Source organism: Rhinolophus sinicus, chromosome 14, assembly GCF_057876585.1.
Source record: "Rhinolophus sinicus isolate RSI-liver-muscle chromosome 14, RSI-T2T, whole genome shotgun sequence".
Taxonomy (NCBI): domain Eukaryota; kingdom Metazoa; phylum Chordata; class Mammalia; order Chiroptera; family Rhinolophidae; genus Rhinolophus; species Rhinolophus sinicus.
Window position 1 is genome coordinate 99,732,302 of NC_142514.1, and position 71,879 is coordinate 99,804,180.

Here is a 71,879-nt window from a genome sequence, read left to right on the forward strand (position 1 = left end):
CCTAATTACCTCAACCTCAACATACCTCCTCTGAGGCACATTGTATTGAAGCTGTCAAAAATGAATGACAAAGAAAGAATTCTCAAGGCAGCCAGGGAAAAGAAGATGGTAACCTATAAAGGAAAGCCCATTAGATTATCATCAGATTTCTCAGCAGAAACTCTACAAGCCAGGAGGGAATGGAACCAAATATTCAAACTATTGAAAGAGATAAATTATGAGTCAAGAATAATATACCCAGCAAAGATATCCTTTAGATATGAAGGAGGAATAAAGACCTTTCCAGACATACAAAAGCTAAGGAAATTTTCTAACACACAACCTGCACTACAAGAACAACTAAATTAAGCTATTCGACAACCATCAACAGGGACAATTTGTGGCAACCAAAACATAAAAAGGGGGATAGTACAGGCCTGAACCGGAATATGGGAATGGAGAAAGTAAGCATGCTGAAGAAAATGGAATACTCTAAATATCAAACATTCTTTTACATCAACTTAATGGTAACCACTCAAAAAAAAAAAAAAAAAAAATCCAGAACTAAAATATATACTCTAATAAAAGAAGAAACAGAGGGAAACATCATAGAATACCACCACACAGAAATAATAGACAACAACAAAAAGGCAAAGAAACCATGGAGACACAATCTTACCAGAAAACTAAAGATAGAAGATAGGAAATCCTCACATATCAATAATCACCCTAAGTGTAAATGGACTGAACTCACCAATAAAAAGGCACAGAGTAGCAGATTGGATCAAAAAACTGAACCCAACCATATGCTGTCTCCAAGAGACACATCTCAGCTACAAGGACAAGCATAGACTCAAAGTGAAAGGGTGGAAATTGACACTGCAAGCAAATGGTACCCAGAGAAAATCAGGTGTAGCCATAATGATATCAGATGAAACAGACTTCAGGGTGAAAAAGGTAACAAGAGACAAAGATGGACATTTCATAATGGTAAAGGAGACCATACAACAAGAAGACACAGCAGTCATCAATATTTATCCCCCAATCAGGGAGCACCAAAATATACCAAGCAACTATGAACAGAACTAAAGGGAGAAATTGACCAAAACACAATTATACTAGGGGACCTAAACACATCATTGACAGCTATGGGTAAATCATCTAAACAGAAAATATATAATGAAATAGCAGCCCTAAATGACACATTAGATGAATTGGACATAATTGACATTTATAGAGCACTTCATCCTAAAACATCAGACTATATATTTTTTTTTCTAGTGTACATGGAACATTCTCAAGGACAGACCATATATTGGGACATAAAACTAACCTCAGCAAATTTAAGAAGACTGAAATCATACCGAGCATATTCTCTGATCACAAGGCTTTGAAATTGGATATCAACTGCAAAAAGGAAGCACGAAAAAACACAAATACATGGAGATCAAACAACATACTTTTAAAGAACGACTGGGTCAAGAAGAAATTAGAGGAGAAATCAAAAGATATGTAGAAAAAAATGACAATGAAGGTACATCCTACCAAAATTTTTGGGATGCAGCCAAAGCAGATTTAAGAGGGAAATTTATATCATTACAGGCCTATCTCAAGAAACAAGAAAAATCCCAAATAAATAACCTCACACTACATTAAAGAACTAGAAAAAGAAGAACAAATGAAACCTAAGGTAAACAGAGGAAAGGAAATAATAGAAATCAGAGCAGAACTAAATGACACAGAGAACAAAAAGACAATAGAGAAACTCAATGTGACAAAGAGCTGGTTCTTTGAAAAGATTAACAAAATTGACAAACCCTAGGCTAGGCTCACTAAGATAAAAAGAGAGAAGACACTAATAAACAAAATCAGAAATGAAAAAGTGGAAGTTATCACGAATGCCACAGAAATACAAAGGATACTATGAAGGACTATATGCCACCAAATTCAATAACCTAGAAGAAATGGACAAGTTCTTAGAAACATATAGCCTGCCAAGGCTGAACCATGAAGAAGTGGAAAATCTAAACAGACCGATCACCAGTAACGAAATTGAATCAGTCATCCAAAACCTTCCCAAAAGCAAAAGTCCTGGGCCAGATGGCTTCACTAGCGAATTCTACCAAACCTTCAAAGAGGATCTAATACCAATCCTGCTCAAACTCTTCCAAAAAATTGAAGAAGACAGTACACCCTAACTCATTTTATGAGTCCAACATTACCCTGATACCAAAACCCACTAAGGACAACACAAAAAAACAAAACTACAGACCAATATCTCTGATGAATACAGACGCAAAAATCCTAAACATAATTCTAGCAAATCAAGTGCAACAATGCATTAAAAAGATTATTCATCAAGACCAAGTGGGGTTCATCCCAGGGGCACAAGGATGGTTCAACATATGCAAATCCATCAATGTGATACATCACATAAACAGAATAAAGGACAAAAATCATATGAGTATATCAATTGCTGCAGAAAAAACATTTGACAAGATACAATATCCATTTATGATTAAAACACTTAATAAAATAGGTATAAAAGGAAAATACCTTAACATATTAAAGGTCGCATATATGACAAAACCTCAGCTTATCTCATAATTAACGGTGAAAAACTGAAGCCCTTGGCTCTTCGTTCAGGAACACGACAGGGCTGTCCCCTATCACGTCTGCTCTTCAACATAGTGTTGGAAGTCCTCGCCAGAGCAATCAGGCAAGAGAAAGAAATCAAAGGCATCCAAATTGGGAATGAAGAAGTTAAATTGTCACTTTTTGCAGATGACATGATGCTATATAGAAAAACCCTAAAGACTCCACCAAAAAGCTATTAGAGACAATCAACGAATACAGTAATGTGGCTGGCTACAAAATCAACATACAAAATTACATTGCATTCCTTTATACTAACAATGAAGTCTCAGAAAAAGAAACAAAAAAAAATTCCTTTTGCAATTGCAGCAAAAAGAATAAAATACCTAGGAATAAACTTAACCAAGGATGTGAAGGACCTATATGCTGAAAACTATAATCAGTTTTGAAAGAAATTGAAGAAGACACAAAGAGATGGAAAGATATCCCGTGCCCATGGATTGGAAGAATCAACATAAGTTAAAATGGCCATATTACCCAAAGCAATATACAGATTTAATGCAATCCCCATCAAAATCACAAGGGCATTTTTTTAAAGAAATAGAACAAAAAAATCATCAGATTTGTTTGGAACCACAAAAGACCCCGAATAGCCAAAGCAATCTTAACAAAAAAGAACAATACTGGAGATATCACACTCCCTGACTTTAGCTTGTACTACAGGGCTACAATAAGCGAAACAGCATGGTATTGGCAGAAAAACAGACACATAGACCAATGGAATAGAATTGAGAACCCAGAAATAAAACCACATAAATATGGACAGATAATTTTTGACAAAGAAGCTAAAAACATACAATGGAGGAAAGACAGCCTCTTCAATAAATGGTGCTGGGAGAATTGGATAGCCACGTGCAAATGAATGAAACTGGACTGCTCTCTGTCACCATGTACCAAAATTAATTCAAAATGGATCGAAGACTTAAGCATAAGACATGACACAATAAACTGCATAGAAGAAAACATAGATACTAAACATATGGACCTTGGGTTCAAAGAGCATTTTATGAATCTGACTCCAAAGGCAATGGAAGTAAAAGCTAAAATAAACGAATGGGACTATAGGAAACTTAAAAGCTTCAGCACAGCAAAAGAAACCAGCAACAAAATAAGAGGCAACCAACTGAATGGGAGAAGATTTTTGCAAACAGTGCCTCCGATAAGGGGCTAATATCCAAAGTATACAAGGAACTCATGCAACTCAACAAAAAAAAAAACAAAGGACTAGTTGGATTTAATCGATATTTTCAGAGCATTTCACCCCAAAGCTGTAGAATACACGTTCTTCTCAAGAGCACATGGAACATTTTCCAAGATAGACCACATGTTAGGCCACAAAACAAGTCTTGATAAATTTAAGAAAATTGAAATCATACCAATTTTCCTCTCTGACCACAGTGCTATAAAATTGGAAATCAACTACAGGAAACAAACTGGAAGACACACAAATACATGGAGGCTGAATAACATGTTACTAAATAATGAATGGTTCAACAATGAGATCAAGGAAGAAATCCAAAGATACCTCGAGACAAACAAAAATGAAAACACGATGATCCAGAATCTCTGGGATACAGAAAAAGTAGTCCTAAGGGAAATTCATAGCCATGCAGGCCTACCTAAAGAAACAAGAAAAACCTCAAATAGACAGTTTATCCTTCCACTTAAGGGATCTGGAAAAAGAACAGCAAAATAAACCCAAAGGAAGTATGGGGAAGGAGATAACAAAGATCACAGCAGAAATAAATGAAATAGAGAGCAAGAAAACAATACAAAAGATCATGAATCCAAGAATTGGTTTTTAGAGAAGATAAACAAAATCGACAAACCTTTAGCCAGACTCATTAAAAAAAGAGAGAGAGGACCCAAATTAATAAAATCAGAAATGAAAGAGGAGAAGTGATAACAGACACCACAGAAATACAAAAAAATTTAAGAAATTACTATGAGCAAATATACGCCAACAAATTGGAAAATCTGGAAGAAATGGACAATTTTATAGAAGCATATAACCTTCCAAGGCTAACTCAAGAAGAAATGGAAAACCTGAATAGATTTACCACCAGGGAAATTGAATTAGTAATCAAAAGTTCCCAATAAACAAAAGCCCTACACCAGATGGCTTTACAGGTGAATTTTACAAAACATTCAAAAAAGAATGATCAGCTATTCTCCTCAAACTATTTCAAAAAATCCAGAAGGAGGGAAGGCTCCCAAACACTTTTTACAATGCCACTATCACCTTGATCCCCAAATCAGACAAAGACATTACAAAAAAAGAAAGCTTCAAGCTGATATCCCTAATGAACATACATGCAAAAATTCTCAACAAAATATTAGCAAACAGAATTCAGCAATACATTAAAAAGATCATACACCATGATCAAGTGGGATTCATCCCTGGTATACAAGGGTGGTTCAACATCCGCAAATCAATTAATGTGATACACCACATTAACAAAATGAAAAATAAAAATCACATGATCATATCAATAGATGCAGAAAAAGCATTTGACAAAATTCAGCAGCATTTATGATAAAAAACTCTTAAGATAGTGGGAATAGAGGGAACACATCTCAACATAATGTGGGATATATAATAAACCCACAGCTAACATCATATTCAATGGGAAAAAGCTAAAACCATCACCCTTAAGATGAGGAACAAGGCAAGTTTGCTCATTTTCTCCACTTCTATTCAACATAGTGCTGGAAGTTCTAGCCAAAGCAATCAGACAAGAAAAAGAAATGAAAGACATCCAAATTGGTAAGGAGGAAGCAAAGTTGTCATGATATGCAGCTGACATGATCCTATATATACAGAACCCTAAAGACTCCAGCGAAAAAAAACTATTATTAGAACTGATAAATGAATTTAGTAAAGTAGCATGATGCAAAATTAATATTCAGAAATCAGTTGCATTTGTATATACCAATAATAAAATATCAGAAGGGGAAATTAAGAAAACAATCCTATTTACAGTTGCTTCAAAGACGACAAAATACCTAGGAATAAATTTAAGCAAAGAAGTAAGAGACCTGTACTCAGAAAATTATAAGACACTGAAGAGAGAAATTAAAAAAAATACAAATAGATGGAAACAAATACCATGCTCATGGATAGGTAGAATAATACCACTAAAATGTCCATACTGCCTAAGGCAATATACAGATTCAACACAATTCCTATCAAACTGCCAAGGACATTTTTCACAGAAATGGAATATATAATCTTAAAATTTACATGGAACCATAAAAGACCCCAGATAACCTTGGCAATCTTAAGAAATAAGAACAAAGTGGGAGGTATAACGATACCTGACATCTAATTACACTACAAGCCTACAGTAATCAAAACTGCATGGTGCTGGCATAAAAACAGACACATAGATCAATGGAACAGAATAGAGATCCCAGAAATAAATCCATGCCTATATGGTCATTTAATCTACTACAAGGTGGGATAAAGACAGTATTCAATAAATGGTGCTGCGAAACCAGGACAGACACATGCAAAAAAATGAAGCTAGACCACCTCCTTACACCATATAAGAGAATAAATTCAAAATGGATTAACGACTTAAATGTAAGATCTGAAACCATAAAACTCCTAGAAGAAATATAGGAAAAAAGTTTATAGACATTACCCGGAGTAAGATTTTTACTGATATATCCCCTCAGACAAGGGAAGTAAGAGAAAAAATAAACATGTGGGATTACTTCAAACTGAAAATTTTTCACAGCAAAGGAAACCATCAATTAAACAAAAAGGGATCCTATTCAATGGAAGAAAATATTTGCCAATGATATATCTGATAAGGGGTTAATATCCCAAATTTATTAAAAAAACTCACTTGACTCAACTCGAAGAGCAACAACATGTACTGAAGAGCAACAACAATCAAAACAGCATGGTATTTGCAGAAAAACAGACACACAGACTAATGAAATAGAATTGAGAACCCAGAAATAAACCGACAAAAAAATGGACAGGCAATTTTTGACAAAGCAGCCAAGAACATACAATAGAGAAAAGACAGCCTCTTCAATAAATGGTGCTGGCAGAATTGGAAAGCCACGTGCAAAAGAATGAAACTGGACTGTTATCTGTCACCATGTACCAAAATTAATTCTAAATGGATCAAGACCTAAACATAAGACCTGAAACAATAAATCGCATAGAAGAAAACATAGGTATTAAACTTAAGGACCTTGGGTTCAAAGAGCATTTTATGAATTTGACTCCAAAGGCAAGGGAAGTAAAAGCTAAAATAAATGAATGGGACTATATCAAACTTAAAAGCACAGCAAAAGAAACCATCGACAAAGTAAAGAGGGGATCAATCAAATAGGAGATTTTTGCAAACAACGCTTCTGATAAGGGGCTAATATCCTAAATATATAAGGAAGTCATACAACTCAACAACAAAAAAACAAACAACCCTATTAAAAAATGGGCAGAGTACCTGAAGAGACATTTCCCCCAAAGAGGACATACAAATGGCAAATAGACATATGAAAAAAATGCTCAACATCACTAATCATCAGAGAAATGTAAATAAAAACCACAACGAAGTATCACCTCACCCCAGTTAGAATGGCTATCATCAACAAGACAAATAGTAACAAGTGTTGGAGAGGCTGCGGAGAAAAAGGAACCCTCATACACTGTTGGTGGGAATGCAGACTGGTGCAGCCGTTATGGAAGGCAGTGTGGAGGTTCTTCAAAAAATTAATAGAATTACCATATGACCCAGCAATCCCTCTTCTGGGTATCTACCCAAAAAATCTGAAAACATGTTTCCGTAAAGATATATGTCCTCCAATGTTCATTGCAGCTTTATTTACAGTGGCCAAGACATGGAAACAACCAAAGCGTCCTTCAATAGATGAATGGATAAAGAAGTTGTGGTATATATACACAATGGAATACTATTCTGCCATAAGAAAAGATGAAATGGTGCCCTTGAGACAACATGGATGGATCTTGAGATTATAATGCTAAGCCAAATAAGTCAAACAGAGAAGGTCAAGAACCGTATGTCTTCACTGATATGTAGTATATAACACTGAAAACAACAAAAGAACAAGACAAACAAATGAAGAAACAAAAACTCATAGACACAGGCAATAGTTTAGTGGTTACCAGAGGGTAAGGGGGAAGTGGGGTTCTAGAAGAGGGTAAATGAGATGAAATATATGGTGATGGAAGGAGAACTGACTCTGGGTGGTGAACACATAATGTGAGACATAGATGATGTATTACTGAACTGTACACCTGAAATCTATGTAACTTAGTAACAATTGTGATCCCAATAAATCTTAATTAAAAAAAAAAAAAGTCAGGTCCTCTCTTGTTTGGGGACCACACTTTCCCTTTTCACTTACGACTGAGGACAGCATTCCCCCAGCTGGAGACACTGAAGACATCTTGCCAGAGAAGAGCACCATGGCCAGACCAAACCAGAGCAGAGCTGTCCAGCCAGAGAGGGGCCTCACTCAAGGGCAGCCTTGCCCCAGGGCTGTCTCACACCCATACTGTTCCACAGTCGGCCTGTATCACAATTGAGCTGTTTGCACTAAATAGTTTCCTTCTTCACCAAACCCAAAACTGGGGATTCCTGTTTGCATTGAATTGGCGCCAAAGACCATCGATTAACAACACTATGCTAAGTGAAAGAACACAGACATAAAAGATTACATACTGCAAGAGTCAACTTGTATGAAATTCTAGAAAAGGCAAAATTATAGTGCCAGAAAGTAGATCAATGATTTCCAGGGGATACGAGTATGGGATTCACTCAAAAGAGCCCAAAGGAATTTTTTGGGATGATGGAAATGTTCTATATGATGCTTCTCATGGAGGTTGCATGACTGTACACATTTGTCAAAAACCCATTGACTTGTGCACTAAAATTGGTGGATCTTGTCTAAGTTATGCCTTAATAAATCTGATAAAAGGACACCATGAAGAAAATCAATAGGCAGGCCACAGATTTGGAGAAAATATTCAGAAAACATATATCTGAAAAAGACTTGTTACCAGAATGTACAAAGAATTCCTATGACTCAATAATAAAAAGAGAAGTAACTCCATTAAAAATGGGCAAAAGACTTGAACAGATACTTCACAAAAGAAGATGTGTAAATTCCAATAAGCACATGAAACATTGTTTGACATCATTAGTCATTAAAGCAAAGCAAATTACAACCACTACACAACAATTAGAATGGCTAAATTTTAAAAGCCTGCCAACAACCAAATGTTGACAAGACTGTAGAGCAGTTGAAATGCACACTCATTGCTGGTGGGAAAGCTAAACAGTTCGATCACTCTGGAAAAAGTTTTGACAGTTTCTTAGAAAGTTAAACATACACTTAGTGTTTAACTTGGTAATATTTATCCTTGTATTTATTCAAGAGAAATGAAAACATATGCACACAAAAACAAATGTTCATAGAAGCTTTATTCACAACAGTCGCATATTGGAAACAGCCCAAATTCTCATCAATAGGATAATTGCTAGACAAATTCTGATATATTTGTACACTGGAATACTAGTCAGCAATTTTAAAAGAAACTCCTGATATATGCATCAAGACAGATAAAGCTCCAAAACAATATGCTGAGAGAAAAACAGCAAAGCACTAAGAGTTCATATTCTATGGTCCCATGTATGTGAAGTTCTAAATTAGGCAAAAGTAATCTATAGTTAGAAATTAGATTAGTTTGGGGTGGCGGTGGGGAGTGGGTTTGACTGGGAAGGAACAAGAAAGAATTTTCTGGTGAGATAGTAATGTACATGTTATGTTAGGGATATGCGTTTCTTGGATATAAACATTTACCAACATTATACAGCTAATATTTGTACAATTTAATGTATGTAAATTTTCCTAAAATACAGTAATGTCAAAAAATAATAAAAATCAAGTGGGGGGAAATATAGTCAAACAAGAATGGCGCAGTGTGATAATTGCTGAAGTGGAGTGATCGGTATATAGGGATTTAAATTATACTGTTTTGTTTACTATGTGTAGTTTTTAAAGTTTTCCGTAATAAAAAGTGAAATAACTAAAAGGAAAGAAAAGGATAATTACACCTCATGGTACTATTGTGCATTCATGTGAAACATTTGAGGAAAGGGTTTTGTAGGCTAGGAAGTATGATTTGATTGAGCTTTCTTCATCTGATATTCCTCCCTCTCCCTCTCATTTACTCACTGGAGTTCTTTTTCTCTGTGGCATTCTTGTTCTTCATCCTTCCAGTAGCTCTCCTTTCATTTTCCGTTCCCACTTGCCTAGCTACCTCCCTTTCCCTCCGCACCCCATTGCCCTTTGCTCACAAATGGCTCCAGATTTGCTACAGGAGGGCTCTGGTGGCAGCAGTCTGAGTGAGGGTGTTGTTTTGAAGCTGTGGCTACACAGCAAGCACCTGGTTTGGGAAGACCATGGGAGGCACTGCTTCTTGCCTTTTTCCTCTCTTGCTCTCCCCATCTCTGCCACCCCCACCTCCACACCACCCTCCAGGAGGCAGGCTGCTCCTGCTGCATTGCTGTCTGAGTGCCAGCACTCTAACAGGATGGACAGGCTGCTCTTGCCCTGACATGTCTCCTCACCTGGCTTCCCTGAAAACTGTCAGATTGGAGGGAAATTTAAGCCCTGCACCCTGGCCCTCCTCCTTTTTGGAGCCACCCTGCCCCACCCACCTTCAACCTGGGTAATTGTCTCATGGTTGCTGTCAGCATCTCAGCCCTTGAACCCTGATTTGTTCTTGTGTAGAACTAGCTGAGCACTTGGCACTGCTCCGGAAAACTTGGGGTGTGGGCAGGACCCACAAGATGCCTACAGTCTTCTCTCTTTTGTTTTGTTTCAACCATCCATTAACTCATCAGATATTTATGAAGCACCCACTGTGTGCTGGGCACTACATGCAATGCTGTGGCCATAGAGATGAGTGGAACTTACGGCCTAGTGGTGGATGTGGGGTGATAGGTGAGTACAACGCAGTGTGACCAGAGCAGCCACTGGGGAACTAGGAAGAACTGGGGGCACAGGGAGAGGCCCCTCAGCCTGGATTGAGGTGGAAGGGTCAAGAAGCCATTCTTGGAGGAAATGACAACTAAGCTAAGACCCAAAGTGGGTGGGGTGGCAAAGGAACAGCATGTGAAACAGCCCCAGGCTGAGCACTCACCGTCAGAGCCTTCTGGAAACTGCAGAAAGTTTCGACTTTGGGTGTGAGGGGTGGGTCTGGCTGGGAGATGAGGCCTAGTGAGCCCAACAGCTCCCCTGCCAGGAGCTGCCATACCCAGCCTCCCTGCCCAGCCTTCCTGTGCACCCCTCCCCTAGGGCAGTTGTGCTTCTGCCTGGATCAGGAAGACTCGAAGGTGGGTGGGGCCGGCTTCTCCTGGAGCTGCACAGGGCTTGAGTAGGCTGGTACTGAGCTGCTGCCTGAGTGCCCCCTGAGTTTGTGCCCCTCTTCCCTTCACCAGCCCTCCCTTCTTAGAGCCCTCAGGCTGAGCAGTGACTCAGGCAGAGCTGGCTTCATCTCCTTCCATGTGACTCATGTCTTCTGCCTCTGTGGGGTCAGGCAGATTCCTCTGGCCCCTTTGCTTTCAGGCAGTCCTTTGGCTCTGGGTCTGGTTCTGGTTTGGGATCTAGTTCTGGTTGTGGCTCTGGGTCTGGCTCTGGTTCTGGTTCTAGGCTCAGCTGTGCCCATAGGTGAGACCACACTCCCGAGGGAGCCAGGCCTTGCCAGGACCAGGAGAGCAGACTCTGACCTCATAGCCTCCTCCTGAGGAGAGGCCTCCCCCATTCCTGAGTCTGGATAAGGACCAAGCTGTCATGGGCTGGTGAGACAGGCTGTGGATGAACTTCCCAGGGGTAGAGACTAGAAAAACATGGAAAGAATTTTTAGAGCCATCACAAAGGTGCTGTCAGACTATAAAATCAGTATGCTTGGCTCAGAGGGAAAAATCTAGTAGTATAGTTTAAATGGTTAGAAGGACACTTCTTGAACCAGGTTATGTGGAGTTCAAAACCCAGTTCTGCTACTTATTAACCTTGTGACCTTGGACAAGTTACTTAACCTCTCTGTGTCTCAGTTTCCTCCTCTATAACATGGGAAGAATAAAAGTACCTGTCTCATAAGATTATGGGAGGACTGAGTGAGATAACGCATATTAAGGTCTAAGCATAGTGCCTGGAAAATGCTTAATAAATAATAATAATAGTGTTGTTTATTGATAGCATTCTGTCTAATCTCTTTGATGGGTAGGTGAGTGCCCCTTGCCTGACACCCACTGGGGGACTGCATAGGGATTTGCCTCTTCCTTTCATGGGGATGAGAGAGCTGCAGAATCGGTGGGTACTCTCTATCACTCTCATTTAGTATGGGAAATGTTCAGGTTTGGGAGCTGGGTTATCTGGCTTCCTTAATTAACTGTTGAGTGACTGACGGCAAGTTGCTCAAATTCTCAGTCTTGGTTTCTTCATCAATAAGATAGGGATGACGCTATCTCACTGGTTAGTAGTGAGGTTTGGATGGCATGGATGGACGGCACAGGGCTGAGTCCTAGCTCTGCTGTGTGACCTTGGGCAAGTTGCTTCACCTCTCTGGGCCTCTGTTTTCTCATCAGTACCATATACTAAGGAGAGTTGTGTAATTAGGGATAGACAATCTATGTAATGTGCCTGATAGAGGGTACACCCTCAATAAAAAATAACGGCTGCTATTGCTATTCTGATAATAACGATAATGATGGAGATGGGGAAGAGTTCAGGGGTCTGACAGGGAACGAGTCACTCAGCATGTTCCTGGGGAGAGAGCACTGCCTACCACAGACTCAAGATAAGCAGCACTTCTTATTTTCCTTAATTTCTTCCTGAGATGTTAGCACTGCCTGAACCTGGGCAGGTTCACTTTCAAGCTATGTGGAAGGAGTGGGGAAGGAAGGTGCCTTCTGGAGCCTTGGGAGCCCGCCCACAGCACAGCCTTGTCTCAGTGACACACCCCACTGCCTTCCCGCCCACTCTGTGGGACTCAAGCTGACTGACCCCTCCTGATCTCTGGATTGCCTGGCTAACACTCCACTGCAGCCCAGAGCAGGGTGGTGGAGTCCTGCTTGGGTAGCCCCACCACACCTGTTCGGTATGCTCTCAGTGTTTTTTTTTTTTTCCCTTTCCTCCTAGCTTTCACAATTCTGGGAACATTGGTTTCAAGAACTCAAGCAGCAGGGACGAAACCCAGAGGCCAGTCCAATCCATTTCCTACTATAAGGCAGGTCTGCAAATTACCACTGCCCCTCTCTCCCAAACCCTCTAAAGGAGTAGATATTATCTCAGACAAGCAGACATCTGCTATCTAACTTCAATCCCTGTAGCTATGCTGTTAGCCTATTCCCTCTTGTTTCGGCCTCTAGAGAGGTGGGGAGATGCTGGCCAGTGTCTATGTCCAAATAGCCTTCCCTAAATTAAAGCTGTTATTAAGCTACCCCTTCTGTAGGCCAAATAATCCCAGCGCCATTAACCCTTTCCTCTCAGGTTCTGTTTCCCAAGTCTCTAATTATTTTCACTGCACTTCTTTATATTTTAGGGTGCAACCCTATAATCATACAATTTCAGGGCTGGAAGGTAGATCAAGGAGATGCATGGAAGAGAGCCAGTTACAGAGGGTTAAAGTCCTGACCCACCCAGCCACCGGAAGGGAAGGAAGGTCAGTCAGTTCCCCTTCACCACATCCTTCCCCATTTCTCCTCCAGCAGAAGAAAACTCTGCTCAGTTTTCCTTAAAGTGATACATTAAACAAAAATTTATTCAAAAAATTACGAATAGAATTACCATATGACCCAGCAATCCCTCTCCTGGGTATCTACCCAAAAAATCTGAAAACATTTATACATAAAGACACGTGTGCTCCAATGTTCATTGCAGCTTTGTTTACGGTGGCCAAGACATGGAAACAACCAAAATGTCCTTCTATAGATGAACGGATAAAGAAGTTGTGGTATATATACACAATGGAATACTATTTGGCGGTAAGAAAAGATGATATAGAAACATTTGTGACAACATGGATGGATCTTGAGAGTGTAACGCTGAGCAAAATAAGTCAGACAGAAAAAGTAGAAAACCGTATGATTTCACTGATATGTGGCATATAGACCAAAAACAACAAAAGAACAAGACAAACAAATGAGAAATAAAAACTCATAGACACACACAATAGTTTAGTGGTTACCAGAGGGTAAGCGGGGTGGGGGGTGGGAGATGAGGGTAAGGGGGATTAAATATATAGTGATGGAAGGAGAACTGACTCTGGTTGGTGAACACACAATGGGATTTGTAGATGATGTAATACAGAATTGTACACATGAAAGCTATGTAATTTTACTAACAATTGTCACCCCAATAAATGAAAAAAAAAAGGAAAAGAAAACTTATTGATCAGTTTTTATGAGACATGCACTGTCCAGGGATTTTTCAGTTGTTACTTCCTTAATCCCTCAATTGTACTGCAAGGGAGCTATGATGAGCCTCATTTTGTAGGCAAGGAGATCAAGTAACTCGTCCAAATTCACACACCAAGAAAGTCCCAGAGTTCCTTCACCCAAACTCCCTCCATCTGCTACTCTCTCCCCAATTCCAATTGCACCCACAGAGAGCCAATTTTCACAGGCCCTTGCAGAAGCTCCTCTCTCACTGAGAAAGTCTGTCAGAGCTCCAGGGAGGCCAGAGTTGGGCTACAGCAGGGAATCGATCAGGAATTCATTGAGAAACAGAATCAGTAGGATACATATTTATATAAAGAGATTTATTTCAAGGATTGGCTCTTGAAATTGCGGGGGCTGGTGTGGGGACAGAGTCCCAGAGAGCAGTTTCCAGGCTCTTGGCCTCATGTGGAAAGGCGCTGGCTCAGGTAGTAGATGGCTGTCAGCTGTAACCAGTTAGCCATTGGCCACTGATATAACTGCCGTGGCCAAGCTAACAAGCGCAGATTGCAGTTAGCAAGGGGTTGGTTGGTTGGCAGAGAAGCCGATGGTGGATTGCAGCTAGCGAGTGGGGTTAGCAAGCACAGATGGAGGATTGCGGATCATGTGGATCCTACTTCCTGTGTCTCGCCAGGCTGCCAGCGAGACTGGGGTGCAGGAAGACCCCTCATTGGGGTACTGGCGGATGTTTGCTTCCTGTGTCTCCAACCCAGCCACTAGCGAGAATATAGTGTATGACTCCCCTATCTATGGCTCCATGGGTGTTCCTTTTTGGCCTCACCATGTCGTACGTTCTTCTGTGGGGAGTGGGAGCTGAGATCCTGCAAGACAACTTGTAAGTCTGAAATCCAGAGTGCAGGCTGACAGGTTGGGAACTCAGGCAGGAGTTCCTGGTACAGATTTGAGGCAGACTTTCTTCTCCAGGAAACCTCCGTTTTTACTCTTAAGGTCTTTCAACCAATTTGATGAGGCCCAACTACATTATACAGGGTAATCTCCTTTACTTAAAGTCAGCTAACTATAATGTTAACCACATCCTACAGAATACCTTTACAGCACCACCTAGATTAGTGTTTCATTCAATAACTGGGTATTGTAGCTTAGCCAAGTTAACATAAAGCTAACCATTACACCTTCTTTATGGGTGTTGATGGGAAGCCACAGGAGAAGTCAGCCTGATCTAATAGGAATTTCCCCCAAAGTCCTAGGTAAGTGTCAGAAAAGTGCCAAGCCAGCGACATGGGGATGGCTAAGCCTTCTGTGGACCTCCCCCTTATGAAGGTGTCCTGAGTCAGGGTTATCCCACCAGATCTGGATCTGACCACTTTCCCCTGTGGAGGCCCCACCTTTCTTCTGATTACTTGAGGGCTACAGTTAAAACCCGGTGTCTTTTCATGAGGCAGAAGGCTTAGAAGGATCAGAGGGCGGTCGTTGGAATAGGAGTAAGAAGACTGTTGCTTAAATGTGAAGAGACCCAGTAGGCCAAGATCCCGTGAGGGTGGGGACAACATCTTTTCTTCTCTGTAGTCCAGGGCTGGGACCATGGTCCACTGGAGATGTTCTACAAATGTTTGTTCCTCTCCCTTCCATTGCCCTCTCAGGTAGGTGCCTTATAGGTACATTATAGGTAGGTAGAAATAAATCCTGTTTTAAAAATTCTTCCAAGAAGGAAATTTATGATAGCAGGAAGAGTACTTCTCAATCTACAGAGTTCTTCTTAATATATCATTGAAAACCCTCCAATTTCAGGATAAACTCTGTAATATTAGAATAGCAGTAATGAGAAAATTAAACTTCAGAAATTTTACTATTGCTATAAGGTTTTGAACCACTAGCCTTCTTGCTGATGTCTATATCTAGAGGCACAGCAGAAGGACAGAGATACCAACAAGTGAAAAGAACCATGTGAGCACTGAGATTGGACTAGGCCCTCCCTTCACAGATACAATCATCCCTTATCTTGTCCTTTGGAGGGCCAGAGCCTAATATCCTTACTCCATCATTTGTAGAGTGTTTTAGTTAGACTCAAAGAAACACTTCCTGTAGCAAATAGTCCTAAATCTTGAACTGGATGACTGAGGGACATTGTGAAATCTTTCTCCTTCCATGTCTTTATTTATTTAAGTTTAAAAATACATTTTACTGGGTGGTGAACACACAATGGCATTTATAGATGATGTAATACAGAATTGTACACCTGAAATCTATGTAACTTTACTAACAATTGTCACCCCAATACACTTTAATTAAAAAAATAAAACATTTTACTGAATCTTAAAATATTTTTTTTAATTAAAGTGTATTGGGGTGACAATTGTTAGTAAAGTTACATAGATTTCAGGTGTACAATTCTGTATTACATCATCTATAAATTCCATTGTGTGTTCACCACCCAGAGTCAGTTCCCCTTCCATCACCATATATTTGATCCCCCTTACCCTCATCTCCCACCCCCCACCCCGCTTACCCTCTGGTAACCACTAAACTATTGTCTATGTCTATGAGTTTTTGTTTCTCATTTGTTTGTCTTGTTCTTTTGTTGTTTTTGGTTTAGATACCACATATCAGTGAAATTATATGGTTCTCTGCTTTTTCTGTCTGACTTATTTTGCTTAGCATTATATTCTCAAGATCCATCCATGTTGTCAAAAATGTTCCCATATCATCTTTTCTTACCTCCGAATAGTATTCCATTGTGTATATATACCACAACTTCTTTATCCATTCATCTATCGAAGGACATTTTGGTTGTTTCCATGTCTTGGCCACCGTAAATAAAGCTGCAATGAACATTGGATCACACATGTCTTTATGTATAAATGTTTTGAGATTTTTCTGGGTAGATACCTAGGAGAGGGACTGCTGGGTCATACGGTAACTCTATTTGTAATTTTCTGAGGAACTGCCTTCCATAGCGGCTGCACCAATCTGCATTCCCACCAACAGTGTATGAGGGTTCCTTTTTCTCCACAGCCTCTCCAACACTTGTTGCTATTTGTCTTGTTGATGATAGCCATTCTGACTGGGGTGAGATGATATCTCATTGTGGTTTTTATTTGCATTTCTCTGATGATCAGGGATGTTGAGCCTTTTTTCTTATGTCTATTTGCCATTTGTATGTCCTCTTTGGAGAAATGTCTCTTCAGTTCCTCTGCCCATTTTTCAATTGGGTTGTTTGTTTTTTTGTTGTTGAGTTGCATGAGTTCCTTGTATATTTTGGATATTAGCCCTTTATCGGAGACACTGTTTGCAAAAATCTTCTCCCATTCAGTTGGTTGCCTCTTTATTTTGTCGATGGTTTCTTTTGCTGTGCTGAAGCTTTTTAGTTTGATATAGTCCCATTGATTTATTTTAGCTTTTACTTCCCTTGCCTTTGGAGTCAAATTCATGAAATGTTCTATGAACCCAAGTATATAAGTTTAGTACCTATGTTTTCTTCTATACAGTTTATTGTGTCAGGTCTTATGCTTAAGTCTTTGATCCATTTTGAATTAATTTTGGTACATGGTGACAGACAGCAGTCCAGTTTCATTCTTTTGCACATGGCTATCCAATTCTCCTAGCACCATTTATTGAAGAGGCTGTCTTTTCTCCATTGTATGTTTTTTGCTTCTTTGTCAAAAATTATCTGTCCATATTTATGGGGGTTTATTTCTGGGTTCTCAATTCTATTCCATTGGTCTATGTGTCTGTTTTTCTGCCAAAACCATGCTGCTTTGATTATTGTTGCCCTGTAGTACAAGCTAAAGCCAGGGAGTGTGATACCTCCAGCATTGTTCTTTTTTCTTAAGATTGCTTTGGCAATTTGGGGTCATTTGTGGCTCCAAACAAATCTGATGATTTTTTGTTCTAGTTCTTTAAAAAATGCCATTGGGATTTTGATGGGGATTGTCTTAAATCTGTATATTGCTTTGAGTAATATGGCCATTTTAACTATGTTGATTCTTCCAATTCATGAGCAAGGAATGTCTTTCCATTTCTTTGTGTCTTCTTCAATTTCTTTTAAAAATGTCTTGTAGTTTTCAGCATATAGGTCTTTCACATCCTTGGTTAAGTTTATTCCTAGGTATTTTATTCTTTTTGCTGCAATTGCAAAAGGAATTGTTTTCTAATTTCTTTTTCTGAGATTTCATTGTTAGTATAAAGGAATGCAATGGACTTTTGTATGTTGATTTTGTAGCCAGCAACTTTACTGTATTCGTTGATTATTTCTAATAGCTTTTTGGTGGAGTCTTTAGGGTTTTTCTATATAGCATCATGTCATCTGCAAAAAGTGACAATTTAACTTCTTCATTCCCAATTTGGATGCCTTTGATTTCTTTCTCTTGCCTGATTGCTCTGGCGAGGACTTCCAACACTATGTTGAAGAGCAGACGTGATAGGGGACAGCCCTGTCGTGTTCCTGAACGAAGAGCCAAGGGCTTCAGTTTTTCACCGTTAATTATGAGATAAGCTGAGGTTTTGTCATATATGCGACCTTTAATATGTTAAGGTATTTTCCTTTTATACCTATTTTATTAAGTGTTTTAATCATAAATGGATATTGTATCTTGTCAAATGTTTTTTCTGCAGCAATTGATATACTCATATGATTTTTGTCCTTTATTCTGTTTATGTGATGTATCACATTGATGGATTTGCATATGTTGAACCATCCTTGTGCCCCTGGGATGAACCCCACTTGGTCTTGATGAATAATCTTTTTAATGCATTGTTGCACTTGATTTGCTAGAATTATGTTTAGGATTTTTGCGTCTGTATTCATCAGAGATATTGGTCTGTAGTTTTGTTTTTTTGTGTTGTCCTTAGTGGGTTTTGGTATCAGGGTAATGTTGGACTCATAAAATGAGTTAGGGTGTACTGTCTTCTTCAATTTTTTGGAAGAGTTTGAGCAGGATTGGTATTAGATCCTCTTTGAAGGTTTGGTAGAATTCGCTAGTGAAGCCATCTGGCCCAGGACTTTTGCTTTTGGGAAGGTTTTGGATGACTGATTCAATTTCGTTACTGGTGATCGGTCTGTTTAGATTTTCCACTTCTTCATGGTTCAGCCTTGGCAGGCTATATGTTTCTAAGAACTTGTCCATTTCTTCTAGGTTATTGAATTTGGTGGCATATAGTCCTTCATAGTATCCTTTGTATTTCTGTGGCATTCGTGATAACTTCCACTTTTTCATTTCTGATTTTGTTTATTAGTGTCTTCTCTCTTTTTATCTTAGTGAGCCTAGCCTAGGGTTTGTCAATTTTGTTAATCTTTTCAAAGAACCAGCTCTTTGTCACATTGAGTTTCTCTATTGTCTTTTTGTTCTCTGTGTCATTTAGTTCTGCTCTGATTTCTATTATTTCCTTTCCTCTGTTTACCTTAGGTTTCATTTGTTCTTCTTTTTCTAGTTCTTTAATGTAGTGTGAGGTTATTTATTTGGGATTTTTCTTGTTTCTTGAGATAGGCCTGTAATGATATAAATTTCCCTCTTAAATCTGCTTTGGCTGCATCCCAAAAATTTTGGTAGGATGTACCTTCATTGTCATTTTTTTCTACATATCTTTTGATTTCTCCTCTAATTTCTTCTTGACCCAGTCGTTCTTTAAAAGTATGTTGTTTGATCTCCATGTATTTGTGTTTTTTCGTGCTTCCTTTTTGCAGTTGATATCCAATTTCAAAGCCTTGTGATCAGAGAATATGCTCGGTATGATTTCAGTCTTCTTAAATTTGCTGAGGTTAGTTTTATGTCCCAATATATGGTCTGTCCTTGAGAATGTTCCATGTACACTAGAAAAAAAAATATATAGTCTGATGTTTTAGGATGAAGTGCTCTATAAATGTCAATTATGTCCAATTCATCTAATGTGTCATTTAGGGCTGCTATTTCATTATATATTTTCTGTTTAGATGATTTACCCATAGCTGTCAATGATGTGTTTAGGTCCCCTAGTATAATTGTGTTTTGGTCAATTTCTCCCTTTAGTTCTGTTCATAGTTGCTTGGTATATTTTGGTGCTCCCTGATTGGGGGATAAATATTGATGACTGCTGTGTCTTCTTGTTGTATGGTCTCCTTTACCATTATGAAATGTCCATCTTTGTCTCTTGTTACCTTTTTCACCCTGAAGTCTGTTTCATCTGATATCATTATGGCTACACCTGATTTTCTCTGGGTACCATTTGCTTGCAGTGTCAATTTCCACCCTTTCACTTTGAGTCTATGCTTGTCCTTGTAGCTGAGATGTGTCTCTTGGAGACAGCATATGGTTGGGTTCAGTTTTTTGATCCAATCTGCTACTCTGTGCCTTTTTATTGGTGAGTTCAGTCCATTTACACTTAGGGTGATTATTGATATGTGAGGATTTCCTATCTTCTATCTTTAGTTTTCTGGTAAGATTGTGTCTCCATGGTTTCTTTGCCTTTTTGTTGTTGTCTATTATTTCTGTGTGGTGGTATTCTATGATGTTTCCCTCTGTTTCTTCTTTTATTAGAGTATATATTTTAGTTCTGGATTTTTTTTTTTTTTTTTTTTTGAGTGGTTACCATTAAGTTGATGTAAAAGAATGTTTGATATTTAGAGTATTCCATTTTCTTCAGCATGCTTACTTTCTCCATTCCCATATTCCGGTTCAGGCCTGTACTATCCCCCTTTTTATGTTTTGGTTGCCACAAATTGTCCCTGTTGATGGTTGTCGAATAGCTTAATTTAGTTGTTCTTGTAGTGCAGGTTGTGTGTTAGAAAATTTCCTTAGCTTTTGTATGTCTGGAAAGGTCTTTATTCCTCCTTCATATCTAAAGGATATCTTTGCTGGGTATATTATTCTTGACTCATAATTTATCTCTTTCAATAGTTTGAATATTTGGTTCCATTCCCTCCTGGCTTGTAGAGTTTCTGCTGAGAAATCTGATGATAATCTAATGGGCTTTCCTTTATAGGTTACCATCTTCTTTTCCCTGGCTGCCTTGAGAATTCTTTCTTTGTCATTCATTTTTGACAGCTTCAATACAATGTGCCTCAGAGGAGGTATGTTGAGGTTGAGGTAATTAGGTGTTCTATTTGCTTCTTGGGTTCGAGGATCCAGTTCTTCCCACAAGTTTGGAAAGTTCTCATCGACAATTTGTTTGAATATACTCCCTGTTCCCTTCTCTCTTTCTTCTCCTTCTGGTATGCCCATTATTCCTATATTGCTCTTTCTGATGGAGTCAGAAAGTTCCCGTAGAGTTCTTTCATTTCTTTTAAGTCTCAAGTCTCTGTCTTCTTCCACACGTGTCATTTCCAGGTTTCTGTCTTTGATGTCCTGATTCTTTCCTCCATCTGGTCAACTCTATTTCCTAAGCTGGCTATTTCATTCTTCATTACTTCTATTGTGTTCTTAATCTCCAGAAATTCTATTTGGTTCTTTTTTTAAAATTCAATCTCTTTGGTAAAATGTTCATGCTGTTCTTTGATTGTGTTTCTGAGTTCATTAAACTGCCCTTCTGTATTTTCTTGCATCTCGTTGTGTTTTTTAGGACTGCAATCTTGAATTCTCTGTTATTTAAGTCACATATTTCCATATCTTTAAGTTCATTTTCTGGCGACTTTTCACTTTCTTTCTGAGCTGTCTTGTTGCCTTGGTTATTCATGGCAATTAATGATTTATTATTTCTCTTCCTAGACATCTACAGGAGTGGGTTCTGCAACAGGTTGATAGGAAGAGGTCTTTCTTTTGTTTTTCAGTATGTGTTGGTAGAATGTTTTATTTTCTCTCAGACTGCAACCTTTTTTTCTATTTCACACTGTAGCGTTATGTTTTCTCTCCACTATTCCAGCTTCTCGCACAATGGAGTGATTCCCTGGAAGGCGGGCTTCTCCTCTGTTAATAGTTCGCCTGGGTCACAGGGTGCAGTGTCCGGGTGTGTATGCAGCGAGCTTTTGAAGTTCCAAAGCTCTTCCTGCACCAGATTCAGAGCCTGTATGTTTCAGCAGTTTTCTTTACTCATGCAGGGATCTGCCCAGAAAGGTGGGGCCAGGGGTGGGGTGAGTTGTGAGAGGTGGCCCAGGGCAATGGCAGCGACAACCACCACAGATGGTCCTGCTTCCACAGCTCTTTCCCCTTTGCTGGATCTAGTTGTGCTGTTAATCTGTGTCTGTGGACCACAGTTCTCAGAACTGCAAATATTCTGTCCTTTTGATCTGACACTGCTAGTGTTCTCCTTCTAGCACTGGGTAGTTGGGGGTGGGGCGAGTTCTGGGAAGGTAGGGAATGCGGGGTTTGTCTCAGTGCCTAAGGCTTCCGTTCTCTGCGGCAGTGAGGGCTTAAACCACCGTTTTCAACCTTTTTCTCTCAGTCTTTGCTCCAAGATCTCTGCCGTGAGCATTGGGTTCAGCCATGTTATATGCTGTCCCCTCAGCCCTCGGGGCCATAAACGGAGCCCTAGCAGTCCAAGTTCTTCCCTCTCCTGCAGCTGCAGTAGTTCCGGGATGCAGTGAGCTCGGAGCACTGAGTTAGGTCTGAGTCCTGAGGTCATGGGGCTCCGTCTCCGCACTTCTCCCTTCCCTCCACTCCTGCTCGCACAATTTGCCCACCTTTAGGTGAATTCTGTAGTGAGCCTCTTCATCTTGCATGTCTGCTGTGCAGGGAGTCCTTTGTGGAGTTATAGCTGTTTCATTTGTTGTAAATTTCAGGGGACATTTCCAGAGGCTCACCTCACGCCACCATTTTTTTGAATCCCTCAAAATAATTTTTTAATATTTACTGTTCATAGCATCTTCCCTGATTTGAGACCATCTATAGGTTTTTTAAAAATTCCCTTTGGCTTTTATTTTTTAAATTGTTTTTTTTTTTTTTTTCCACAGTTGACATATAATATTATATTAGTTTCAAGTGTAAAGCATAGTAGTTAGACATTTATATAACTTACCAGGTGAGCCCCCCAATTTCTCTAGTATTGCAGAATCCTAGGTAAGTGTCAGAAACCTAACAACGTACATAGTTATTATAATATTATTAACTATATTCCCTATGCTGTACTTTACATCCCCATGACTACTTTGTAACTAGCAATTTGTGTTTCTTAATCCCTTCACCTTTTTCACCCAGCCTCCTCTATCTGGCAACCATCAAAATGTTCTCTGTATCTATGAGTTTATATCTATTTTGTTTGTATATTAATTTTTTTTAGATTCCACATATAAATGAAATCATGTGGTATTTGTCTTTCTATGTCTGACTTATTTCACTTAGCATAACACCCTCTAGCTCCATCCATGTTGTTGTAAATGGTAAGATTTCATTCTTTTTTATGGTAGAGTAATATTCCATTGTATATATGTACCATCTCTTCTTTATCCATTCATCTATCGATGGACACTAGGTTGTTTCCTTATCTTGGCTATTGTAAATAATGCTGCAATGAACATTGGGGTGCATGCATCTTTTTGAATTAGTGTTTTTGGATTTCTTCAGATAAATACTCCAAACTGGGATTACTGTGTCATATGATAGTTCTATTTTTAATCACTTGAGGAACTGCCATACTGTTTTCCACAATGTTTGCACCAAATTTGAAGTCCCACCAGCAGTGCAGAAGGGTATAACCAGTGTTTTGAACTCTGTGTTTGGTAGATTGCTTGCCTCCATTTTGTTTTGTTCTTTTTCTGGAGTTTTGTCCCATTCTTTCATTTGGGACATGCTTCTTTGTCTCCTCATTTAGTCTGCCTCCCTGTATTTATTTCTATGTATTAGGTAGGTCTGTTATGTCTCCCAGTCTTGGCAGTGTGGCTTTATGTAGTAGGTGTCCTGTGGGGCTGAGTGTTGTAGTCTCCTAAGCCGAATGCTCCAAGGGTGTCCCTTGTGTGGGTTGTGTGTGCCCTCTATTGTAGTTGTCCCTTTATTGCTATTAGCACATCAGTGGGTGATATTAACCATCAGGCTCACTGGCTGTGAGGACTAGCCGTGACTACAGCTGAGCAGGCTGACCCCCTGGGACAGGATTTACTTTAGTGGGGCTCTGGTGACTGATAAGTACATCCTTCGTGTGTGTCATTTGTGGAGCTAATTGGATGGTGCTCTTGTATGGTCTGAAGCTGGCCACCAGGTGTGTTGGTTCTGGGGCTTCTTGGGAGTGGCTCTGGTGCAAGTCCTGGTCAGCTGCTGCCTGTGCCTCATCTGGGGCCACCTGGTAGGAGCTACAAAGTGATCTACAGTTGGTAGTTGCTCAGCTTGGAGACACCTGGGAGAGGCCATGTTGTGAGTCAAGGCCAACTGCCACTAATGCTGGGCTTGGAGCTGCTTAGCAAGAGAGATAGGGCATGATGAGGCCATCCACTGTTTGTTTGGGGTTTGTGGACCTTTGAGAGATTTTAGGAAAGTCCACAGTGTGAGCAAGGCTTGCTGCTTTGGTGGAACAGCTGCTGAAAAAGGTTTGGGCTAGTGGGTGAATTGGGTAGGGCAGGGTCTCCGGGAATCACCAGGGCTGGGCGAGTGGTGTTAGCCAGGTTAATGGAGACTTAGATTTGATGCTTGCCTGTGCCTGCTGTCTGCATGGGGCGAGGGGTCAACAAAGGAACAATGATGCCTGCCAGAATTTCAGTCTTGGAGAGAGCTTCCCCTCTAGCCCTAACCCTAAATTCAAATAATTCAGTTCCTCCCCATATGTCCCTGGTGCTTTGCGAGCTGCTATCTCTTTGCTGGAACTTAGTGTGTGTGTTTGTGAGCTAGTGAGTCTGTACTTGGGCCCTTTAAGAAGATGCCTGTGTGTACACCTGTCCTCTATCTCACCGAGACAGAATCCCCACTGATTTTCACAGCCATATGTTGTGGGGACTCCTCTTACCAGCTCTGGTGCTCTGAGTTGGGGAGCCCAGTGTGGGGCTGAGATTCCTCACTCCCTGGGGGGAAGCCGTCGCACCTGAGATATCCCTCCTGATTCTTACCCACCACATGTGGGTGTGGGACCAGCCTGTTTCACATCTCTACCCTTCCTACCAGTCTCAACATGGCTTCTTATTTATATCCTTAGTTGTAGGAATTCTGTTCAGCTAGTCTTAAGGTGGTTCTCAATGATGGTTGTTGTAGTTGTAATTTTGATGTCATGGGAGAAGGTGAGCACAGCATTTACCTACTTTGTCATCTTGACCTGAAGTCTAACATTCTTGCGTGTCTTTTAGAAGTCATTTCTAGATAGAGTCTTGCTCAGATGTATGCTATGGACCAACTGGCTGCTCCATCCCAACCCTGGATCCCAAGAAAGCTGAGAAGTTTTATCCTTTCAAGGGGTTTCCTCTTTCATGTGAAGGTGATTAGTGGGGGAATCTGGTGTTACCAGGCCATAGCAGTGCGTGGGTGAGGCTACTTTACCAGCTGAATCAGGGAACGGCTTTGAGATGCCTCATGAAAGAATGCTGGGAGAAGGCTTGGGGTTGGCTCATAGACAGGAGGAAGGAACTCAGTGCAGGTTGGTTGGTAGGGCATGCTGAGTTTGAAGAGAAAGAATTCACCCCAGCTGCATAAGGATCTTTCTCCGCAGTCCACACCTGCCAGTTCTTCTTACCTCCTAAACCTTGCAAGAGATAGTAAGGACTGCAGCAAGTCAAATTCCACCATCACCTCATATATGGAGAAACGTTGCAGTAGGAAGGCTTTAAGCTAGACTAGAGTGAGAACAGGATAAGATAATAGACGAGTGATTGAGGGAGTTCATGGGATCCCTTTCTTTCAAGGTCTTTAAAATGGAAGAGGTTGCTTGGCTTTTAGGCACCTCTCACCACAGTGGCAAATAGGTGGCCTTTGGGGGCTTTTTGCCAGTTTGCATGTGACACATAGACTCTACATGTTACCTGAAAATGCCTGTGCAACTAGATTTTGGGTTGGAGAGGGGCAGGACCCAGGCAGATGGGGTTGAGTGTAGTTAGGCGCTTTGACGGGCACAAATGGCAGAGCTGAAGTAAGGGGCTTGGAGGAGCTTGGGAGCAATCACTTTCCCATGGACAGTCCCCATTGCCCACTCCCGACCTCAATACTCAAGGAAATAGAAACCTCGCTCTTTAGTTCAGCCACAGGGCTGGCAGTCGTGGCGTAGTAGTGTGAGGGCTGCAGCAAGTCCCAGAAGAGCAGCTGCGTGTTTGACTTCTTCCCCTGAGAAGGCTTTTCAGGCCTTGGACTCTGGGGATCCCCAGGAGCCTCTAACGCCCGCAAGGCACTTGGACAGAGCAGTGCCCTCAAGGGAGGAAGGGGTCTGGGGCCCCTGTCCAGGAGGTTCTAAAGACCAGTCAACCAGCATCAACTAAGAATTCAACCAAATAAATATCTGCCAAGTCAAATCCAATGCTGCCTTTGTCTGGCTGGGGGGATGCTTCTGTGCCTGGGAATTGAGCTGTGCTCAGCCAGGTGGGCAGGAGGAAGGAAAATAGGCAGCCCTCCTCTAGACAGCCCAAGTTCCTCACACAAACTTTTCTCTTTCACTGTTCATGCCAAATTCAAATGATTGACTCATTGGTCTGTTTTCCCACTGGACTGAGCTCCCCAACTCATTCAGGCCTATGTGATCAGTCCCTTGTTTAGAGCCTCGCACATGCATGGTAAGATGCTCGAGAACTCTGTGAATGAGTGAATAATCAACAACATCAGGAACTATAGGCCACTGAGTAGGACAGACAGGGATGTTACAGGAGTTCAGAGGAGGGAGCCATCACTGTGGGCCTGGGTCAGAGGGAAAGCCTTGTGGAAGAGATAATTTCCACTGCCTTGAAATCATTTGGACCTGTTTTCCTCCCTCAGGACAACTGAGAGTGGCATTCTCCAGCATCCATCTTTCTATCCTCCCTCTTACAATCTATTCATCTCCCTCAATCATCCACCAGTCCTGTCATGGGCTGAAACTGGCTCCCACTGGCTTGGGAGAGCCAATCATGTGCATCTCTTCCCCATACACCTCGTGTTGGCAGCTTGAAATTGATCACAGTGAGAAAAACTGGCAAACACTATAAACCAGTGCTTTTTCACCCTGGAAGAGCCAGTTGCTATACACTTGTCAGCATACTCACCTACCTACTACCTATCCATCTTTTTCCTTCCTCTCTCTTCCCTTCTCTTACCTCTTTCCTTTCCACCTATCTTCCTTCCTCCCTCTCTTATTGCCTTTTTCCCCTTCCTTTTCTTCAACTGTTTTATCAAATTTACCAACTACCTACTCAGCCACCCACCCATTCATCCATCCATCAGCCATCCATCCATCCATCCTTCTCTGCCCACTCGTCGACCATTAACATATCTATTATCCATCCATTTCCCCACTTGCATTCATCTAACTTTTAGTTCTTCCACATTATACAGGGTCATCTCCTTTACTTGTGAATCTCCATTCGCCAATGTTTCCTACTCTGAGTCAGCCTATTTCTGAGACTAAGAATCATCCCCCAGACTCACAGAAGACAGGCACATGAACTCTAAGGAGCAGGGGCCTCCCAGTGCAGCGCCCCAGGCTCAGCTAACATTGATGTTGGATCCATAACCAGATGCTTTGCTTTTCCTCTTCTGCTCCTTCTTGCCCTCCTTGCCCTTTTCTCCTCATAGCCTGTTCTCACAGGTTTGGGGAGACATTATCAGGAGAAAAGGGGGGAACATATCCCCATCCAGCAGACCAGGAAAGTACTGTTCTTCCTCTCCCTCTCCCTCTACACCTCTGGCAAGAGCCCAGTGTAATTGGGCCTGACTTTTACATTCTTTTATTGGGGAATATTGGGGAACAGTGTGTTTTTCCAGGGCACAACAGCTCCAAGTCAAGTCATTGTCCTTCAATCTAGTTGTGGGAGCAGCTCAGCTCCAAGCCCAGTCGCTGTTTTCAATCTTTAGTTGCAGGAGGCACAACCCACCATCCCATGAGGTAATTGAACCAGTAACCTTGTTGTTAAAAGCTTGCACTCTAACCAACTGAGCCATCCAGCCGCCCCTCTGGCAGCTCAGCAGCCATTCATTGTCTTCAATCTAGTTGTGGAGGGGGCAGCTCACTGGCCCATGTGGGAATCCACCTGGCAACCCTGTTGTTCAGAGCTCCCGCTCTAACCAACTGAGCCATCCGGCCACCCCCGGGCCTCACTTTTTGAGAAAGGGTTCCCTACCCTAGCAGGCCCCATGAGCTCTTAGCCAATTTACCAGTGAGTTCAAACAAGAGGAACACCTGTGGGGCCTAAAAACAGAGACATCAGGTAAGAGGGAATCCCTATTAAGAAGCCAGTACTCTCCACCCTCATCATCACTCCACTCCTCTTAAAACTTGGGCTGCTTTGTGAACAAAGCTTGTCTCTGCTTTTGTTCCCAGGGATGTTATTGCAAAGGATCAGCTGTTCAGCCTGGTGAGCCAAAGGGGCGGGGGCTCCTGAGCTTGACCTGGATTCTAGGGGAAGGGAGGGAAACCCACTCCTCTACACACAACCCAGAACCTGCCACCCTAGCCACACCCACCTTCTGTTTTGTCCCATCCAACCCAGACTGGGAGAGGAACTGCTCTTTACTTGTTAGGGAGTGTTGGCTTCCCAGGACCATGGCAATGGGTCACAGCCTAGAAGTGACCAGTTGGCATGTCCTGGCAAGTCTTCCTGCAGGTTGTCAGAGAGAGGACTCAACTGGAGTAGTTTTTCTCACTTTTCTTCCTGAGCTCTGTATTTATATGATCGTCATACTCTAATAGCTCACTTCTGAGATTACCTGAGTTCTGCACTTCACTGGCCTCTTATTTGGAGGGTATTTCCTATGGTCTGGCTCAGACAGACTGGACAGATTTTTTTCTGAGTCACACAGCAAACCTACTGTGGAGACAGATGAGAATGAAGTGTTTGGGCCCTGAGGACCCAGCCACCTGGCCTGGCATTGCTTGCATTCCCTTCATTACTGTTTCTCTGTCCTTTGGATCCAAGCAGGTTCTGACTTGCTCTGATAGAAATAAAGTAAGGTCTGTATGTATCTTGTTAGGGCTGCTGGGACAGGCATGATTTTCAGAAGCCACCTTCCACTGAGATATTCACGAAGCTAACTGAAGAAGGAACTTTAGCAGCTCAAAGGCCTTGGGTTCAAATCTCAGTTCTGCCAGTTGACTTAAGCCAGCAAGTGATCTTAGAGATTCAGTTTTCTCAGCTATTAAATAGGGTTTGTTGAACAGGTTGTCATGAGGATGAAATGAATGCATATAGATAGTGTACCTAAGACAGTGTCTGGAAGTTGGCAAGTTGAGTTCAATAATTAGTAGCCACTTCATGCCAAATCCTAAAATCCAAATCAAATTGAACTTATCAGTTCCCTTAAGATGAGAAGCAACTCCACAGTCCCAGGGTAGAAAATCTCTCCTCTGAAATATAGGCCTGCAAATTATTTGACTTGTATGACCCAGTTAATAACCCTCTGTCCCTCGGGCCTCTGCAGAGACCTCAGCTTTTGCCCCAGGGGCCCCTCCACTCAGAAAAGCTGCCTATGTGTGAGGACAGAGGCTCCCCACTCTCTTGATGAGAAGAAAGTACGTCAAAAGGAAGCAACCCAACTGGTTGCTGAGCTGTAGAAAATAATTAAACTGGGGGAGGGAAAAAAATCACTTCTTTTAAAAATCAGGTTAGGTATGAATGTGCAGGGCGTGGCCCCTGTATAATTAGCCGCTCTGCTGGCTCTCTTCTGCTTCTCTCTTGGCCGTTGTGTCAGGCTTGTGCCAGCTGGCCCTCCTCTCTGCTCCCCCTTTCCTTCTCCTCCGTGTTCCCTACAGGTGTGTCTCTGGACTCCGTGATTGCCTGTCCCACTCCCCTTTGAGACCTCTACCGGAGAGGTCACCACCCTGCAGCCCCAGTGAGCCTGAAACAGATCAACCAGTGCCTGAGATGGAAGCCGCTGATGCCTCCCGGAGCAACGGGGCCAGCCCGGAAGCCAGGGAAGCCCACAGCCCGCCAGGCCCCACCAGCAGCGTGGAGAACGGGGCCAAGGCCGATGGCAAAGATACCAAGACCAGCAATGGGCATGGTGGGGAGGCAGCTGAGGGCAAGAGTCTGGGCAGCACCCTGAAGACAGGTGAGGGAAAGAGCTCCCTGTTCTTGGGGAACGAGTGGCGCCGGCCCGTCATCCAGTTTGTGGAGTCTGTGGATGACAAGGGCTCCAACTACTTCAGCATGGATTCTGGGGAAGGCAAGAGGTCCCTCTATGCTGGGCTCCAGCTGGGGGCTGCCAAAAAGTCACCTCTCACCTTTATGGAGAAGGGGGAGCTGCGCAAGTCTATCTTCTCAGAGCCGCGGAAGCCAGCCATGTCCATCGTGGAGCCTGGCGATGTCCGGAGGAACAGCTTCCCCCGAGCCGAACAGGGCATATCCCTGAGCTCCAAGCCAGGCTCGGAGGAGGTGCTGTGTGACTCCTGCATCGGCAACAAGCAGAAGGCCGTCAAGTCCTGCCTGGTGTGCCAGGCCTCCTTCTGTGAGCTGCACCTCAAGCCCCACCTGGAGGGTGCTGCCTTCCGTGACCACCAGCTGCTGGAGCCCATTGGGGACTTTGAGGCCCGCAAGTGCCCCCTGCATGGCAAGACCATGGAGCTCTTCTGCCAGACAGACCAGACCTGTATCTGCTACCTCTGCATGTTCCAGGAGCACAAGAATCACAGCACAGTTACTGTAGAAGAAGCCAAGGCCGAGAAGGAGGTAACTGGCTGGGCCCCTCACTGCCGCTTCAGGCCTCTCTTCCCTCACCACAGGTGTCTCTCCACCTGATCCCCTCCACTGAGGATTCCTAAGGATTGGGGCTTAAGCCTCTGCTGTCCCTGGCTCTTTTTTGCCCCCTGCATGCCACGAGGCTGGAGGTCAAAGGCAGTTCCTCAATCCTGCAAGACTTCAGGAGATGGGCATTTCCTAGATGAGCAAATAGAGGTTCAGAAAAGACTGGGGACTTAACCAAGGTCATAGGATAAACTCAAGTCAGATCAGAGAATCAGCACTCAATCCTGGGCTCTGTGCCTGACTGGCATGTGTCTTATTTTTTTATTTAAGGGAGAGAGAATTCTTAAATTCCCTCTGAGCAGGACTAGCCTCTGGAAAATGGGTTACGGGTGAGGAGGAGGGAATTTTGACCTGTAAGTGTCCTTTTTATCTGGCTGCAGAGTTTGCATTTTCAGGGCAGTGGCCTCTTGGTGTTCTGTTTGATCCCCACAGCCAGCCTCTTGACTCTTCCAGTGGCCTCCTTTGTCTTCTCTCAGCTGGGCCCGGTGTGCTTTTGGTTTATGGTTGTAAGTGGATGTGCCTATACTTGTAGGTGGACACTATTGGTGAGGGTTGGCGTTTGTGTGTGTGTGTGTGTGTGTGTGTGTGTTATATGCATGTGGGAGTTTACATGCACATGTAGCTGTTTGCATATATTTGTGTATGTGATACGTGTGTTTGCATGAGTTCCATATATGTGGTTATGCCTGTACTTCCATGGGGAGGAGCAGAGGTGTGTGAAGGCTTGTGAATGTGGTGCAACTGGAGAAGGTGTTCTGAGCTAATGGCTCAGCTGTGGCGGCCGCCTCTTGCCCCACAGATGCTACGCCTGCTCTTTCCAGCAGCAAAACAGCTTCCTTCCATGGGTGGTCTCCTGGTGGGGGCAGCGGGGCAGGGAACCTCCTGCTGGCCAATGCAGGGGACTCAATTTTCCTCAAGAGCTTTTGCACCCCTTAGAATGGGGCAGCACAGGACCCTCTCCCTGTTCAGGCTTCCTGATTAGGAACTTGTTGATTACTCTCTGCCTGAACCCCTCGCCCACATCCTTGGACAGGGAGGGACAGTTAGGAATGGGAAAAGACTCAAAGATCCTTTTCAGAAGCCTCATTTGGCCCAAGAAGAAGGTTTTCCAGTTCCCCTTACTTTCTCATCCCAGCCTGGCTTCAAGCTTCATACTTAAAGACTGAGATGGGGCAGGGGTCATGGAACACATCCTTCAGGAGCTTACTTGGGAAATCAAAAGAGAAAAGGGTCAATCATTTTCATCCACTGCAACCAAGAAATTACAGAGCCTCAGACTGGGTTTTAGGAGATCTGACTGAGTTCTAGCCCTGGTTTTTGCCACTAACTAGCTGTAAGACAGTGGACAAGTCCCTTCCATTCTCTCAGTCTTGATTTCCCTACGTATGAAACCAAGATATTGGACTAGATTGATAGCTTTCAAATTGTCCCTTGGAAACTAGGTGTCTTGTAAATGTCTTTGAGGCCTCAGGGATAAGGAGGGGGGCAAATTGGTGCCAAGAAGCCAGGGGCTCTAGGTTCCCACCTCTACTGCAAGCAACACACACTCTTATTTATTTGTTTTAATATATAGGTTTTGGCCCCAAATTTCATCTGAAACAAGGGAATCACCACTTAAGAAAAGCCCAAGTGCCCCTGGAGGACAGGAATGTCTCAGACAGCCCTTCCTGGAGAAGCCAGGAGCTCGGAGTTCAGGTTCTGGTCCTGGGGCCACTGCAACACTCAAAGACACAGTCCTCGCCCTGGAGGCTGAGGATCTAGGTCAGGAGGCAGAGCTCAGACACACAAACAAGCCTGGGGAGCATTTGCCCAGTTACACTGCAGCAGCTATAGGTAAACATCAAATCATAGAGGAAGGAAAACGAAGCTGAGTGGAGTATTAACAACCTCATCCATCTCCTCTTCACCTTGCAGATGGGGACACAGGCCAGAGAAAGGAAGAGACCTGTCCAAGCTCTCATAGAGTTTGAGGAACAATTTCTCTAAATTATCTTCCAGTGTTTGAGAGCAACTTAGGGGACAGGCATTGAGGAGATAGGATTTAGGATAAGTATGCTTTACAGGAGCTTTCAGGGGAAAATGTCTGATCCTCTGGAATGACTTTAGTGGAGGGAACTTCATGTATCATGTGTGTGCATGTGTGTGTGTGTGTGTGTGTGTGTGTGCACGCATGTGTGCACCAACAAGCATAGAAATAGACAGGAAGGCGAATGCCAAGCAGCCGGGAGACTGAAATGGAACAAAGCAATTTGTCTAGGCCTGGCTGTGCTGGAACATCAGATGTGGGGGACATTGGCACAGAGTGAAGTTAGTGCGTTGATGGATCAAAATGAATGAGTGTATCAATCCTGGCATCCTTTGGAGGCATCCCCTTCAGACCCAAACATTAGCCCACACACAGTTTTTGCAAGGACGTCTGTGTCCAGAACCTGTTCTACAGGCTGGGTGGTGAAAACCCAGGTGAGATCATCTCAGACATATCTTGGTTATTTACATGAAGCTAGAGATGACACTGGGGCTCTGGCTGCTCATCTCCTGGGACTCAGTTCTATCTATAGACTCTGAGCAGAGGCAGTGTTGGGGCAAGGTCACCTTGGTGTGGCAACATGACAATCCTTCCTCTGGTGGGCCTAAGTACAGAAAGTTTTCAATTCCACTCCAAATGTCACAGGGGTCCCACAGATGTCCTCTGGTCCATCACCTCTGCCTCTGGACATTTCTCAGGCTGGATTAGGCTGATGAGCTCACAATGTACATATCCATCCTTTGCTGTGTCTCCTGGACCTTCCTTCTGTCTATCCCAAGCCCCTCTTGCGACACTGGGTTAGGATGGACTCCTCCTAGCAGATGGCTGCCTGCTCTGGGGCAGCCTGCCTGGCCTCTGCACCCACCAGGGGCCCTTCCCTGTTGTGGGTCCTGGCTGGGCTCTGGGTTGGCAGCATGGCAAAGTATGTGCAGAGAAGCACTCAGCCTGGGCATCGTTCTGGAGGCACAAGCTCCTAGTTTGTCAGTGCAGCTCAGACTCGGTGCCTCGGCCACTCTCCCAACTCCATTATTTGGCTCAGTTTGTTTCTCTCACCATGCCCCATGGCTTTGTTTCTTTCCTCATTGTCCAATTCATCCATGAAGGTTGAGCTTCCAGGCTGCTGGGCATAGACAGCCACTGGTTCTTGAGCCTTGGGAGCTGTGCTGGTGTGGGCAGGAAAGCTCTTTGGGCAGACAGCGATAACTGGGGTTCAGAAAGAGAAGCCAGGCTAAAAGCCTAGGGTGTGATGGAGAGGGCTGGGATCACTCTCCCGGGAGATCTTGCAGGAGCATTCCTGCTTTGGGACAGGGCAGGTAAGAAAAGGAGGTGGGATGACCTCTGTGGGTGCTGAGGGGGAAAACAGCAAAATAAAAGAGAGCTAAAGACAGGAGGCAGAGAAGGAAAGTACAGGCAAATGGGCAGGAGACACACCAGCCTTTCTGGAGCACATCTATGTGCCAGGAACTGGGTTTGATGTTTACATGGTTGCTCCTGACAACAGTCCCAACAGGAGTGGGGATTACTGCACCCATTTTATAAATGAAGCAATAGGCTCAAAGATGCCAAGAGACTTACCCAAAGTGTCAGAACTGGGGTTCAAACTATTAGTGTGGCTACAACCCAGGCTCTTTCCTCTCATCATTTTAAACTTTGTTTTCATAGGACTGGCAGGCTCTCCTTGGGGCCACTGAGTCCAGTAGCTTCTAAAAGCTGACCTCTGACCTGAATTGTCTGATGAATGGTTAAGACACAGACCCCAGGGCCTTATCTTAGGAGGTACAGATACAGGAGATCAGGGCCTGGGATCTGTACTTTTAAGTATCCCTTGGGGATTCTGATGTGTCACCACGTTGGAAACCAAGTATCTAGTTCAATTTCACCAGGGGAAACCAAGACCTGGGGAGGTGGGGTGACTTCCTCCAGGGCCCACCGCTGGGCTGGAGACAGCCTGGTTGATGCTCTTCCCATCCCATTTTACCCCTTCCCTGTCCTGACACCTAAGGAAGCAGAAGGAACAGTAAGCCCCAGTGAAGCAGACTAACGAGCTGTTTGACATCTGAGTAGAAATGGGGAAATCTATCTAGCATTTTAGATTCTTATCCAGATAATTACCATTTGTCTGAGAGTACAAATTTGACAATTAACTGGCTCATTTGGCAAATGTCACAGCCCACAACCCATGTGGTTAATTCAAGCCAGGGGGGAAGATCACGGCCGAAGCTTCAATACCCCTTCCCTGGGGGCAGTGCAAGTACATGTGTCCAGGTGAGTGTTCAGGTATGTCTGCACCTGAAGGCCCCATCCATGCTGAGGTACCACCAGCTGCTGTGCCACCGTCTGCTCTCAGGGAAACCTCTGCTCCTCCAAGACTGGGTGGACTACACAGGGCCTGTCCCAGGCATCAGAGTGGAAGACAACCAGGAGGGTGTGGGAGAGGGAACAAAGGAGGCATTTAGGAACAGGCCTGGGCAGGGTGAAGGGAATGAAGCAGGGAGTAGGAGGAAGACAGCAGGGAGGGGTAGACAGGGAGCTGTGAGGTGCTGAGGCCTCAGCAGACATCGGGGGCTTTAATCACCTTCCAAGGGAGAAGGTAGTGAGGGAGAAAGCTAGGGCCTCAGGGGACAATGAGGTGGGTATGGGGAATAAAAAGGGAACAACAAGAGAAAGAAGTAGAATCACCAAATTACAAAGGTGGAGGAGCCGGGATGGGCTGAACTGGCAGGAGTAAAGTGGAAGCACAATGTCCTGGCAGATACAGAGACTAGCCTAGAGGTTAAGAGGCCACATAATAGAAACTGAGTGCTGTTGAATCTTGGCCTTACCACTTTCTAGCTGTGAGAACTCAAGCTATGCCATTTGTCTATGCCTTGGTTTCTGCGTCTTTAAAAGGGGGATAACATCTCTTATCTCCATAGGGGTTTTTGCAGATTGAAGGAGAAATGCCTGGTATATAGTAGATGCTCAATAATATAATCAATGTCCTTCCTTCCCTAGTGTTGTAGGAGAATCCAATATCTTTCCTATATTATATTGTTTTCTATATCCTGCCTTTTTCAGCAGGGGTATTGAAAGGAGATAAACAGATGCTGGATACATCTCCAGAGATCTCACCCCAAAAAGTCCTTATCTTAGAGGTGAGAAAGGACCATTCCAGCAGCACAGAGTTTCTAGTCCAAGGTCCCTTCCAGGATCCCACTGTGTCCTGCAAGTCTGGTTTTACAAGGCATGCTGTGGGAGCAAGGGCCCCTCCTAGCCTGTGTCCAAGTTTTCTAGTGTCCCAAAGTAATGATACTAGTCTCTCTTCCCCACTGATTCTGCCCACTGCTGCAGACAATGCATCCACTTTGACCCTGCCCTCACATGGTTCCAGACCAGACACCTCTCCCTTTTCCCTCAGGTCATTGGCTGGCACCTCTAGCTTTTTCTCTCGACATCTCAGCTAGCCTCACTGCCCTCCTTACTCCTTCTTATACAGGAATTGCTCCCAGGGCTGATTCCCTCTGCCCTTGGCCTAGGCTCTTTATTGTTCTAAATCTCCTTGGATTCTCCTTCCTCTGTGCTCAGTGCCTCCTTTCTCCTTCTTGTCCAGTGAATCCATGCTTGTCTAGGTATGACCTTTCCTCACCTACAGACCTTGACCCAGCTCCCCCACCCCCCACCCCACATAGCTCCCAGCTGGTCCCCCTGAGCACTTGTGCTCACTCCAGATACTTGACTCCTCTAGCCTTCACCTTCTCTGGTCAAACCTCCTCATACTCACCCCCTTTTTCCTACCTTCATTCTGGTTTTCCTAGTATCCTCCAAGCTTCAATTATTCACCATCAAAGCCTCTATTTTGCACCTTCAGTCTAAAGTCCTGATCTCCGCAGCCTCTCTATGCACTCTTCACGCTGTGTTTTGACAGTGTACACACTACACCTGGACTCCAACATAATAGCACACGTTGTGCTCACTACTGAACACCAAGACCTCAACTGATCACACTTGTCTGCTCCCCTCACTGACCTGTACCCTGGTGGCCTGCCTGCCACACTGCACTCAGTCCTCTGAGCCTGGTCCACAGAAGGTGCCTCCCACACCAGTGACACTGGGACCACCATTCAGTGCTTCCTCTATGCCAGGCACGTTCTGAGAGCTTCGTTTCCCCGATCCCTGTTCATTGAACAACCTTCCTGGGAGGCGGTCCTCTTATTGTCTCCAAGAAATGTGGAGTGATCGAGGCACAGAGAAGTTAGGTACCTTGCAAAAGCCAACTGTCTGGAAGTGACAGGAACTGGATTTAAGCCTTTGGACTCCCAGTCCTATGCTCTGGGTGGGCTCCCTCCTGGGTTCCCCATGCTCATTTCATGGAAGGGCTGCCCTTCCTCCCAACCCCACCAGGCTTGGGGTGGGAGTGTAAGCTTTTTTATTCTCTACTTTTCTGTCCATCAGACCTTGTTTTGGGGACGGTAAGATGGAGATGAGAAACTCAAGTGCCAATTCCTCTATCCCTGAGTCAGTTTAGGAGAACTAAGTCGGCTTAGTCAGCTGCAGTGGGTGGGAGGCCTCCAGCTGTCCCATTGACCTCAGGCCAATGCAGGAATTCTCTAGGGATGGGAAAGTTGCTTGGGACAGACCCGTCATCCAGCCTCTTGGTCCCTTCCTCACAGCCCAGGTCTGCCTTCCAGTCCTAGACTTCCTGGGACCTTCCAAGTCATTGGCTATGCCAGCCGCTGTGTTCTGGATCTCAAGCTGTGCATCCTCAGACAGTGTGAGGATTGAGTCTCTGCTGTCCACAATAAGGTCTAACTCCCTTTGCTCTCTCCATCCTCTTATCACTGTGTTTATTGACAGCTGGCTTCTCTCCAACCTTTTTCCAGACACCAGTCCAAATCCCCAACTTCATCTTCTTTTATTGCCCTCCTCTTGACAACAATTTTCTATCTCTGATGATGGCGTTTACCATGCTGTGGTATTTCCAGCCTATTGCTAGCAGGGCAGATGCTTACTGATAAGAAAGCTAAGGCCTCCTAGTTGGAGAACTCAGGAGTGTGAATGGGGCTGGGAGGTAGAATCAGGGGCTTTCTGTTGGGGAGCTCTGTAGCACCTCCCCCAGGTCTTCCCCACCAGCTCTCCACCCCTTTGGGCACATTTTCCAAACAATTCAGGGAAGCTCTCTCTGCCATCAATCCACTTCCCTGGGTGTCTGCAGCAGGTTCCCCATCAACACCCACCTCAGCTAGGGAAGTGTTCAGGAGGTGTGACGTGTGGTAAAGTCTGTGCCCAGCTGCTCAGGACTCCTTGCTGACAAACCTCCATTCCTAATTGTTTGTAGTTTCCTCATCTTGACTGTTCTCGTGGTTTCCTCAAAGAGATGAGTGGAGAAAGAGGTGTGACTCTGCATTCAAAACCCAGTGTAGTGGGTAGACCTGAGCACTCCAAGGCCTTCTTGGATGCCTTGGTCTTTCATTATGTCAGATGGAGATCACCTACCTGTCTTCTAAGTTGGAAGATGCTTTGAGAGCACTAGTGGGGAATATAGCAGAACAAAAGAAGTACCTCTTGGTTTGCCTGAATTGAATTGGCCTAGCGTCAAGCCTCCCCTATGTCTTTGTTATAGCTGCTTTTTAGAGAAGGACATTTTTCCAAGTAGAAGGAAAATATGGATATGAGAGCTCATATACCAATACACTCCTGATAAATCCTCTTCCCAACTCACCCCAGACCCATGATCTTGCCATGAGCAAGGATCCTTAGAAACTCGCCTGCTCTTTTCTCATCCACCCATCACTGCCTCCCTCACTGTCCTCTCTCCTGCCCTGAATAAAAGTTTCTGTCTTGCCCAAACTGCAGACTGTGTTCCCTTTTCCATAAACAAGTTTATAGCTGTGCCTGCCCAGACAGAGTCCCTGCCTGCGGCAACGCTAGCTGTAGCTTGCAACACGAGCCCCACATCATGCCATAGAAATATTGCACATTGTTTCTTCCACGGGGCACTCCCTGGGCTGGGCCTAGCTGGGCGAGGTCCCTCCTTCCCCTTAACTTGAAAAAGGCAGGAGCTTTCCTCCATCTTCCCAATGGCCCCAGGAACATTGAAAGGAGTGGGAACCCCATAAATGGGCCTCTCTCCTGCTCACATTAGGTGGAGGGGTCTTGCAGATATTTAGCCCTTTTAAAGACATAGCTGGGATGTCTAACTCCAGAGGTCTGAGTTTATAGTGAGACAGTATTTTTGGATCCGTGGCAACTGGCATTGTGCCTGGCATGTCCTAGGCCCTGATTAGTGTTTGATGAATGAAGGGCTGAATGGATGAAGAGTGAGCCCTGTCCCAGTTTTCTCCCTGGGTGGGCCCACTCCCTGATTTTCTGGTTCTCTTTCACCTCCTTCCCCTGATTTCTCTTCCAACCCTGACCCCTTCCTTGCAGACAGAGCTGTCACTGCAAAAAGAACAGCTGCAGCTCAAGATCATTGAGATTGAGGATGAAGCTGAGAAGTGGCATAAGGAAAAGGACCGCATCAAGGTGAGCGTCCCTCAGACCTCTCTCTTGTTGTACTCTTACCTGACCTGTTCTGCCTGGAGGGAGGCAGACCTCTTGTTTAAGGCCTCAGACACATATTTATATCCCACACTTCTTTCTTTTGGGATTACCCACCCACTTTGGCTTGACTACCAATTCTCCTTCTAAGTCTGGGCCAGGAATCCAGATGGGATCTTGCCCATCACCTAATACTCATCATCTCAGCAAATAAAGAGTCTACACCAACTTGTCTTCCAATATCTCCTTTGTCTGCTCTGCCCACCAGACTACCCCACCACCAAATGCATGCCCTTTCTCCTTTACTGTGCCAATGTGGCTAGATGATGTCTGCCATGGTTTGAATAATTGCAAACACGATCTGAAATCATTGACTCTTGACCCTGGCCACATAAATACCCATCAAATTGCTTTCTGAATGATGTTTGATCCTGGTTTCAGTGAGTACACCCTGACTCATAGGGGGCACTTCTGGGCCCACAGTGTTGCCCAAGGGTGGAATGGTAATTGGGGAGGAGCCACAGATGGATAAAGAAAGGTAGACTAAAAAAAAACAAACAAACCTGGCCATCTCTATCAATAGATGGCATCCCTCAATGATTCCTTTAAATGAGATTCTTGACCAAACAGGCTTGCTGGGTAGGGGCAGTAGAAATTTCCTAACTCTGTTGCACAGGGAGTAATTTGAAAACTCTAGGGAGGTTTTTAAATTACTCCTTCCTTACTCCCCTTATCTGGACCCAGAGTTTCACCACCAATGAGAAGGCCATCTTGGAGCAGAACTTCCGGGACCTGGTGCGGGACCTGGAGAAGCAAAAGGAGGAAGTGAGAGCTGCACTGGAGCAGCGGGAGCAGGACGCTGTGGACCAAGTGAAAGTGATCGTGGATGCTCTGGATGAAAGGACCAAAGTGCTGCATGAGGACAAGCAGACCAGGGAGCAGCTGCACAGCATCAGCGACTCGGTGCTGTTTCTGCAGGTAACAAGCAACTCTTCCATCATTCAATCCTTCAATCCTCCCATCCACTTACTCAGACCCTCATTCATCATCTATCCATCCATACATACACCCACCTATCCATTCATTTGTCTACCCATCCATCCATCCATCCATCCATCCATCCATCCATTTATCTAAGCTCTATTCCATCTATCCATTTAATTTTCTATTCAAGACATTTCCCTACCTAATCCAAAGATGGCACACAAATGTCACCTTCTACCAATTTCAACTGATATGTACTCATAGTGCTTCAGGTGCACAAGGAAAGAGTTCTGTGATTGATTGGTGATGCCTGCTTCAGGTATGGGAGAGTGACAGATAAGTGGCATATTTGTTATCCTTGATCTTGTCTGTCTGTCTATTCATCCATCTACCCTTCTGTCTGCTAGAGTGTTTTGGGTACTACTGCATGCCCAGTACTCTGTTAGGTGTTAGGGAGAATAGAGAAGTATAAGACATGGTTTTTGCCCCTAAGGAGTTGCAATCTAGCTGGGAAGATAAGACATATACAATTAGAGAATAAAAAGAGTGTATAATTAAATTATAAAACATGTGATTCAGGAGATAACTGCCTATGGAAGCTCTGAGAAGGGCCAGCAAGCTGGAGTAATGAATCTAACACAGCTTTGTGGAGGAGGTGGAATATAAATTTGGTTTTGAAGGTCAGTTAGGACTTGAGAAGAAAGAGGGATTCTCCAGGGAAGGGAAAGGGAGAGAAAAAGTGCAAAAGGATAGGGGCAGGATTGAATGTGGCATATAAAGGTGGAGATACCACCATGACTGACCCACACTTCTCTAGGAATTCCTTGCATTTCTTTAGTGCTTTCAATCCAAAAGTCTTTACAGCTTGTGTCACTCTCATGAACCCCTATGAGGTAGGCGTGAAATATCTAGTGTTGGAGGTGGGACCCATGGAGTCACATATCTGCCTGCTAGTGCTACCAAGGATGTTAGCATCTAGTGAATTTTAGTCAAACCCTTCATTTTACAGAAGAATACAGTGCCTGGTGAGGAGAAATGGGGCTAGTTAATAGCAGAGCTGGATCTAGAACCCAGCTCCTCTGGCTCCCAGTGCTGAGTCTTCCAACTGGACTGTGAGAACCACCAACAGAGAAGGGTCCCCAAAGCTCCTAAGGACCCCAAAGGTTAATGGCTTCTTTCCTTTCTTGGTAGGAATTTGGTGCATTGATGAGCAGTTACTCCTTCCCCCCACCCCTTCCCACCTATCATGTTCTGCTGGAGGGGGAGGGCCTGGGGCAGTCACTTGGCAACTTCAAGGACGACCTGCTCAATGTGTGCATGCGTCATGTTGAGAAGATGTGCAAGGCAGACCTGAGCCGTAACTTCATTGAAAGGAGCCATGTGGAAAACGGTAGGTCTTTTGTGGGCAGGCCTCAAGGCCATGGGCATTTTTCTCCTAAGTCAATTCCTGCTGCCTAGTGCAGGCTGACATCCAGCCATCTGGCCCCTTGTTGTTCCCAGCCACCCATTGCAACTAAGGTATTGGGACTAGGATTCAGGGACTGTAGTCCTGCCTTGAACTTGCTGCTAAAGTTAGTAACAAGGGGCCTCCAAGGCAGGTAGAATCTGGGCACCGGCTGCTAAACGTCTCTTCTCTGTGGTCATCCACCAGACTCCGGAATCAGTTTCATTCAGATCTACATCTATGTGGATGCTGCCATTTGTAAGGGCAGACTCCAAACTGATGGCTTTGCAGAGTCCAGTAGGTGGGACCTAGCACAGCATTTGTGCTTGGAGTGAGAACTTGCCTGTCCCTGTGACTGCGAGTGGCGTTGAGCCAGAGGCTGAACTTGGCCTGTTGGGCGGGGCTGGAGACGATGGGATACATCATGTCTCGGTGACTCACCAGCTCCCCTGAAATCAGCTTCTTTTCTGAGTCATGTTGTACCCTGCAGAGGCCAACAGAAAGACTCTGAACTTGAGAAACTACCCTGTTAAGTCCTTTTCCACCAGTCCCAGTTCAGTCCCTTTGGGGCTGAAGCCTGAACACTTTTCCCAAGGCCCTACCCGGCGGCCTAGGCCCAACACAGGCCTTGAGGACATAGCCTGATTAGCAACTTCTGGCCCCAAACACACCAAAAGAAGTGACCTCTGTCTTTGGTCTCCAGATGGAGCTTGTGAGTCTTTTGGGGATGAGAAGGGGGTAATAGTGTGCAGAAGAACCGGGGTTCGGGGCACTTTGTAATGGTGATATCACATAGTGTCCCTGTGAAACTGGGGGACATTTAATCATACCTAAGGACTGATAAGACAATCATCATTTGGCTTTAAGCAGCACTTGAGTCCTGAAATCCTCCTTCTAATGACAATGGCAATGCTACCAATGGTGATGTCTGACAGAGACTGAGTGTTCCCTGTATGCTGGCTTTGTGTGACCTCTTCACTTACAACATCTTATTTTCCCTGCAGGATACATTGCTTTTCATAGACCAGAAGGCTGAAGCTCAGAGAAGTAGCTTTTCTAATGGCACACAACTAAGCAAGGGCAACAGTTGGGTTTTATACTTTGTTACTCAGCCTCTCTTGCCTTCTCATCTGAGAAGTTGCAGCTGCTGGTAGCCAGGCAGAAGGGTTGGAGAGTGTGATGATCACAGTCACTGGTGGAAGAGCCCCTCAGCTGAGGTCTGGCCAGACCTATGAGGATAGCTCTGACTGCGTCATTGTGGCCTGTGAGTCTCGCAAGGAACCCCTACCTGCCATCCACCCACTGTGCTATTTCTAGGTCAAGTTTGTGTTGGCCATAGCCTCTGCGCAGGTGTGGCTCTGTGCCCTGCAAGGTGTATAGGGAGGTGGCCACCAGGAGCAGGGATGGGTGCTGCTCATGTCAGTAGCCCTGCATCTCTGCGTGGGGCCCTGGGCCCCCATGTTGGTTTTTGTTGCTGCTACGTTGTTGTTGAGAATGTGTTTGGCTATACGGTGGAGGATGGGTAGCCAGTGAGTCAGACCTTGGAGAGACCATCCTCTCCTCCCTAAGGCGGGCCTGCCCACCAGACCAGGGTCTCATTCCATTGTCAAAGGCCTGAGGGCTGGGAGACACCAGACTAACTTCATCTTGGGTTTGGGGAAGGTGGGGAGGGGGTTGGGCCAACACCTAGGAGGCCATTTATTTGTCATGGAGTACCTACTCTGTGCCAGGACCTGCAAGGCACAGGTGATGGCGATGAAGAATGAGGGCTCTCTCTTGCCCAGGAGAGAGGGAGAAGGAAGGGCAGAGGGAAAGTAGGAGATGGGGAAATAGCAAGAGAAAGGAATGGGGTGGAGGGTGGCTGGGGAAGACAAGCACTGAGTCAGAAGTTTGTTTGGGTTTGTGGGTCTGCTGGTGGGTGGAGGGGTGAGGGTGAGGAGTCAGTAACCATTCTGAGCAGCTCACTCCTCTCTGCATGCCTTTGCTCAATCGTCATTCCACCCCCTTGGGCTGCCAGCAGTGGCTGGGACAGAGCTAGGAAGTGGGACAGGGCTCAAACCCCAACTCTGCCCTTACTGGCCATGTGACATTGGGCAAGTGACTTCACTCACCTCCTGAGCCTCAATTTCCTTATCTGTCACATGGGTATGATTCATAACAGTCCCAGAGTTGATGTACACGTCCAGTAAGAAATGGATATCAGTATCACTTTGTAAACTGCAAAGTGCTGTGCACTTGATCTTATTCACAAGGTCAGCCCAAGGGAGGGAGGATGGCTCACTGCAGACTCTCTAGCCCCGTAAGAGCTCAAGAGCAGAGGAGATGCTGGTCAACACGTCACCTTCTCTGAAGTTGGGGAGCCTCGCCTCTCCCTGGGACAGAGGAAACTATGGCTGATTCAACAGAGCCCAAGGTTGCCCCTATTGGGCCAGCTTCTCCTTCCCATAGCCCCTCTGCTGACCCAACCTCTTTCCTTCCCAGGAGGTGATCATCGCTACATGAACAACTATACTAACAGCTATGCAAGTGAGTGGAATGCACCAGACACGATGAAAAGATACTCCATGTACCTCACGCCCAAGGGTAAGGGAAAGCTGCTTTGTGGAGTGATTCAGCCAGGTCCCCCTGAGCAGGGTGACTGTCTTCGGTTTGCCTGGGATAGCCCTGGCATGTACCTGTTGTCCTGTTATAATCATTAACAGGGCCTCCTCTCACTGTCAGAAGCATCCTGGTTTAGATGACAAATTATCTGGCACCCTGCTCCTTAGAGGCTTCCATCCCCTGTGACACAGGCAGTCCCTACCCACCCCTTACCTCCAGCCCACACGCTTCCTTCTTTTTCCTTCCAGAGGGTCTCCTGGCTTCTGGTCTCACTTGCTCCCATCTGCCAGGCTGAGCTGTGTTTTGCTTCTGATTAGGTTTCTGTAGTACTGTGAGAGGGCTGGCTCCTCCAGAGTCATTCTTCTCCTCAAGGGTAAGGCCAACAGCTGGTCTTCTGAACTTCCTCCCATTCTCGCCCTCTGTGGGAAGCTGTACCATGCAGCCTGGCCCTCTCAGCCCTCATCCAGGCCCTAGAAAGTCCTGGCCTACAGAGGTGAAAGCCTGGGTAGGGGTATAGACCAACACCTGCCTGTCCTTGCCCTGTGCTAGCTTGTCACATTCTTTGGCGCCAACAGCAAACCACAATCATGTCCATTACATAAGGTGGGTATGCTCGGCCCACCAGCCTTAATAGAAGGGGTGTGTGTAGGTATATGTGGGGGAGGGGGCTTGGAGAAGAGTGGGATGAAGGGAAAGGACAGAAAGGAGACAGGGGCAAGATACAGGGGGCTGGGAGGGAGGAGCCCCAAGTCCTCAGCACTGATTCACATACTTCAGGCACACACACACAATGGGAGGGGCTTAGGTGACTGGAAGAGAGGAGCTCAGTAGAGAGGAACCTCTGCTGCCTCATCCAATTTGAAAACAACACCAGGACTTCTGGTGGAGGCCTAGCTAGGCAGTTGGCGCCTGCGTCCCCTCCCCCTCCCATGCCCCACATTCTTGGATAGGACAGGCAGTGCTGCCCCCTGCACCCCCCAGAGTGCTGTCCTTTGGACCTAGTACTGTGAGAGGGTGAACTGCACTAACCAGACACCCCGGCATCCTTTGCCCAGGCCTTCTCCCTCTTAGCTATCTCCATACTCTGAGGACAAGACCCTGATGTGCCATTGAGACCCGGAACTGGTCTCTGCTTTGGCTCCCCTGCTCTGTAGAAGTTTGAGGGAAGTGCAGACTTTAGGCTGTGATGAGGGGAACAGAGCAGTAATGAGGGATGAAGGAAAGAGCACAGACCTGCCAAGATGTCATCTTGAGAGCCTTGGGGTGGTCACTGCCCCCTCAATATCCCTATCTGACAAGAGAGGAAGTTGGACTCAAAAGCTAGGAGAGCTTCTAACTCTGTCACTATGAGTCAGGCTGTGACATATGTAGGTGGAAGAAACAGGTTCATCCAGTGTCCCTGCCCCTGCACTGGAGACTGGAAAGAGGAGGAAATCTACTCTCTGGGAGCTCCGAGGCAAGTAGAAGCAAGGGAAGGGCCAAGGAGAGTCAGCAAAAAGATCAGGAAACAAGTCCACCAAAAGGCTACCAGCTTGAGTCTGAGAGATTTGGGGCAGTGGGATTGGGCAAGACTTCCCAGAAGAAGTTAGTCCTCAGGATCCCTAAAAGAGGGCAATGTTCCCAACAAAGAGAGTGTGGCTGTAATGGACAGAGGGCACTGGGGTGAGAGGAATGAGCAACTGTAGGTGCAGAGGTTTAGAGAAAGGCCCAGCAGGTGCTGGGCTAGATGGGCTGGAACTTGGAGGGGAGCTGGTTAGTGGGAGAGGAGAAGCAGATAGAAGGACCCTGACACACGTGGGGAACATTTTCTTTTTCTGTAAAGTGGGGATATGGATCCCACTCTGCCATCTTCTCAAGATTGATGTGCAAGCCTGAATTTGGGGTGGTGATGGTGGTAAGCATCTGTGCAGTACAAGTCTCCTGCCCCTGGGGGGAAGTTCCTGGGTCATGTTCATGGGCACCAGCTCATCAAGCCCTCACTTAGCCAGGGGCCCAAAGCCTCTGCTCCCTTCATGGTTACCATGGCCCTCCTTCCTCACAGGAACCCCATTTCCCAGACTCTGCGGTCTCAGCCACACAGGGACTGGCTCAGGAGGGCAGTGTTTGCTTTTCCAGCCTCAGAGCTCCCAAGTAGATAACCACACATCTCAGTCTATCCAGGACTGTCTAAGTTTATACCTGGTACTCCTGGTATAATTATCAGTAGCATCCTTTCACTCTCAAAATGTTTCAGATGGTAAATTAAGTGATCACCTTATTCTAGACCCAAAAGAGCTATCATAGGGATGGAATCCAGGTCCTGGGACAGGCAATGGAAGCCATTGGGGGCAAACAGTCCTGCCCAACTCCCTTCAAGTCAGAGGCCACAAGGACCTGATTGAGCCAGACCCACCTTTCTGTGATGATGCTCCATTTACTTCACAGTTGGGGCCAGGACATCATACCAGCCGGCATCCCCCAGCCGCCTTTCCAAGGAGATCAACCAGAAGAACTTCAACAATCTCTATGGCACCAAAGGTAGGAGGTGGCTTAGCTTGAGGGTGGCCAGGGACAGTGTGGGCAGGAGGTAGGAGCTGGGCCATGGGCTGGGGGGCTGGACTCCCCAATTCAAGGTGAATGTGGGGATCTGAGATGGGATTGCACGTTCAGAGATGTGTGGGGAAGAGTCCTACTGAGCTTAAAGAATGTGTGTGCGTGTGTGTACATGCACATGTGTGACATTGTTAACTATGCTGGAGGAAAGGCAGCTGGGCACCTTAGCGTCACTGGAAATCCCTGCATCCATGTGATCTTCTCCTTGAAGGATGAGTCAGGGGAACTGGAACCTAGGATTAGGTGTGGAGACTTCCCTCTGCAAGTATCAGGGCATGAGGAACAACAAAAGAACCTTTACCTTTGTGTACTTCTGAGTTGAAAAGTCCAATGGTTAAAACAAACTAGTGTAGCTGTTAATGGAAAGGATGGCATGATATGGAATGGGCCCATCCCTGGAAAACCATGTGAGGTGAGCAAATGACATGCCCTTAAGACCCAGAAACGGTGAAATGGGGGTGGAGATGTGGCTTCTCCAAGGAGAGCTGCCATGTGCAGGGTCTCTCTGTCTAGTGCACTGAAGGCAACATTGTGCTGAGAGCAGGGCCATGTGCTCAATGAAACCAGATTCTGAGAGGCTGTGTTTCCATCCCAGAGGCTCCTGGGTACGTGGCAGTTATGTGCAGGGAGGGAGGGCACTGGGCCAACTCCATCAGAACCTCTGCCTCGGACAGAGCACTAGAAGATCTGAAGAGGCAAAGAAGGGAGTACGGGGTGGGGGGTGCTCTTTGGTAAGGACAAGGCCCCGGAGATTTGGATGGTCAGGGGCACCTGTGCACAGGGCAATCTGGCCTCTATGTCCAGGACTGTATTCACACTGTATTATCACATGCATGGGAGACTGTGAGCTCTGTGAGGGCAGAATCTGGATCTGTCCTGATCACTACTGCAACCCCAGGGCCAGAAGAAGGGGCTCAGGAAACATTTGATGAAAGAAAGAGTAGATGAATGAATGAGTGAATGAAAGGGCAAGACATATGGTTCTCTAGAGCCTTGGGTGGACATAGTCACTGAGGGCCATGTTGCAGAGGCTTCCTGAGGTCCCTGTGGGAGGGGCTTCACACTGGGGCATGTGGGCAGCCCCAACCATCTCTGACTGCTGAGTCCAAACATCAGCCCAGCCCTCCCTGCACGCAGCTGTGAGAGAAGATCATGAGGACTGGGGACTCTGCATGGGGTGAGCTTGATGAGGGCGTCTCCCCAGGCCTCCCCAGGCCTCCCGGAAGCGAGGGGCTGAAGAAGGATATATCATCCATAGAGGTCCCCCACTCAAATGCCCTAGTGGTGCCCCTGCTGTCCTGCACACTCTGCCACTGCCTCCTTTCCTCTAGACCACAGAGACATGCTTGCAAATGAACATTTGCAGCCCATTCCACTTGGCAAACTGAATTCCAGGAGTTGTATCAGCTGTTTCTGTCCCCAAGTTTTAGCATGTGTTTGTATTCATTTGTTTGTTTGCTCCTTCATTCATTTGTCAACCATAGAATGAGTACCTTCTGGGAACCAGGTTCTGTGCTAGGCATGAATGTCATGCTGGGCCAGATGGGCACATCCCCTGCCCCATGGAGCTCAGTGGGAGAGACAAACAATTGAACATGCAACTACAACCTAGGAGGCAAGAGGTGCAGGGTGAGGTGGGGCATGGGCTGAGGCACCACAAACTTGGGGAGATGACATGGAAGCTGACACCTGAAGACCCAACAAATGAATTTGTTAAGGGTGGGAGAGCAGGTGGAGTATCCTAGGCAGAAGACCTGGTCTCTGCAAGAGAGGCCTGGTGTGTGTAAGGAATTCAGACTGCATCCTGGGTGGAATGTTGAACAATGGAGAGAAAGGGAGAGACATGAAGCCTAGTGGAGACTGTGGTGCTGGGAGGGGGGCAGCATCTCATGAAAGAGCTGTGGGCCATGTATTATAGACTTCGTACATCCGTCTGAGGAGAGTGGACCTTTAGGTAAGGTAGGGATATGACAACAGTTTATAGTTTAGAAGGACAACTTTCATGGCAGGAAGGTTTGCTGGGAGGCATGATTGGAGCCCAGCAGCATCCTGGCTTCAGACATGAAGGGGGCTGGAGAGTCACGGAAATGGCCTCATCCTGCCTCTGGCCCCCATGCCAGGCTGCCTTGGTGTGATGCCCTTCCTTTTCCCTACCAGGTAATTACACGTCCCGGGTCTGGGAGTTCTCCTCCACCATGCAGAGCTCTGACGACCTGCCCACCGTCCAAGGCAGCTCCTCCTTCTCCCTGAAAGGTGAGCTCTCAACGCCCCCCTTGTCCTCCCTGCTTTTCCTGTCACCCACCAAGCCCTGCAATGGTCTCTACTCACTTACTCACCATTTCCTCACCTTGAAGGGGACAGAGCCTTGGACTGAAGGCTGCCTCCATCCATGTCTTTGCTGTCAAGGAGGGCTAGGCCACAATGGTCTTTCTCAGAGCTTGTTTCATACACTGGTTCCTAAGAATGTGCTGTGACAACCGGCCTCAGTGTCAGGGAGGTGGGGACATACCACATCCTCTACAACTCCCAGTCCAGACATTCCCAGGGTGCTGAACCCCTGAGTCTTCCTGCTGCAGAAAGCTTATTTAACTTTGTTCACATAATGACTCCCAGCCTTGGTTGACTCTAGAACCCTGTGGCCATATGGCGCTGATCAACATCCTAAGGAGGCAGAGTCCCGCTGAGCTCCTTTGGGAAAGGTGGGACTAGATGATCCCTATGGCTGCCAAGTCTTATTCTGCTCCCCAGAACTCTTTGAAAAGGCTGAGTGGTCAATGCCTCTTGTCCCCTGGGGTTGGGTCATTTTGAATCATCGGCTGGAGACAAACCCTAGGTCACAGTGGCTTCATGTCTCTTCCAAAATGCCCAAATGACAGCTCTGGTGGGTTATGGTGGGAGTCACCTAGTCTGTCTTCTAGCACCCAACATATCTGGCCTGGACAAAAGGACAAGCAGGTTGGGTGGGGCGAGGGGGAGGGAAAGGGGCTGAGCAGGGCAGGCAGACCCCTCAGCAGTGGCCCCTGAAGATGGCTTTATCCGGGTGTCCCTTCCTGGCTGGGATATTAGCCCAGGGCAGACGTTACTGGAATGATCGGCACGGTGAAGGAAAAGGACTGTGACTTGAGGGTCTCAGCCTGCAGGAGCCCCTGGGAAAGCCTGAGTCTCCCTTGGCCTGCTTGGCTTCCAGCAGATCCCTCCCTGCTCTCTGGTCAAAGGCCACCCAGCAGGGAAGATGGCCACCTTCAGGTGTGATTCTGAGCTTTCCTGTTTTTCAGTATCTCCCCACCAGCCTGCAGGGCCTTCTCTGTAGAATGCCTGGCCTTAGGAGAGCCCATTGTCAAACATCCCATGCCCTGCTGGAATAACCCAGGGACATCCGCTGTCACCCTCACAGAGATCAACTCACCAGATCCACTGAGCATGGCCTTGGATGGAGGTTCTGGGCAGGGCTGTATATGTGCAAGCAGAACCCCTGCCTATGGCAGAGTGCTGGGCAGGGCTGAGCAAGGGCTGTGGAATGGCATTGCCATGGGGAAGGTGCGACTCCCTCTGGCCCCTCCTGAGACCAGCACAGTGCTGCTAATGCCTCTCTCTCTCCCAGCAGGCACTGGGAAAGTCCCCTATCAGTTCACCACCTTGGGACAGGCCACCACAGAGTTTTCCAAACCATTGGACACCAGTGGGCTGTTTAAAAATAATCCTGGTACCTGTTTGTTTCTAATCCCTGCCCTTTCTCTGCCGCAGTGGGCAGGTGGGGTACTGCGGGGGCTCGCTGCCACTTCTAGGGTGTTCTGGTTCCTCCTCCCCAGAAGTCCCTGGAGTAAGGATGAATGCCCCACTGCCATCCCTGGCTCCCCCTCCCCTGGACTTCTGCCTGCTGCACAAGGCTGGCTTCCTGGGTCCCCCTCCCCCATCCCTATCCTCACCTCTTTCATGGCTGGCTGGCATGGGATTTTCTTTCTGGGAATGGAGAAGTGAGACCTGAAATCATATTCTCTCGTCCTCCCACTCAGAACCCACGGGACCCTCTCTTTCCTAGGCTGCTCCATCTCCAGATTCAAGGAGAGTCCCCGGTTCTCTGCTTTGTCTCTTCCCCCTTGCTAAGTGCCAACCCAGAGAAGGTCCAGCTAACTGGCATTCTGGCAGTGCTGCAGGTGGTTTCTGGATCTGACCGATTCATTGTCCCTAAGAGCAGGCCAGGACAGGGCTCGAAGCTGCCACAGCCAAGAACAGACCGTGTTGACCTTCTCTGTGTCCAGGTCACAGCCTGTTTTTCCCAGGTACCATTGCCTATCCCTGCAGACTGACAGCTGCCCCTGAGAGTACTTTTCACAGTTCTGTGGACTAGAGCTCCTTACAGATCCCTCTAAGGAGGGGTGGGGAGGTAGACTCGAAAGCCCCACCCTCTTCCAGTGCCTTCAGGACCAGACCCAGATAGCACCCATGGGCTCCAGGCTCCTTGGGTTTGCTGTCTTAAACCTAGACCACAGCCAAGTGGAAGACTACTGCCCCTCCCTGGATCCCAGCCTCCTGATTCTGAAGCAGGGGAGAGGCAACAGAACTGCACAGGAGGAAAATGAGGGTGGGTTTTGCAGTCCGGCAAAACCTGTGCTCAAATCCTGACTGTTGCTTATTAGTTGTAAAACTCAGGGAAAACTGCTAAACTCACAGAAATTGGGTAGATGCTCAATGAGACATATGCAAAGTGTCAGCCTATGGATGCTTGGCATAAATAAAGCCAACAAATGGGGAGCATTATCCATGCAGCACAGGGGAGTATGAGCACCTCCTGGTGAAAATCCTAGCAGGTTGTACTTGTGAAATGGCTTTCCTGGGCTTTGGGGATGGGGGAGTGGAATGTCAGGAGTGTGACTCCTCAGGATGGGTGGCGTAGAGTGCTGTGGTCCTGACCTGGATCTGGAGGTGACACCTGCTGCCTGGCCCAGCCCACCTGGCCTGTTCCTCCTCCTGTCTGCCTTGGGGTCTCCTCCCTTTGGCAACCTCTTCAGGATTTCCCATTGTGGAGACCCCTGGCTACTGCATACCTCTTCAAGGGGGTGGCTGTACTTGGTAATGGGCTGGATGGAGCTTGGTGCTCACTTGGAGATGGCATGTGTGTCCAGGGGGCATGCTGTCCATGCCCTCTGACTGGAACCTCTTATCTCTGCAGGCTATCCCTCCCTCATGAGGAACCAAAGCCCCAAGGCCCAGCCCCAGACTTGGAAATCTGGCAAGCAGACTTTGTTGGTGAGTGAGGGGCCACGAGGAAAGCCCACCTGGGCAGAGGCATGTCCAGATTAGGCACTGAATGGAGCTCCCCAGGGACGACTGGTCATTACTTGCCCAGGGCTTATGGGAGAATGGTGACGTCACTGGGCCATGGGGTGGGAGAAGGAGGCAGCAGTGGCCTGAATACCTGCATGCAGCAAAGGGCAGTAGGCACCCAAGGCTAATAGGCAGGGGACCTAGGTAAGCATGCCCTTTCTGGGCTCAGTTTTACAATCTGTAATATAGGCAGCTCAGTTTTTTCTCATTTGGTACATGGTTGTTGGGCATCTATGCTTGTTGAATGATGGCTTTGTCCCTGCCAGCTCTGGAAATGTAAACTGCTAAGTCCAGGGGACAGCCATCCTAGAGATGAGTCCAACCTCCCTGGGTCCAGTTTTCCAGGTCTGACAGCATAGGACCAATTAGAGTGATGGCGTGGTAAGGCAGAGGCTGCACAGTTAGGAATAGATATAGCAGGTCGGACAATTAAGTTCACAAACTCATCTTAGAAAAAGTGCTACATAGCTCACTACAGTCACCTTCCAAGTCCTCCCCTTGGGAAGCTATGCACCGAAGCCAGCACCTAGTCCACCCTCCAAAGCAATTTGGAACTCTTTTTCTGGAGACTGATAACATTGGGGCTCCACTCTGGTCACAGAGTAGATAGAGATTGCAGGTTTAGGTCACAGGCCCTAGAATTGTTGGGGTTCATACCACTGCTGCTTCCTGGGGGAGGTTAGGGTAGGGTGGGTCTGGCTAGTATGTTCCACTGCCATTTGCCCTCCCTAACTGCTCTTGTTCCCTGCAGTCTCACTACCGGCCATTCTACGTCAACAAAGGCAGTGGGATCGGGTCCAGCGAGACCCCATGACTTCCAGACAGGCGGGAATGAGGCATCGCCACTCCTGCCCTCCCCAGTTGACGCTGCTGCTCTTGTTACTGCTCTTATTTGGGTGGGAGGGAGCCCAGTCCTGTGCCTGCCCTCCCCCAGCCCTCTGCCAGCCCTCTCAGGGCTGTCCTGGCCTCCCTTCTCCTTCTGCTTTAGCCATACTTCATCCAGGCCCCTCTCTTGCTCCAAGGCTTTCAATGGTCACCATCTTTCTTGGGCTCAGAGGCCAAGTATCACAGGGGTGGGAGATAGGTGGACTTCTCTCCCCTCACCCCTCTTTCCTGCTCTTGGGTGGGATCATTGGGGCTAGCAGTGGGGGCCCAAGTAGTACCAGCCCGCCTCTTCTGCCCATGCCCCAGCTGTCTTCACACCTGCTGGGCATTTTTCTCCAAGGCCCTTTGCCCCATGATGCAGTCAGTAGGTGCCTGGCCAAGACAGCTGCCTATCTCCCCTCCGCATGTGCTCACCTTTTTCTTCCCAGCAGCATGGCCCATCTGGAGAAGACTGGTCCTATGTGCCCTGCTCTGATCCTACCTACCAATGCCCAGCCTGGCAGAACCTGCAGCCCTTGGCCACCACTTCTCAGTGTCTTGGCATCATTCTACCTGTCCTTGGGTCTCATTACATCCACTTTGAGTCTGCAGTCCCTGAGGACAGGCTCTCCTGGCTGGCAGAATGATCTTGGCCAAGATTTTCTTCTCTTCTATCTGCTGAGATGAGCAATTTTCTTGACATGATATAATCCACCCAAGAAAATATCTACTGGCCCAGATGCCCTGAGGGAAATATCACTTACCTATATAATTTCATTGGTTTGACAATTTTGCATTCTCCTGGCAATGGAAGTGAGCATACCAGTGAAAGTATGGCTGCACTGGTAATTGCCAACGCTATTTACAAGGGTTCCTTAAACACTGCCCCCACCCCCATCCACTGCCCCCATCATAGAGCCTTCCTCTTTCCTCTGAGTGCCCTCCATGTTGCATATTATCAAGGGGCCCACGGCCTGGAGAGGAGACCAAACCAGGAGTAGCAAGGTGGGGTCATTCTTCCTCTCATAGTCCCTCTCCAGGCCTATAAGGTCTATGGGGAGGTTGGGCCAGCTTGCAAGGATAAGGGAGGGAGGGAGGGAGGGAGGGAGGGAGACATTCAGCTTGGGCTTTCCCCACTGAATAAACCATTGATTACCTACTTCTTTTGTATTGAATAAGCATTTCCCTCAGAGTCAGCAGCGGGACTGGCTGCAGTTCTGCTGAACACACTTTTTCAACCTCTGATGAGTGTGTGGTCATCTTCCCTTTTTCTTCTAGGAGGTCTCCATTCCACCCCTTCCATCTCCATCTGAATCCCTGAGGTGCAGTACAGGAGACTGTACCTTTCTGAAGCAGGATTCTGTTAACAGTGAGCAGAAGGGAGGAGAGTGGGGTGGGGTCCTGGGGTATGTTGACTACCCTGAGGGCTGTGAGTGCTCAGACACCCTGGCCAGCCTACCCCAGAGTCTCCAGAAGGGAGCAGGGCCCAGGAGTGGCTACACACCAGCTGGAGTGTAAGGCTAACCAGAGGCTTCAGACCTAAGGGCCTTCTCAGTAGTGGGGAAGACTCCCTGGTCTGAAGGCTGGCAGGAGAGTTCGGCTCCTGCGGGCAGTACCATTCTGGGTTTGGGGCATGGAGGAAGGAAATGAGGCCTTCCAATCCCTGGGAGCTCAGAGAGGCCTGGAGGGGCAGTCAGGGAAGGTTTCCTGGAAGAGTCAAGCAAGATAGAAGGAAGTCTGGCTGAACAGGGAGGGAAAGAAGGTGCAAGAAAACTGCACCTTTTCCCTTGGTATGGCCCAACACCTCCAGGCCCCTCCATTCTTATAGCCTTCCTTGCTCCACTTCCTACTCAGGGCCAAATGACACCAGGGGAGCAGCTGCACAACGCCCCCCCCCCCCCCCCCCGCACCCACCTCCTGCCCCAGCTGGTGAAAGTACCTAAATGAACTCACTGCTTGTCTATAGTGGAGGGGCAACACACTTTCCTCCTGCCTCTCCCCACCCTGCTGAACCAGCAGCCAGGCTTCCCAGAAGGGGGCTCCTTGGAATAAGAAAAGGGAAGGGAAAATGGATAAGAAGACAGAGAGGAAAGGGTAAGAAGGGAGAGTAAGACTAAGGGATCTGAGGAGGACCTTCAGACACTGCCAGGAAGGAAAGACACCACACATCTCTGGTGGAACGCTTTGTGAGCTCGGTGTCTTCCTTTGGGAACTAGGAGCACAGTGTCCCTGGGGTTGGCTACTGCTCTCTGGAGCTCCATGAACAATGTCCTCTGAGGAGTGTCCTCCCAACTCCGAAAACCCATCTCCATGGGCACTCAGTGCCCTGTAGCCTCTCTGACCTTCTTCAGGATCTGTGGTCCCTGTGGCCATGATGGTGAGATGGGCTACTTTCCTGGTCTCCAGGGACGCCCAGATTCTCCGACAGAGGCCCTGACTCTCTCATTTTGGGCCCTTCCCCAAGCCCACCAGCTCCAGAGGAGGGGAAATGGACAGGGACACTCATCTGGCTGAGTTCCCAAGATGAAAGCCATGGGGACAGTCAGGCCCCCACCTGTTCTAGGCCTGGGCCTCACCGGGAGCAGCCACCAGCAGTATGGAGGCCGGCAAGGTGGGAAGAGAGGAACACAGCAGTGTCTGGAGGCCCTCGGCCCTCCGCTGAGGACCTCCCCAAGCATCATACTCCCCCTGTCAGTCCCAACCAGTTCCATTAACATTAGAGCTGGAATTATAAAGCAATCAGGGGAATCTTTTCTTCCTACTTTTTAGAATGCCCCCCTCCTCAGCATGAGTGAAAACATCAAGATTATTGCAGGCTCAAAGTGGCTCAGGGAAGGGGAGAGTTGTGGAAGAGAGGCATCTCTCCCCAGAATGGGAGAGAAAAGAGAAAAGGAAGACTCCATTCTTGGTCCTCTCAGGTCCAGCAAAATCTTGGTCCATATTCCCCTGTGTCCTGTCCTCACCCAGCTCTGGGCTTTAGGTGATTCTGGGAGTGTTATAGGTAATCCATTGGCAGATGAGGGAGGACCCACTGGGGTCTGAGTTGGAGGATGAGGGAGGAAGAGCTGGGGCTCAGCAGGGCTCAACTAGTTAGGAGTTCTCTTCCTGGCTCTGCCACTTCAGGCTGTGTGATATGAGCAAGCTGCTTGTCCTCTCTGGGCTTGACCTTCTCCATCTACAAAATGAGATGTGTCCACCGGATCATTCCTGAGGCCCTTTCCCAGTTCTAATAGTCTATGCAGTAAAGACAACAGTGAAAGTAGTTGGAAGGGAGTGGGAAATTGAGGTTGGTCCCAGGTTGGGGCTCCGTGATCAGGACTGGGGTAAGAGCAAGGTGGCTTGGACTCCCAAACCCCTGAGTCTCTGCCCACACAGTCCAACTGCCTCACCTTATCTTTAGACCCCAACTATCAGGGGCTCAGGTCCTACCCAAGCTCTGGGATTGGATCTTCAGGACACACCACAAGATGGACTCTATGATATCAGGGTTTATTCTGTCTTGTTTTCTTAGAACAGTACAGGCATATGGACAGGGCTTGGAGGCTAGAAGCAGTTCACTTGAAGAGAAGTGGTAGGAGCAGATGGTGAAACAAACAAAAAGGGAATTGGGGAGGTGCCCAGTGAGGGCATCCAGGACATTTCATTGTGTGGACTTCTGAGTCAGAGTACAGAGATTGGAGCCAGACTGCCTAAGTTAGAAACCTGACTGTACCATTCACCAGCAGTGTGACCTTGGGCAAGCCACCCAGCCTGTAAGAGGTTAACAGCATCTTAAAGGATTGTTGGGAATAACAAAACAGTGTATGCAAATCACCTGGTATAGGAAGCACTCAATAACTAAGACGTGACAATATTATTATTGTTGTCCAGTCATCAACAATAACATCTCAACTTGGGGCCAAACTTGATTTTTCCATCTTTTTGACCTTCTGCACTTGGACAGGAGGGGCCCAGTGGAAGCAGTTGGATAGTTTCCCATTTCTTTCCCAGCCAGAGAACCAGCCCCAGGGCTCCCTGCAGTTCTGAGACATCGACAGAAGATGGCAGCATTTCACTGTGCTTAATGGGCACTAAGCTTCCCTTCCTTTGCCTTGCAGTTAGGACTGGTCTTACTCCCTTCCACAAGGGATATCTCTTTCTCCCCTCTTTCTGCATGAGCTAAATAGACCTTGTTTTCCTAGACTGTGGAATGTGTAACTATAGGACAATAGACCCCGACTAAGCAGGAACTATGGGTTTGCTGTTCACACCAAACCCTGCCCAACCTAGTAAGGAGGCAGCACAGTGCATGGTGGTTGCTGGGTGGAGTACGGGCAGGGTTCCCTCCCTGTGGGTGCTGCAGCCCTTGGGCTCTCTCTGTGGGCATGAGAGGGGGGGCCGAGGGAGGAGGCTAGGTGGGCACATCAGGTTCTGTTTTGCAGCCTCTGAAGGTGTGGGGGGTTGGACTCTGTACAAAGCAGACCACCAAGGGAAGTGTGAGATGGAAAGGCAGAGTCCTTGAAATCCAAGGTGACTGAGAGGCTACAAGCTGGCAGAGCCCCTTGACTTCACCCTTAGATCTCCTACCCGCAGAACGGGGAAATCTGTACCATCCTTCTGATTGGCTTGTAGAGAGGTTCAGAAGGGTAAAAATCGGGACCCCAAGATTAAATGTCCAGAGGAAGTGGGTGCTTGAAGGTGGACGTTTGAGCCCAGCTCCTGCCCCGGCCCCATTTTCCCACCAAACTCTCAAATCACCTCCCAAGAGTGACCCAGGCAGTTTTACCTTTCTGAGTATTGACTATTAAGTTTGAAAGTAAATTGCTATTCAGCCACAGGAACAAGGGAGATTGACGATAATTGCTGGGTGGATGTGCCAACTCTTGGTTTCTAATTCATCATCTTGCCAAGGCTGAGGCTAGGAAGAAGCAAAGGGAAAGAAGAGGGACCCTGGGAACAACTAGACCCTCTTGCAAAAGGATGTGGCCGTAAGGGATGTTAGGAACCCCTCCCCAGGAGCTGATAATGATGCCCTGGGACTCCAGGGAGGACAGTAGCCAAGGGAGGGAGGAGGGGAAAGTCTTTGGCTGCTCATGGTTATTAAGAAGTTAATCCCAAGTGGGTTGATAAGTTGTACCCCCCCCCCCCCCCCCCGCCCGGCCTCATGGCTGGCCTATTTCTCTGAGGTTTGTTGGTTTGTTGCATCCGCTATGGGGTTGTTCCAACCGCTCGATATGGTTGAATTGATGGGCTACAAATCCCAAGACTGACTGGCAACTTGCAGAAAGTGTATCTGGCAGTAGAAGGTGTGGCTTTCAAGAGCTCATCACTGAAAGGACTCACGGTTATTGCCTGAGAGGTGAGGTTGCGAGTCTTTGGTGGCCCCAGTGAGGATCTGCCTTGGGACTGGACTAGATGATCTGAAGCCCAAGACTGGGTCCATTGTGCAGGCCTAGGTGAGAGAGAGGAGCACAGATAGATGTCCTGCAGAAGGGCAGGAATGAGGATTCATGTGAGGGCAAGACGGGGGCGGGGGGGAGAGGGAGGGACTTTTCATTCATTCCAAAATATTCATGGTGTGCCAAGATCTAGCATGGGAGATAAAGGAGGCACAAGTCACTCCTCTTCCTGGAACTTACAGCTAGCCAGGAAGCAGAGGATAAAGTCACCAATGAACCCGTGAGCTGGTTTACGTGGAGTGAAGTGCCAGCAGAACACAACACACAGTAATGGGGGGAGAAGGAAAGGGGAAGGTGGTTTCTCCTTTGATGAGGATGCAGCTGTGTGGAGACTGGTGACGAGAAGATCTGGGAGAGATCCAAGCAGAGGGACTTGCCCTGGAGAGTGATTTCTGTGTGTATGAGGAGGACAGCTTTCGGGTGTGGTGAGGAGGGGATAACAGACAGCAGCAAGGTGGACAGGGTCTGATCATATAGTGCTTCATACGGAGTTGTTTTACTGTAAATACAGTGGGCACTGTATTTACAAGAGAAAGGGAGAATGACCAGATTAGTGCTTTAAGAAGAGGGCCCTAGAGTGAATCAGGGTGAAGCAGAGTGGAGGTCCAGTAAACAATACTAGTGACATTCCATGTGGAGGAATAAGCAAAGACCCAGAGGCAAGAAGTGCTGGAAGATGTGGCAGCTTGGGAAATGGCTAAGAGTAGAAGGTCCATGGGCAGAGGAGACAGTGGGAGAGCTGGTTCCATTTGCAGAGGGAGCAAATGGGGAAGAAGGCAGAGGCTCAGCTGGACAGGCTACTGAGGAGGGACTTCTGACATGGGGCATGGAAAGAGAGAAGTCTCATTTGGGTGACACAGTCCCAGAGATTGCTACTTGCTTGTTTGCCCTCATTGGAGGAAGCATGCTGTCCTGGACCTGAATCCTGATTCTGCCAGCTAGCAACTAGGTCAACAGAAAGAAGTCTCTTTTTCTTCCTGCTTGTCAGTTTTCTCATCTGTGAAATGGGGCTAATAATAGAGACCCCTTAGATTAAATGAAAGGGAGTGAATAAAGGGTCACCATAGTGCCTGGCATTTTATATCACTAGATAAGTAGGTGCTCAGTGAATTGTATGGAAACCAGGACAGAGGGTGGGCCCTTTCCCTCCCTTTTCCCATTTTCTTCTGACCCCCGCTTTTGCTGCTGATGATGGCAGAATCTAGCCTCACCATTCAGGTGAAGGGCCTGCTCATCCCTCAAGATCACCTGGCTCTGGTTCCTGGTGACCAGCTAGACTGGGCCCCTCCTTACCCTTGTGGGCACGCAGCTGTGGATCTGCCAGGCTGCATCTGGCAGGAGAGCCAAATGCAAGAAGGATAGAGACCCGTGTTTCTCCCAGCATGCAGGGTTAGCCACTACATGCACCTGTGGTGAGGGTAATTAATTTACACATTTAATCCTGCTTAAACTAATAAGCTTCTGTAGTCTCTTTCTCCACTGAGCCGGGCCCTGGGCCTTCGTGCTGGCTCTGCCAGAGATGTCATCCTGGCCCCAGTGATGGTCCTCAGTGCTGTCCCATGATTTTGGCCCAAGACTTTGAGGTCCTGTGTCCACACTCCTGAGCCTGCTGGTCCAGGTCAGCCACAGAGGCCATTTCACGGTCCCCAATCAACCTCACAACCATCTGGGAGTAAAGGAGAACCTGGGAGTCTATCCTCACAGCCCTACAGTTTCCCTGTTCTGGAGTCACAAGGCCTGGTTCAAAGATGACTGGGAACATGAAAACATCCTCTGTGCAATGATAAGAAATGGTCTCCAGGAAATGCTGTGTAGACAGTGAAGGGTGAATAATGTGTATTGAATTCTGCTGTTTGTTAAGAGGGAAATGCTGTACATATTTGTGTGGAGGATGATGCACAGGAGACTGACTGGCCCCATGGAGGAGCTGGGACTGCAGGCAGCGTGGAGGGAGTCTTTTATACCTCTTGTGTCTCCAATGCTGTGACTGCATCACATACTCAAGATGGATCCGCTGCTCTGAAATCAATACAGATTTAATGTGAAAACCCCACTTGTGCAGCACTTGTTTGTTGGCAGGGGTGGGGAAGGGGTGCACAGGGGCAGGAGTGTAAGCACTTCAGCGAGTAAGGGGTAGGAGCAAGGTGAGTCCTGGATGATAGTGATGGATGGTGAATGCAGTGACTGCAGGCCAGGGTCCTTCGTGGAAGAGGAATCCAAGTGAGTGGTTAGGAAGCTTCCTGGAGGAGGGGAAGCTTGAGTCATTTTGAAGGTAGTATAGGAGTTAACCAGATGGAAAGGAGAGGGAAGGCTAGAGAGGAGTTTGAAGTGTGAGTTCCTACTCTGACTGCCAGGACCAGAGGTGCAGTTTAGCCCTAGCATTCCCATCTGTAACATGGGAAGAATTTGCTCAGGAATCCAGTAAGGAAAGCGATTCCAGCCCTTAGAATTTCAGTGATCACCAACCCCGCTCGTCTTCCTGGAGCTGTAAGTGGGAGCTTTAGGACTGAGGTCTGTGCTGGCTTCTCCTTCACAGAAAGGCTTTTTGTTAGCTGAGGACAGCAGGCCAACTCCTTCCAGTAACTTCCCCCTACTTATGAATTCCATTTGTATGCTCCAATTCCAAATCTTGCAGGATTTAATATCCACTCTGTAATCTACTGGCACCAATAGGAATTATCTAACTAAACCTTAAATTGAAAATACTAGGCTTCCATTTTCCCCACACTATTGGGAAAAGTCTGGGCTCTCTTCATCCCATGTAATTTACTCTTGCACTTATTACAGTGTGTCACATTGCTGTCCTCTAAGTCACGCAGCCTGCCCCTAACACACCCCATAATGCAGCCCAAGAATGGATGAGGCAGGCATGGACCTGAGCAGGCTGATCTAGAGGCTGCAAGATTGGTCCTATGTGTGTCCCAAGTACCTCTTGCTTTAAGCCCATTTCATTTCCTGAAAGGTCAATAGTTTACTTGTTGTAATGGTCAGTCAGCCATCCACTCACTCATTCGGTCCCTCAAGTGCTCATTTATTAAGCACTCATGGTAGTCACAGAAACAAACGATGCTAAACACATAGTCAGGCTCTTCTAACTCTCCCAGTCTCCATTTGCCATCACAGCTTTATATGATGCTGATTCCCAGGCCACAGCAGCTCATAGAGCAACTTGGGGATAGGGAGTAAAAATGGCTAATGCTTACTCTTCACTAGACATATAATGACTCCCTCTCTCTTTTTTAATTTAAACTTTCTATTTTTGAGACAATTCTATATTCACATGCAGTTGTGAGACAATTCTATATTCACATGCAGTTGTAAGAAATAATACAGAGAGATTCCTATGTACCCTTTGTGCAGTTTCCCCCAATGGTAGCATCTTGCAAAACTTTAGTGCAATATCACACCTAGGATACTAACATCGATACGGTCAAGATGCAGAGCGTTTCCATCATCACAAGGATCTTTTTTGTCGCCCCTTTATATTACCTTCACTCCTTTCCTTTCTCTTTCTTCCCTGATCCCTGGGCACCACCAATCTATTCTCTACTTCTATCATTTTGTTATTTCAACACTGTCAAATAAATGGAATCATAGAGTAGATATCCTTTGGGAATTGGCCTGAATGACTCATTTAATTTTCACAAAAACTCTGCAACTGGTGCAGCCGTTATGGAAGGCAGTGTGGAGATTCCTCAAAAAATTACGAATAGAATTACCATATGACCCAGCAATCCCTCTCCTGGGTATCTACCCAAAAAATCTGAAAACATTTATCCATAAAGACACGTGTGCTCCAATGTTCTTTGCAGCTTTGTTTACAGTGGCCAAGACATGGAAACAACCAAAATGTCCTTCGATAGATGAATGGATAAAGAAGTTGTGGTATATATACACAATGGAATACTATTTGGCGGTAAGAAAAGATGATATAGGAACATTTGTGACAACATGGATGGATCTTGAGAGTATGATGCTAAGCGAAATAAATCAGACAGAAAACACAGAGAACCATATGATTTCACTGATATGTGGCATATAAACCAAAAACAACAAAAGAACAAGATAAACAAATGAGAAACAAAAACTCATAGACACAGACAATAGTTTAGTGGTTACCAGAGGGTAAGGGGGGTAGGGGGTGGGAGATGAGGGTAAAGGGGATTAAATATATGGTGATGGAAGGAGAACTGACTCTGTGTGGTGAACACACAATGTGATTTATAGGTGATGTAATGCAGAATTGTACACCTGAAATCTATGTAATTTTACTAACAATTGTCATCCCAATAAATTTAAAAATAAAGAAATTATCTAGTAAAAAAACTCTGCAAGGTGAGCATGGCTAACCCCATTTTACAGAAATGCATGTTTAGGCCAGGGCAACAAAGTAACCTACAAAGATAGGATTCAAGCTCAGCTCATCCTAACCCTCAAACCACGCTCTCAACTGTAACACTGACTTGCAGGTATTGCTGGGGCTGATGGCCCTTGATTCTCGCTGTGTTAGGGACAGCTCCCCCAACAAAGCTGGAGATCCTGGTCCTGGACTATTGGGGGTCTCAGTTCCAACCTGTCTCATCTCCCAGACTGAATTCTTAAGGGAAGGCAAAAGGGGGTCCCCCCCTTATGGTGAAGGGGGCCAGGGACGATACTTCCTGGAGACAGAGATGGAGCTCCCACCTTGTCTGGAGGGTCTGGCAGTGGGACTCAGGTATGCTTTCCTGCCTGAGTGCGCAACAGGCTGATTGCACTCCTCAGGTGTGGGGGGGGTGCAGGCTCATGCACTGAAGTCCTCCCTCCATCTCCCAAGGATGTCTAGGCCTCACAGCCCAAGATTGGGTCCCATGGCCTTCTGCTTGGGTCAGCCTTAGAGCCACAATGAGTCATTTCTGAAGCAATAGCCTTATAGAGCTAACCAAGAGTGGGATTGCTGAGATTGCTAGAATGAGCATCTCTGCATGTGCACACCTTCCCATCAGCCATCCACAGACTCCTCCAACTCTCAATTGTGTCTTATTCCTGTCTTAACTTGACCTGGTGGCTGCCAGGGTTCATGAAGCCAGTATCCACGGCTCCCACATCACTGTTAATAAGGGCCTCATCTCCCTGTGGATGACTCAGCTCCTGATTCCTGGGGAGGGGTATCTGGTTCTCGCCACACCCAGGAGGGATGAATAGACAAGTGGGAGGTAGTCACTCCCCAGACTCTGCCTTGAGGTATGTTGGCAGGGCTGGGGCTGGTACATGAATGTATGAGTTAGGGAGATAGGGGACCTGCTGTATACCAGGGTGGGAGTCAACAATGGTGTCCAAGCCCTTGGACATCAGGAGTCTGCTAGAGGGCAGAACCAGAGCCAACGGGAGGGAGTTATGATGAGGGGCAGACAATATTCAATCAATGAGAGAAAGAATTTTGTAGTAACGAGAAGTATCCAATATTAGAGCAGACTGCTTTGTGAGTTAGTGAGGTCCCCATCAGTAAAGGCATTCATTCATTCATTCATTCATTCAACACATATTAATCATCTGTGTTGGGGAGGCATTACACCATTGCGGTGCTCAGCTTTAGAGTCATGTACATGTGGGGTCACTCCCAGCTCTGCCATGTACTACTCCATGTCTTTAGCAAGTTCTCTTGGCCTCAGTTGATTCACCTTCAAAACAGGAATATTAATAGTTCCTACCTACCTTGGTGGGAAAATTATATACTCAGCCCCATGCCTAGCACCAGCTAAACACAAGGAATGTGCATGTGTTATTTCCCAGGTGCTATTACCTCTATGCTATAGGCAAGTTAAATAAATTCTCCACTACTCAAGTGTCTAGTTGAGGATTTAAACCCAAGTTGGTCTCATTTCAGAGCCCATGGTCCTCCCCCTGGACCATAAGGCTAGGTAGGCCCAGGTAGGTGTTCAGATCTGATACTGAGGGACTTGTATCTAGAATATATAAAGAACACTTAAAACTCAATGATAAAAAGAGAATCCAATTTAAAAATGGACAATGGATCTAAATATATATTTTTTCCAAATAAGATATACATATGGCCAATAAGCAAATGAAAAGATGCTTAACAATATTACTCATCAGGAAAATGCAATTCAAAACCACAATGAAATAGTACAAACCCAGTAGGATGGTGATAATTAAAAACACAGACAATACCATGTTTCCCCCAAAATAAAACCTAGCTGGACCATTAGGTCTAATGCATCTTTTGGAACAAAAATTAATATAAGACCCGGTCTTATTTTACTATAAGACCGGGTCTTATATAATATAATACAATATGATATAATATGATAAAATATGATATAATATAATATAATACCGGGTCTTATTTTAATACAATACCGGGAATATAATATAATATAATATAACATAACATAATACTGGGTCTTATATTAATTTTTGTTCCAAAAGACGCATTAGAGCTGATAGTCTGGCTACGTCTTATTTTTGGGAAAACACAGTAGCAAGTATTACCAAGTATATGGGGAAATTGGACACCTCATACATACACCTGTCAGTGGGAATATAAAATGGTACAGCCACTTTGCAAAACAATCTTCAAATGGTAAAACATAGAATTACAATATGGCCCAGCAATTTTACTCATAGGTATATACCCAAGAAAACCGAAAACATATGCACACTCAAAAACTTGTACACTAATGTTTATAACAGCATTATTCATAACAGCCAAAAGGTAGAAACAACTCAACTGTTCATGAACTGATGAACGGATAAAAAAATTGTGGAGTGATGTCATCAAAATGGCGGCATGAGGTGAGCCTCTGGAAATCTTCCCTGGAATTTATAACAAATTGAACAAGTATAACTCTAAAAGATACATAGAAATAAATGAGAATGAAAATACATCCTACCAATATTTTTGGGATACAGCGAAAGCAGTTTTAAGAGGGAAATTTATATCATTATAGGTCTATCTCAAGAAACAAGGAAAATCCCAAATAAATACCCTCACGTTACACCTTAAAGAACTAGAAAAAGAAGAACAAATGAAACCCAAGGTCAGCAGAAGAAAGGAAATAATAAAAATCAGAGCAGAACTAAATGAAATAGAGAACAAAAAGACACAAGAAAAAATTGACAAAGAGCTGGTTCTTTGAAAAGATTAACAAAATTGACAAACCCTTGGCTAGACTCCCTAAGATAAAAAGAGAAAAGACACTAATAAACAAAATCAGAAATGAAAAAGGGAAAGATATAACGGATGCCACAGAAATACAAAGGATCATCCAAGAATACTACGAAGGATTATACGCCATCAAATTCAATAACCTAGAAGAAATGGACAAGTTCTTAGAAACATATAGCCTTCCTAGGCTGAACCATGAAGAACTGGAAAATCTAAACAAACCGATCACCAGTAACGAAATTGAATTAATCATCCAAAACCTGCCAAAAGCAAAAGTTCGGGACCAGATGGCTTCAGTAGTGAATTCTACCAAACCTTCAAAGAGGATCTAATACCAATCCTGTTCAAACTCTTCCAAAAAATTGAAGAAGATATAGTACTCTCTAACTCATTTTACGAAGTCAACATTACCCTGATACCAAAACCTGGTAAGGACAACACAAAAAAAGAAAACTACAGATAGACCAATATCTCTGATGAATACAGATGCAAAAATCCTACACAAAATTCTAGCAAATTGAATGCAACAATGCATTAAAAAGATTATTCATAACGAACAAGTGGGGTTCAACCCAGGGGCATAAGGATGGTTTCAACATCCACAAATCCATCAATGTGATACATCACATAAACAAAATAAGGGACAAAAATCATATGACTATATCAATTGATGCAGAAAAAGCATTTGACAAGATACAACACCCATTTATGATTAAAACACTTAATTTAGTAGGTATAGAAGGAAAATACCTTAACATAATGAGGGCAATATATGACGAACCCTCAGCTAATCTCATACTTAATGGTGAAAAACTGAAGCCCTTTGCTCTACATTCAGGAACACGACAGGCCTGTTCCCTATCAACTCTGCTTTTCAACATAGTGTTGAAAGTCCTGGCCTGAGCACTCAGGCAAGAGAAAGAAATCAAAGGCATCCAAATTGGGAATGAAGAAGTTAAATTGTCACTCTTTGCAGATGATATGATGCTATATATAGAAAACCCTAAAGACTCCACCAAAAGCTATTAGAAATAATCAATGAATACAGTAAAGTTGCTGGCTACAAAATCAAGATACAGAGGTCCATTGCATTCCTATATACTAACAATGAAATCTCAGAAAAAGAAATGCAAAAAACAATTCCTTTTGCAATTGCAGCAAAAAGAATAAAATACCTAGGAATAAACTTAACTAAGTATGTGAAAGTTCTATATGCTGAAAACTATGAGACATTTTTCAAAGAAATTGAAGAAGACACAAAGAAATGGAAAGACATTCCGTGATCATGGATTGGAAGAAGCAACATAGTTAAAATGGCCATATTACCCAAAGCAATATACAGATTTAATGCAATCCCCATCAAAATCCCAATGGCATTTTTTAAAGAAATAGAACAAAAAAATCATCAGATTTGTTTGGAACCACAAAAGACCCTGAATAGCCAAAGCAATCTTAAGAAAAGAGAACAATGCTGGAGGTATCACACTCCCTGACTTTAGCTTGTACTACAGGGCAACCATAAGAGACATTTCTCCAAAGAGGACATACAAATGGCAAATAGCATATGAAAAAATGCTCAACATCACTAATCATCAGAGAAATGCAAATCAAAACCACAATGAGATATCACCTCACCCCAGTTAGAATGGCTACCATCAACAAGAGAAATAGTAACAAGTGTTGGAGAGGCTGTGGAGAAAAAGGAACCATCATACACTGTTGGTGGGAATGCAGATTGGTGCAGCCACTATGGAGGCAGCATGGAGGTTCCTCAAAAAAAAAAAAAAAAAAAAAAAAAAAAATTACGAATAGAACTACCATATGACCCAGCAATCCCTCTCCTGGGTATCTACCCAAAACATCTGAAAGCATTTATCCATAAAGACAAGTGTGCTCCAATGTTCATTGCAGCTTAATTTACGGTGACCAAGACATGGAAACAATCAAAATGTCCTTCAATAGATGAATGGATAAAGAAGTTGTGGTTTATATACACAATGGAATACTATTCGGCAGTAAGAAAAGATGATATAGGACCATTTGTGACAACATGGATGGATCTTGAGATTGAGATTATAACGCTAAGTGAAATAAGTCAGACAGAAAAAACAGAGAACCATATGATTTCACTGACATGTGGTATATAAACCAAAAACAACAAAAGAACAAGACAAACAAATGAGAAATAAAAACTCATAGACACAGATAACAGTTTAATGGTTACCAGAGGGTAAGGGGGGTGGGGGTGGGAGATGAGAGTAAGGGGGATCAAATATATGGTGATGGAAGGAGAACTGACTCTGGGTGGTGAACACACAATGGGATTTATAGATGATGTAATACAGATATGTACACCTGAAATCAATGTAACTTTACTAACAATTGTCACCCCAATAAACTTTAATTGAAAAAAAAAATTTGGTCTATCCATACAGTATTATTCAGGCATAGAAAATAATTAAGTACGAATACATGCTACAACATGGATGAACGTCAAAAGCATTAGGCTAAGTGAAAAAAGCCAGACATAAAGGTTTACATGTTAAATGATTCTCTTCCTACAAAATTCCAGAATAAGCAAAATTCCAGCCTGTGGAGATAGAAAGTAGATTGGTTGTTGTTTAGGGACTTGGGAGTGGTTGGAGGAATAGATGGGTGATTGTCACCATGCAGCAGCCTAACGGTTTGTTTCCTTGTACCTGCTCCGGAAGAAAGTAGAGTCTGTAAGACGGATCCTTTCAGGGACTTTGCTAAACCTTTGTGTTTGCACCTTATGCCTCCCTGTTTGGTCCCAGAAAGATGACTGGACAGTCAATGATGAGTAAGATTCCTCACAGAAGGAACAACTCAAGCCAGGCACAGTCGAGTGGGGACCAACAGGAGAACCCACAGGTTCATAGAGGTGGGCACAGCCTCCCACCTTCCTCAGGCTAAGGAGAGCCTCTGCCTCTGTGGCTGCATTCCTTCCCAAAACCTGCAAGGGAAGAGATTCAATGGTGTGCTCTCCATCTATTCATATGCATATAGTTTTGTCCCCTGGGGAAGTTGAGACTTATGGTCCAGCTGCCTGCAGGCAAGGGTGATTGGCTTGAATCAGTTTCCTATTGTGGTGTATGGAATTCAGAGATCTTGAGATTGACAAGCTTTATCTCCTTAACTTCCCCACCTAACTAATAAAAGCTAATGCGTTGGCCCCATAGGTGCCACAGCCCAGACTGTGAGGCTGCAAGTCCCTTGCAACTCTGCACTTAAACTCTATTCATGGCTACTGTCTTTTCTTAACCCTGCACTGCCCTCCTCGCTCCCCACAACCCTCCTCGCACTGGATGCGACAGGTGATGGCTAAAAGGTATAGGGTTTCTTTTAGAGATGGTGAAAATGTACTTTATACACTTTATACATGTACATTATACACTTTAAATGGGTGAATTATACGATCTATTAGTTGTTATTTCAATAAAGCTGTATTTAAAAAGAGAAATAAACCAATAGAAAAAATCTGAGGCTGAGGGGTGAGGTATGGATAGAGATAAAGACTTGGGGGTCACATGTGGAGACCATGAGGGTGGGTGACCTTGCTCAGGAAGAATTTCCCAAGGGATGAATGGATGGAAACTGGAGGAATGCCTTCACAGGAGAAGAGGTGCTTCTGGGGGATATGCCTGAGAGGTGTCAGACATGGGGAGGACTGAGCCAGTGACCTCTGGCAGCCCTCAAATCCTCCAGCGAAAGAGAGCTGGTCAGTGTTGGGGGCAGTTAGGGTTCTGATAACATGTCTGTACTTTGAGGAGCAGTGGCCATGCCCACCTGTCTACCTCCAGGTGGAGGCTATAACACCACTGATGTGACCTTGCACAGAGGGACAGAACTTGACCCAGTGTCCCCATGGGTGTAGCACACATGATGGGAGCACATGTTTGGAGGCAGCAGACCTCTCTGACCAAAGGCTCCTTATCAGTAGTCTGGGGTGGTAATCTCTTTCATTGGGTTGTCCAGTGTGAAATTAGATGAGGTGGTGAAAGCCCCTGGTAAGAGTTTAAATGATGGGTGAAAATTGATCTTAGTTGATATTTGCATCAACCCTGTGAGTCAATGGGGCAGGTATTACTGTGTGTCCTGCAGGGTCTCAGCTCCTGCTCCCCGCATAAGAACGCAGGATATGGTGAGGCCAAAAAGGAACACCCACGGAGACATAGATAGGGGAGTCATACCACTATGTCCTTGCTGGCAGCTGGGTTGGAGACACAGGAACAGGAGCCCTACAATCCGTAACATGCCGTCCACTTCTCTGCCAACCAACCCCACTTGCTAGCTGCAATCCCAGCTTGCTAGCTTAGCCACGGCAGTTATATCAGTGGCTAATGGCCAACTGGTAACAGATGATGGCCAACCAGTTACAGCTGATGGTCACCTACTACCTGAGCCATCACCTTTCCACATGAGGCCGATAGCCTGGAAACTACTCTCTGGGACTCTGTCCCCACACCATGCCCATTTTACAGATAAAGAAATGGAGAGGCCACATGTCTTGGTGACTTGCCAAAGGTCACATTGTTGAGAGGAAGGACAGAACTGGACCTTGCCACCAATGATGCCCACCACACCACACACCCTCCTGCCTTACACCAACAATGCAGCCATCTGACACCTTGCACAGCACTGTCAATGATACTCTCATTTCACCTTCAGGACAAGCTTCTGTGTAAGGAATACAGGTAGCAATCATCCCATCTTACAGGTACAAGAAAATCAACTCAGGTACAGGTCTTTGAACATTATTCAGAGCAGCCAACCTTCTGCTGGTTTTAGAGCAGCCATACCATGATCCTGGAGCAATCAAGGCTCCAAGATGCAGCAGGGCCAAGGCCTTGCAATGAAAGTGGAGCCCTGTGTTGGTGCTGAAGACATAAGAGGAAGTGCAGACTGGTGGGTCTGTGTAAGCCTGAGTGTAGGTGGCTCTGCAGCCTGTCATGCAGGACATCATGTGGGGTTCCTGGTCCCGCTCTCCACATAAGAACGCAGGACATGGTGAGGCCAAAAAGGAACACCCACAGAGCCACAGATAGGGGAGTCACACCACTATACTCTCACCGGTGGCTGGGTTGGAGACACAGGAAGCAGGAGCCACATGATCCGTGACCCGCAATCAGCTTGTCTGCCAACCAACCTCACTTGCTAACTGCAATCCACCTCTCTGCAATCAGCAATCCACAATCCGCAATCTGCACTTGCTAGCTTAGCAATGGCAGTTATATTAGTGGCAAATGGCTAACTGATAACCTCTGATGGCCAACTAGTCACAGCTGATGGCCATCTACTACCCGAGCCAACATCTTTCCACATGAGGCAGAGAGTCTGGAAACTACTCTCTGGGACTCTGTCCCCACACTCCACCTCTACAGGATCTTGCCTCACAATCTACGCGACAAGCGTCTTCCGCGAGGGGCTCTGTTTCGTATTAGGCTATAGGCTCAACGTTCAGAAAGAAATGGTAGTCTTAGGAACCAACAATGGCAAATCCCTTCCATCTGGGAGGATACATGCTAGCTTCTTGTCCTGGGAAAGGAGGGTTGCTGCCACTGGCACCTTTCCCAGTTTGTGGTACCAGACCTTTAAGGCAGTGCTTGGGGTCCCTTGCGTGGTTTCAACATGTAACAGAACAGGGGACCCCATAATAGGCCATAGTGAGAGCACATAGGTTCCTCGCAAAATCATCCCAGCATCAGGACCTCTGTATACTACAGTCACTTGCAGTGGCCACTCAGCCACCACCCCTGGAGTCACTTGCAAATCATGAGTCAAACCGGCCCCCCATGGGGCTAACAGACCCAACCACCCACAGTGGGGGCTTTTGACCTGCCAGGGCCAAGTCCATTGCTGCCGTTCCCCTGCTTTCAAGCATGTGGGTGCTGGCAGCAAAATGTTCCCATTTCTGCCGTAGCCTGGCTTTAACAGAGTCTCACTGGTGGTAACTTGTAATTGAATGGGAGCGGCCGTTCGATGTAGCAGAGCTTCTACTGGTGCAGGCCCTCCCTTCCGTGGTCTCTCATTCAGGACTCTCAGGACGTCCCATAGACACAAGGCCCAGTAGCGCACCATGGGAGG

The 71,879-nt window shown here is 45.9% G+C and overlaps 1 protein-coding gene across 3 annotated transcripts; it reads left to right on the forward strand.

Annotated features, from left to right (window-relative positions):
- The first annotated feature begins 29,732 nt into the window (after positions 1-29,732).
- TRIM29 (tripartite motif containing 29) lies at positions 29,733-54,251 on the forward strand. 3 transcript variants are annotated; one of them, XM_074335330.2, is made up of 10 exons: positions 29,733-30,744; positions 39,251-39,346; positions 40,106-40,339; positions 41,537-41,735; positions 44,271-44,372; positions 46,815-46,907; positions 49,140-49,235; positions 50,584-50,685; positions 52,153-52,229; positions 53,059-54,251. In XM_074335330.2, the coding sequence occupies exons 1-10, from the start codon at positions 29,941-29,943 to the stop codon at positions 53,119-53,121; spliced, it is 1,866 nt and encodes a 621-aa protein (XP_074191431.1). In that variant the 5' UTR covers positions 29,733-29,940; the 3' UTR covers positions 53,122-54,251. The 3 variants fall into 3 exon arrangements, with proteins under 3 accessions (XP_074191431.1, XP_074191432.1, XP_019573763.2); XM_074335331.2 differs by having other exon boundaries at positions 50,587-50,685; XM_019718204.3 differs by lacking the exon at positions 50,584-50,685.
- Positions 54,252-71,879: the final 17,628 nt, after the last annotated feature.

What these genes read in the sequence shown, in the direction of transcription:
- TRIM29 (XM_074335330.2), top strand. Translation starts at nt 29,941, where the DNA reads ATGGAAGCCGCTGATGCCTCCCGGAGCAACGGGGCCAGCCCGGAAGCC. An exon ending in AGGAAAAGGACCGCATCAAG is followed by an intron (nt 39,347 to 40,105) that starts GTGAGCGTCCCT and finishes ATCTGGACCCAG; the next exon opens with AGTTTCACCACCAATGAGAA. An exon ending in CTGGCAAGCAGACTTTGTTG is followed by an intron (nt 52,230 to 53,058) that starts GTGAGTGAGGGG and finishes TGTTCCCTGCAG; the next exon opens with TCTCACTACCGGCCATTCTA.